The 72,089-nt window shown below is 34.4% G+C and overlaps 6 protein-coding genes and 1 long non-coding RNA gene across 10 annotated transcripts; 4 read left to right on the top strand and 3 right to left on the bottom strand.

The window, feature by feature from the left end:
* Positions 1–34,076: 34,076 nt before the first annotated feature.
* LOC117232989 lies at positions 34,077–39,053 on the bottom strand. Its single transcript, XM_033492821.1, has 2 exons — positions 37,931–39,053; positions 34,077–37,258 (listed from the first exon to the last, which is right to left on the bottom strand). Exons 1-2 carry the CDS (start codon positions 39,051–39,053, stop codon positions 34,077–34,079), a joined length of 4,305 nt encoding a protein of 1,434 aa, XP_033348712.1.
* A 4,674-nt stretch (positions 39,054–43,727) lies between these two features.
* LOC117231193 (G/T mismatch-specific thymine DNA glycosylase-like) lies at positions 43,728–45,351 on the top strand. Its single transcript, XM_033489382.1, has one exon. It carries the CDS (start codon positions 43,922–43,924, stop codon positions 45,137–45,139), a length of 1,218 nt encoding a protein of 405 aa, XP_033345273.1. The 5' UTR covers positions 43,728–43,921; the 3' UTR covers positions 45,140–45,351.
* Positions 45,352–45,457: 106 nt separating this feature from the next.
* On the bottom strand, positions 45,458–50,019 carry LOC117231189 (peroxisomal multifunctional enzyme type 2). Its single transcript, XM_033489371.1, has 16 exons — positions 49,736–50,019; positions 49,517–49,654; positions 48,860–49,012; positions 48,511–48,783; positions 48,319–48,435; positions 47,906–48,036; positions 47,753–47,824; positions 47,620–47,680; positions 47,351–47,514; positions 47,164–47,287; positions 46,908–47,083; positions 46,663–46,839; positions 46,409–46,526; positions 46,109–46,306; positions 45,940–46,037; positions 45,458–45,833 (listed from the first exon to the last, which is right to left on the bottom strand). Exons 1-16 carry the CDS (start codon positions 49,797–49,799, stop codon positions 45,714–45,716), a joined length of 2,184 nt encoding a protein of 727 aa, XP_033345262.1. The 5' UTR covers positions 49,800–50,019; the 3' UTR covers positions 45,458–45,713.
* LOC117231217 lies at positions 46,482–46,733 on the top strand. Its single transcript, XR_004492920.1, has 2 exons — positions 46,482–46,602; positions 46,671–46,733. It is a non-coding gene; the product is annotated as an uncharacterized LOC117231217 (long non-coding RNA).
* An 895-nt stretch (positions 50,020–50,914) lies between the features above and the next one.
* On the bottom strand, positions 50,915–52,482 carry LOC117231201 (protein lin-7 homolog C). 3 transcript variants are annotated; one of them, XM_033489395.1, is made up of 6 exons: positions 52,330–52,482; positions 52,197–52,235; positions 51,912–51,953; positions 51,562–51,674; positions 51,225–51,470; positions 50,915–51,133 (listed from the first exon to the last, which is right to left on the bottom strand). In XM_033489395.1, the coding sequence occupies exons 2-6, from the start codon at positions 52,231–52,233 to the stop codon at positions 50,975–50,977; spliced, it is 597 nt and encodes a 198-aa protein (XP_033345286.1). In that variant the 5' UTR covers positions 52,234–52,235; positions 52,330–52,482; the 3' UTR covers positions 50,915–50,974. The 3 variants fall into 3 exon arrangements, with proteins under 3 accessions (XP_033345286.1, XP_033345295.1, XP_033345304.1); XM_033489404.1 differs by having other exon boundaries at positions 52,197–52,253; positions 52,330–52,452; XM_033489413.1 differs by having other exon boundaries at positions 52,326–52,448.
* A 162-nt stretch (positions 52,483–52,644) lies between these two features.
* LOC117231180 (claspin) lies at positions 52,645–57,975 on the top strand. 2 transcript variants are annotated; one of them, XM_033489349.1, is made up of 7 exons: positions 52,645–53,826; positions 53,883–54,065; positions 54,169–54,374; positions 54,463–57,044; positions 57,133–57,266; positions 57,338–57,550; positions 57,625–57,975. In XM_033489349.1, exons 1-7 carry the CDS (start codon positions 53,134–53,136, stop codon positions 57,784–57,786), a joined length of 4,173 nt encoding a protein of 1,390 aa, XP_033345240.1. In that variant the 5' UTR covers positions 52,645–53,133; the 3' UTR covers positions 57,787–57,975. The 2 variants fall into 2 exon arrangements, with proteins under 2 accessions (XP_033345240.1, XP_033345249.1); XM_033489358.1 differs by having other exon boundaries at positions 52,647–53,814.
* A 9,077-nt stretch (positions 57,976–67,052) lies between these two features.
* Positions 67,053–69,224, top strand: LOC117232163 (zinc finger protein 286A-like). The gene has a single exon (XM_033491365.1). The coding sequence runs from the start codon at positions 67,574–67,576 to the stop codon at positions 68,966–68,968; it is 1,395 nt and encodes a 464-aa protein (XP_033347256.1). The 5' UTR covers positions 67,053–67,573; the 3' UTR covers positions 68,969–69,224.
* Positions 69,225–72,089: the final 2,865 nt, after the last annotated feature.

Below are 72,089 nucleotides of genomic sequence, written 5' to 3'. Positions count from 1 at the left end.
ATGATTATTTCTTCAAGGTATTAGAGTGGTAGATTTGGAAACGAATTTAACAAAATTCTTAGTTGAATAAATAACGTAATATTATTATTCAATTAGTATGAAGTTATGGCAGCTCCAATAAACAATAGTTAAGCGTTTCAGCCTTAGAAATCGAAAAAAAAACTAGCATTCCATATATTTGAAGTAGACTCGTTATCGATTATTTACATAAAATATATCGTAATTATTAATTAATTTATTGGTTGGAAACAAATTTTCGATTGACATTTATTACGTTATTTTTAATTTGCATATATTGGATTTTTCATTAATTCCTTAATTAAAAACTAGTAACTGCAATTTTTGTAGGTAAATTGAAAGTTAATAGAATAATTTATTCCAAAAAAGCTCTGCTATTTTCTTTACTAATAAATAATTTGTACCCAATCTTAATTTGTGTGCTCGCAAATAACTGTGTGTATACTTTTTTAAGTAGCTTCAATAACCCATTTACGGATCAATCTTTCCACGATAACTTATTTAATGCACATACGAATGCACATAAAATTCTCCCATGTGCAAGTTCCACGATGAACGTGTTAATCCAGTATCCAGTCCCCGTATTATAAATTATTTCGGCAAAAAGTATCGTTTTATGTAGATCCGGGATTATTGCAGACTCGAAAAATCGCAAGAAATTTGAAAATAATAAAGAACGTGAAGATAAAAAGCGGCGGTTCGCGCGACACGACTACACCCTCTACCCATGATCGCTATAATTCAAAGGAAAAAGTCACGAGAACGAGCTCCCAAGTTCTTGCAATTCATCGCGCTTTTTACTCGCGAGGCTTACGTGCGGATTTCTCGAGTTACCTAACTCATTCTTCGGATGATTACGCCCCACGCTTACACGGAACCCCTTTTACGTACACTCCACCTTTTCTGAGTTACGGCACCCTTCGTAATTACACCGGGGAGATTCGTTACTGCCGCTTGGCCACGCTATTGTACAAATTACTCGATAGAATTTATCGCGCATTCTTAATACAAATTCGTTTCATCGAACCTGACAACGATTACTTCTGCGAAACTTCTATCTAAGCATGATTAAATGAATTCTTATCAAAGATATACTACACGTGGTGAGACACCCGATTGTATCGTTTTAATTCACATCCTCTTCAGTTATTGCCTCCACCGAGAAACGCTCAAGTTTACAAACAGGATATATTTGACATTAGAAGATGTCGAGTTTACTATCTTAAACGAAATCGTGCATTTTTAAATACATTACGCGATGTAGTTCGCCATTGTTTATAAAGGAGCACCAACCCATTATTTAATTTTATTATATAATTTATATAAAAGAATCATTAATATAGAAAATATTCTATTTTATTGACTTTGATCTTGATTTTGTTGCTTGTTTGCTTTATTTCGATATCATACGAGTAATACGTGAATTTGTGTTACAACGGTTCATAGTGGCGATTGTTTAATTGTTTCGCGCAGTATAATTATTCGTTAAGTAGAAATGAATGATCTAGTACAGCCAATTCTGCGATAAACGCAAAGGCGCTACTTCCATACAAAACACATCTCTTAGGATTTTTAACAGTGAATATATTAATAAATATTGTAACGAGTAAAAGGTTCTGTGCGCTTTTTCTTAGCATACAATTACGACGAGGTGAATAAATTGATTCGAAATAAGTCAAAACATGGTTGATATAAAATTTTTCACCAAAATAGTAGTCCATTATTATATTTTATAAAATTACAGTGAAAATATTCATTTCATCATTTACGTGGATTAAATATTTTTTATCTCTCTCTTCATTTTTATCTATTTCGGAAACATCCGGCTTTTTGCGCCAGTATATTATTTTCCTCTACGCTATTTCTCAATCCCTCTGATCTTTATTCTCTTATTTTATCCCCTACTTTACCCTTTTTTTCTTTCTTAAATATTACTCGAGATTATGTTCAAAAATAGCATTCGTGAGATCTCGCCTTTGTATCTTAGCTCTAATTCTGTTATGTATTTTCTCATTATATTCTACCGTACCGGTAATCTTACGTAATAAAGACTGTTGCGTACGAATTCTCCACGGAGATGAAACACGCGCTCTTTATGCTAGTGAACCTCTAGGTAGATTTAAGTCACATCCAATGACTGCATTCCTTCCATGTGAAATATTTCATATATACCATTATTAACTATACTGGTTTCCAGTGGTATGTAAGCCGATCAAATTTTGATATCTAGAAGTTATTCGAAACTTTGGCATTCCGCAACGTTTAACTCGATTCTAGTTAAAAGTAACACTTCGTAGATTATTCAGCAGATAAAATATTAATAACAAAAAAATATTAATATCTCTAAAATTACATCTGACCTTCTTGCTACATCTATCAGTCGGGATAGATATCTTTTCCGATCAAAATCTTTGGATACGTCGAACGATACGTTAGCCTTAACCCCGAGTTACAGACGTCTCTTTCTCAGAATTTTTATCATAACCCCGGGCATGTTACCTTCGATCTATTTGCCAATATTGTTCGAGGTTGTTTTATATTATAACAATTAATAAAATGTGACTATGCTATCTAATAATGCACTTTTATTGGTCAAATTATTTTGTTTTCATTTAAAGCGTTTATTTTCTTTATTTTTTAATTCCTTGACATATCGAGGAATAATAAAATAAAATTTTACATTCCTCTTACTCAGACACGAATTGCTTGTAGTTAGGAATTAAAAATGGAATAATTTTAAGCACAGAATAATCTAAGAAATGGAACAAGTTTAGCTATAGAGAACTATAAAGGGGCTAACTTCAATTTAACGTTCCATTTGACGAAGAGATTCCACAGCACGTCAAATGTTTCATCCCACTGTCGAATCGATGGAAGTGAACAACACTTAAAAATATAGAAATATTGTACCTACGTACAGCTCACGATGAAACAGCACGCAGCATGATTTTTACAAGTGTAAAATGTAAAACCGTGAAACTTTTTTTTAGTATTTGCCTATTGTATAGAGTTGAGTCGTTTAGATATCTGGATCGGGAAAAAAAATACGTTTCAAGATCGAGTATCGCTTTAAAATAAAAACAAAAGCTAAAATAAATAGAAAAATTGGAAAAATTGGTTACGCAACAAAAGAATGACGCACTCAAATATTTTTCGTTTTTAGCCTTTGATAAGTCGTAATAGGTCTCGTACGTATAGAGGTTTTCCACGTTATTGGTTCTCAGTATCTCGAGGTAGTGCGGATGTTTCAGAAAACAAAAAATATTGAATTTAATTAAGGTGTCTTTTTAGATAACGTTCGAAGTGCAACGAAGTATTAATTAAAGTGGAGAAAGGAAAAAGCATGAAACATCAGGAAAAATGATTAAATTAAATAAACTTTATATTTGAGCTTCTGCTACAAGAAGATTTCTATAAAACAGTTTTAATGTCACAAGTACCAACTTTGCAAGCAGTTACTAAGTTACATCGCGAAAGTTCTGCCTTAACATTCATCAAAATTTCAGGTCTTTATTCGAACTGATCCCACTAGACTGAGTGAAGTACATAAATCATGGCAGCGTGAAGTTATGCCGCAGCTGCTTTAGTAACTCCATGTCTGATTTAAATAGCTATCTGATTTCTCTTCACTGAGAAAACATTTTATCGTATATTTTATCGTGTTAAATGTAAAGCAGGGAATATATATATATATATCTAATCCTTTAAATTAATTAATTTTAACTAAAAGATATAAAAAAATAAAAGGAAGTTAATGGGATGAAATGAAGTTAAGGATCGTTAATACCAGGATAAAGTTATGAGCTTTTGCTCAGTTCATATCATCGTTTTTTACCTACTGAATATTTTATTCAGACAACGTTGCTCATACGTGACTGGGTATCACGAAGTTAGTGGAAGATTGGACTAAATTGTAAAATACAATAACCTTCCTTTTAAAGAATTTAGTACCTTACGTAAGGATGTTTTATCTAATTATCAGTATATTTTATCTACTAACTCAAATTTCCTCAAATTATCATTCGATTTAATGAGATTTTATCTTACTTGTAATAATTTTCACAGTTTTAATCTCGTTTTAAATCGACGTATCGTCGGTTTGCTAGGAAAATGACATATCTAACAAATCTAAAAAATTGTCTGCTCTGTCCAGTAAAATTAATCTGCTTAACAAAAAGCATGTCACGATGTGAAAACTATTTGATCTTTTTTTTAATAACTTAACAACACACATAAACGATATTTTACTAAAGACTCTAAAAATCTATTTATGTATTAACCAAATCGTAAAAGAAATAATTTTCTGATTATTAAACGCTTGAATAATTACCAATTACCTATTTCGAAACAATTTCCTGAATTCATTTTTCTTACTTTAGTCGCTCTTCCAGCAAACTCGCAATATGTACCAGCATAAGCAACTATGTACAGCGCTTTACAGTAAAGAAAAACTTACTCATGATGAACCTTTGCGATCATCTCCGTACGTATAGTAATCAGTTCTGTATACGAAATAATTCACATCACACAGTCACGAAAACGAACGTGATGATATTCCAATAAAAAAATGACACAACACTCATATACTTCGAGTTTCTTTCTATCTTTCAATTTGCAATCGTTGTCATTATTATATTAGACATTCGCGTAAGAACGAAGAAATAAATACTAAAAGCAAGAACATGGAATTTACGTGTTCGTATTTCGAGCAACCACGTGTCAATCTTGACGCAGAGAGACACCGCATACCGCATCCTCGATGGACGACGCGATGCTTACTGCCGCGGCAGCGACTAGTAGCGACTCTTTATGGGTTACGGCCTCCCCTCGACCTCGCTCAACCACCCTCCCCACCGACGCTTCTACCTTCGTTTCCACCCCTCTTGTTACTAGAGTGCGGTATATAGATTTAGGCTCGAACTCGAAATTCGATACGAAAGCTTAGTGGAAGTGTGAGAGAATTCTAAAAAATTATCTGTTAAAAACGGATTATCGCGTGGCTGAGTCGCTGAAATACTTCATTCGATCGTGACAATTTTGGAATAGATGTCATATTCTTCTTTACGACATTTTACATAATCAACTTAAATTTGTAATCCGGTACAAGAAGTTAGTAAAAGCGATGTGATAATTTTTGAGAAATCACCTTTTAGAAACTTTCCATAGACGCACGGATCATTGCGTAGTCAAATAAATCGCTGCGCGACCGAATTCCGTGCACGGTCGGATCACTGCGTTATCGAATCTAGAACATCACCAAATACCAAATCAATGCGTGACTGAATCTACTGCGCGATCAAATATATTGTGTTCCTAGATCTCCTACATGGTCGGATCACGGCGTTACCGAATCTACTGCGCTATCGAATCACTGCGCTATCGAATCAGTGCGTGGCCGAATCAGTGCGTGGCCGGATCTACTGCGCGGTTAAATGTACCGCGTGACTAAATCCTCCGCATGGTCGGATGCCGCGTTGCCGAATCTACTGCGCGATAGAGTCACTATGGTAACAAATCTATTACACGCCCGAATTACTACGTGATCGAATCATTGTGGAACCGAATCAATGCGTGACCGAATCTACTGCGCGGCCGAATCACTGTAAGGTTGAATCAATGCGCATTCGAATCATTGTGTGGTCGAATCATTGTGTGGTCGAATCAATGCGTGACCGAATTTACTTTGCGTCCGAATCTACTAAACGACTAAACCATTGTGTGGTCGGATCAATGGGTGACAGAATCTACTGTGTAGAGCAGAATAGCTGTATCTTCAAATCACTGCATGACTGAATCTACTATGCAGCCGAGAATTCGATTACGCCGTATAAGAAAACGTGAAACTTCAAGCATTCGGTTTTTCGTACCATGGAATTTAGGAAGAGAAAGCTTGGCTTGAAAACTCCAGGGTGTCGTAAATTAGGTTCCCCCAGGTACTACATTGTGGGCTAAGAGAATCGATTGTTTTGTAACCACGACACAGAGAACGAACATTCTTTGTAGAGTTGTCAAGGAAGACAAACGTTCAACGGTCTTAGTTTATTAAATTTTACTAAACACTAATCTGATTGAAGGTCTACGATAATTGCCACGTTGTTTCTCACAGAGTTTCTCCGTGATCAGGTCCTCTAGAATACCAAAACAATATAAAAGAAATATGGACGGTAAGCTTGGAGTTTAATGAAATGAAAGAAGTTCGATTTGAAATATAAAAATGAGCAAACTCTAGTGAAAATTATTAGCTAGCTAAATCGAAAACTGTTGAGGATATAAAATTATCCTCAGTTTACGACGCAGACGCATCTGTTATTTTTGAAAAGTTGGAATTTCCTACATTATAAAGTCTACAACTCGGACCACGTCGACAACATAATTAAGCGCTCGACGGGCCCACTCAATAGCAAACGTGTCATAAACTTCGACATCAGATGAGAACTCGACAACAGACCATCGGACAATATCGCTAACGGGAGTTACGCTACGCACCCTCGACCAGGTACGCACAAGAGGCACAGTTGTGAGACGCCCGCGACAGTTCGACAATCGTAGATTAGACAGACACAGGTTCGCAACTCACAGGAAACGTTGACGAAAACCCACCTCATAGATCGACACTTACAATATATGATAAACACCAGGTGCTTAAAGTTATGTTCAACACGCTCACGCTTACGTTTGTAGACTCTCACTTCCGTTTAAACTAAACTTACGTTTCATACTAAACATAAAAATCACAAGCATACTAGAAATCTTTAATCTCCCTGTACCTCGAGCGTTAATATCGTTCAAGGTTCACGACACCAATAGAACAATTGCAATTTAACTGATTGCCACTTAGTTGAGAGGTCGCAACAAAAGCCGAGATCATTAGCTTTGAATTAAACGTTGAAGTTGATAATAATGAATGATTAATAGCGAGTCGGAATGTTTCGGTTTCTTAGAATAACATCCCTAACGTTTAACCAAGTTTTGGAAGCAGTCGTCATAAACATTCGAAACGAACGATAAATGGTAAAAGTTTGAAAGTTCGTGGCCGTCACAATAAAGTTATTATTTGTTGGTGGTATTAAATTCTCGCAAACAACAAAACATCAGAAGCCTAGCGTGAGAACTTCGAAGTTTCGTCTGGGACTTGTACATGACTGGAAGATCGCTAATGAGCGCGAATGGACTCCTAACGGCGTTAATTGTTGCCACGGGCCAAGACGGAAGTGCTTGCATTCGCGTAAGTTCCCCGTTCAAAACATTGTCATAATCATGGCGGAACTTGGAATAAAGTTTCCAGGAGAATATACACATGTACATATACATTTATATGTAGTTCATACAGAAATGTTAATGACTACCAAAATTACTTGACTACGCTGACAAGTTGGGATATACGCGCGGTCTAATAATTACGATTGTAGGGTTGTCAAGGTTAAGCTTTGGTTCTGTTAGAACTCCAAGTTTGGGGACAAGCGTTTGGATTCTGGACGATTGAAATTATTATTAGTTATTTACAAAAATTTTTGTTCTTGAAATATTTTATATCGGCTTAGAATAGAAAGCTTTTATACCCATATTGTATTCATAATATTATATAAATCATTTAAAAATTTCATTAACGCTGTTGTGATCATATTGGTCAAGTTTGAAACCAATCTGAAGATGATACTTGTTACAGGATATTTATTACAAACATATATTTAGTAAAAAACTAGTATACATCTTTATTAAATTAGAAATTAAACTTATACTTATCTTCGTTAAAATTCTCCATATCTAAGCTGTAACAAACACTATGTAACAAGAATTGACAAGCAAGAATGTATAATAAATGGGTGAGCTAATTCTCAAATGATTAAATTTTCATGTACAGACAATTTTCATTAATTCTTTACAGATTTTTCAAGGAATTATTGTTCACGTTTACGTTACTTATTTACAGACTGATGATATCATCGAATAATAAAATCAAAATCGAACAGTAATTATCTCGATTTTTGCCCACTGTATGCCGCACTGAAACTGTTGTGTCTAGTTTATACTCGACGTAAGGTTGAACGTTATGCGAGCGACATTTTCCATGCGATTCTACTGTCATCATATGTCTTTTTTTGTTTTCGTATTAAGAACAACAAAGATAAACATATGATTGCAGCAATATTACACGGTAAAATATCGTTTGTGAAGTTCTCGCGTAAAAGTAAAATTTACAGTAGTCGCAAACGCGAAAGTAGGAATTTCTAGCATCGAGATTTTCCCGTTAGTGTCGGCTGTAGCTTGCTCCACTTTGAACACGATTTCTCGGTTAAGGAAGCACATCTAATGTCAAAAGCTTCGTTGAAATATATATGTAAATACGTATGCATTGGCAGATTAGAGCATTTTCACGCTGGCAATTTTCACGCGGTTACTTTGCGCAATAGTTAGAGAAATGTTATTACTTGATTGCGGATTTTTATGCAATTCTAGGAGAATTTTACAGATACAAAAGTATGCACACGAGACATAAAATATTTATTACAAAACAACATAACAAAACACATAAAATATTTATTAAGTAAATCATATTTTTGCTTAGGCCCTACTTTTTTAATTGTATCTATGAAAGTATGAATTTACAGAAAATTCTAGTTACTGCAGAAACTGTAATTCTTTTGGTTTTCAGTAATTTATTAGGGGCAGCAAAGGAAAATAGCGTTTCAAATGAAAATAAGCCATTCTTTCTAATATTATCATTCGTCACTTGGTTCGAGTAAGAAGGATAAAGAAAATGAACAAATGGGTTTCACGTGATTTAAGCGGCATGCAAAAATCATGACGAATGGATACAGCCACTTGAAAGAAATAAATAGGATGGATTAGAATATGAAATTTTGTCACATCTCGCCATTTCTCTTCTCCTTCCACCACGGATTCTCATTTTTTCTCAGTACTTTTCAAATATCTCATTTTGGGATATTTTTAGCACGAATAGTCAAAATAACATTTGCAATTTTTCATAGAAATTTTATGGATTTACAACGGTGCGTTTTTACGGGATTTTAATAAATTTTGAAATTTATTTCACAGGATTTTGAAAGATTCTGACTTTTAGGCAATTGTATGTACTATATTATAAAAATTCTTAGTATAGTAAAAATCACCCTATGTCTAGCTTCAACATCCTTGCAATGACACTTAGCATACCAAAATTTAATACGAACTAATTGCGGAGCGATTTCCTTCAAACAGCACCTTAAAAGAAAAAGAGTTAGCACGAATACGAGGAATAGAGCAACAATGAGAAGAATGGAACAAATCGCTGGTATTTTACGTTGCGGGATCACGTTATTTAATTAAAAACGCGTATCCGCTAGTTCTATCTACCAGTATCTAGAAAAAAAGGAAGAATCGAGAGTACGGTTGAAATAACAAAAAAAAAAAAAAAGACAGAAGAGAGGGAGAGAAGAGGTGAGATGAAAACACAAAGCTAGAACAAAGAAGCTAACGAGTCGAATAGAATGCAGGGGAATAGAAGAGCACCGCAACCGACGAACTACAAAAGAACTAACAATACGTATTTTTCGTTGCTTAGCGAGAATTCAAGAGTAAGATGGAAGGACAGTTTTTATTAGTGGGAGAGCTAACTGATTGAAGGATTTCGTCTTGAAAGTTACTAAGAGGAAATGGTGATTTTGTAGATAATAAAGGAAGGAGAAGTACGATTGAAGTCAATCCGCGAAGTGTCGGCTATCTACAAAGTAAATAAAACGAATTCACGAAGTACGCTTCTATATAAACGTAGAGAATTGGTGGAAGTATTTGTGCTTCTTCGATTAATTATTTGATTTCGAGCTGGTAGAAAGTAAATGATGAATAAGTGTACTCGATGAATCTTCATATCGATTTATTTAGAAATAAAATTCTGTATGAAAAAATGTAGTCTATATATATTTTCAACTTAATTTTTTATATAGATCCATTTTTCTTTTAGGCTGTATTACGTGGAAATATATGTATTTGTTACCTGATTCGTAGTTTACTAGAAAAAATAACCATTGTAATTCTCCCATTATCAGTTGTCTTCATCGATCGAATGATATGGATAAAGTGAGATTGAAATGAGTAAATAAATTAATTTACTCAATTTCCAAATGAAGTTCAGCACTCCCGTTTTACAATTAAATTCACGTTTAGGGTAATTTAATGATTCAACTCTGTCATTTTCCAATACAAAATGCCCTATAAGAAAAATACATTAGAGTTTAATAAATATGTTCTAAACAACATTCTAAATAATTACAATCTAGTTATATATAATTATTTTTAAAATTCTTTTATGTATATATAGAAGATATTATGTAGATTCAGTGTTAAATAGCAATTATATAGTACATATCATGGTGTAGCAAAGATTCTTGGCTTCTGACCAAATATCTGAAACGCAATTTCAGGGTAGCCAGTTAGCCAACCATGGAACGTATGTATATTAGATATTTCGTTACATTAATTTGGTTTCAGTACCTGCGCTTATGGGACGCCTGGTTACATATACTCCAAAGCAAATTTTAGTACGATGTGGTTCCATTAATCTGGATCTTTACACAACGTAAACAAAACTTTACTTTAGCATCTATCTTTTCTAAATTACTCTCTCATTTCATTCTCTACTTGCTGCTTTCTTATTCCATTCTTATTTTCGCCAAAAAAAAGATTATTTCTTCGACAATGGTAAAATAGAATTTCATTATTTTGGATTAAAAAGGAAGATATCTAAAATTATTATTTAATTTGTTTGATCCACGCGATTCACGTGACAATATTACCAAAATATGCAATAACCTATTATTATGATATTTAAGAATATTTTTAAACGATTCCTAGTTCTTTACACAAAGAGAAGGTAAATTTACTTCAGCTAAAATAAGATAATTCCCATTTCGTAGAATTGAGAGTTTTTACGATATTTCAATGGCACAGATGCCAAGGCAATCTGTGGATTAATCTTGCAATATCCAATATATAATCTGATCCTCACACGTCTGCAAACTGTTTACTCGCGTTTAACTATGCTATACTACTGAGTATTTGAACCTGTATTTGAACAAAAGTGAACATTATATCTTTCCATTAAATCGTTTTAGTATTCTTGCCAAATCCTTTTGCTGATTAATTATACTACCATAACACAAACTACAGAAGCGTAATGTGCATCCTCTTGGGTATATACTCTTGAAACAGAGATCGGGAACCTGATTAGGTACATATTTACACAGTACTATACAAATAAGTTGTGAAGACGTAGACGTCAAAGTGAATTGGTAGAACTACTTTAACATCGAACGTATCCATGCATTAGTATTTTGCATTTATCGGGAGGAAAGTTGAAAACGGGAATACGACTATTAATTATTGAGACAGTGATACAGTATAATGTAATATCATAAATAATAAGGAGCCTGGTACTATGTATCAGAGACATTTGAAACGGATTTTCTCTCATAAATCGATTTAATTCCACCGAGCAAATGCGATTTTATTGCAATGGAATACCATGTATTATTAACGAATGTTAACAATTAATATGATGATAGACATTCATTATAATTTATGCCTTTCTTAATAATAAATTCGGTTTCTACGGAATTTCGTGTTTTTTATATTTCCATTTTGAAGAAGGACTTTTTTCGTTTATATGCGTTATTAATTTTTGTACTGTATATATTATACAGCAGTGAACATTTAAGTGAAACATTTTGTTTACATAACTCACGTAAAATATGTATATGTACTATTTATTTCGAAATGATTATCATTACGCTGTGGAATAAAATATTCGCAAAATTATAATAGATATTCGAGGCAAGAATATAAACGACATAAATTTATTTTTAAATTAAGTAAAATGAAATATTCGCATAACTGTAATGAATATTCAAAGAATTCTGATAATAAAATGTACATATAAAAAAATTCAATTGCCATGTACTTTTCCATCTATTTATATGTTTACTACTCTATATAGTATATTAGATGAAAAACAATATCGCGTAGAAGATACTTCGTACTTTGAAAGTAAGAGTATTTTACATTTTTTTTAGTAACTATTTTAAGAAATGATATTATGTTTTTATACGATATATAATACTTTTTATACGAATGCTTTATTTTTCATATGTCTCGTGACTGTATATAATGAGGAACAGTAGAATGTTCGTTGCTTAATAGACGCAGACTCGAGACTATTATCAAGGGAGGTGGGTGTTCTGGGAATGCCGACTGTTATCTCTTCGGTTCGCTTGTTTCTTGAGTGCAACAGAGACGAAAAACGTTGAATATGACTTTATTATTATTATTATTATTATTCTCTTTTTTGTTTATTGTTTTATTTCATTGCTATTATTTTTGTATTAAATGATATTAAATGATTGACAAAAACCAAAAAAAAATTGATTAAAAAATCCAGAAAATCATAACACATACATTAATATAAATTTCTATCGTAATAATTTAATGTACTTATTTTATTCTGCTCACCTTTCTGGTCTGTGAAGAAACATATTTGCTTTCGAACAATTAGAAATTCGTAGAGTCGTAGGACGATTCGAATCGAGAGTGACTGATGTTGTTGTGCCTTGGAGTATTAACGCTGTTTTGGATTTGCGAAGTTCTAGAATAAACGAACTCCAGACAGAAACAGTATCGCCCTTATGAGCAATCGTCGATGTGAACGAAATACGACCTTCTGTAAGTCCGCCAGACAATATAAATAGACGAGCGTCCTCTCTAGGAGGACAGTATAGAGAAAACGAACCAGTATAGCGAATATAGCGAATTATCATAGCGAGTCATACGAACGACAGTTATAACCGACCTACACTATCTCTGTACTTGTACTTGAAGTAACTTTAATATATTTGACTATTACAAATTTCCACTCGTCTCGTTAATAACTAACACGTTTAATACCACCTCAGAGCTTTCCAGAGAAAGGGTTCGTAAGGTAAAATAAACTCCGGTTCTATTTTAGTTCTAGTTTCTTAAATATTAGCTACGTTGGTTTTGATAATTTATAACGGTTAAAGAATTTCGTTCTTCTCGTATTCACAAAATCAATCAGAATTTCATAACAGTTCAGCTCAGTTCGGCCAAAAAATTTCTTAAATCTAAGAAAAATATGAAAAGATCGGTAGTGTGCCTTGTTCCGCGAGCTCGAGACATATAAAAGAAGAAATCGAGGATCGCGGTAGAGTTAAACAGTACGTAGCATTTTCCAACAAAACAGTCATCGGTATGAGATTATATTCGAAGCGAGTTGAATTTTACATCGCTGTTGGAAAAGCACGGTTCCAACATCGAATACGAAGGAAGTTTAGGGAACCACGAAACGCAATAGAAACTAAACGTAATTGAATGTCATGTTTCATATCTGTCCTTTCTCAAGCAGAAGAAATAGCAACATTGCATCGCGCATCTCTGAATTCCCGACATTTTCCGGGGATCTTTGGTTGGATTCGCGCAACCTTTCTAGCCTATGGTGTTTACTCAAACCTGTGCCTCATGCACGTGGAACGCACGCATGTATGAGACTGATATGAGTTCCGGCAGGGAAGTGCATGGCCATGCAATGTGTCCTGGCATATCGAACGTAGCTTCAGACGACAAGGCGTCGAAAGGAAATGCTTCCGGAATGTAAACTCCCGGTCTGCGGAAACATTGAATGTTTGTGTGGCTCAGATTACCGATATTTTAGAAATCCAATGTCTTCATATCCATGATTCGTCCATATTTTATAGAACACGATCTTTTTATAGATAGTTGATATCCGATAGCGATACGAATAATAGAATTTATATATGTTGAAGTTCAAATATATATTCTAGGTTCTTATTCTATTCATATATAGAGTAATTGTATACGTATATATGTGTGAATTTCTGGATAAAAAGCAATTCGGTAATAGTTTTCTATTTTCAAGACTCAAAGTAACGAGGATACTACAACGGTTCAGATACGTGCGGCGAGGATATTTCTAAGGTACATCTACCTTCAGAAATCAATTCATTTATTAGGTTGATTATTCTTCGTGTTCTATCGACGTTGAAGGAACACATTTTTGATGAAATAAGCAATTTTTATAAATACAGCCAGTGTTTGAATTAATATGTTTACCACTTATTTATTTTAAACACTCTATTACCATGTATTCTTCCTTAAATTAATTTTTAAAATTTCTTTCCGTGATATTATCTGATACAGAACTTGTAAAGAAATTCTCTAGAATTTAAATAATTCTTCCTTTAAAATGCACGATAACCTTTTGCAGAATGTCGTTCAGAAAATAAATGGTATCAATAGGAAACAGAATTTTTGATCCCGTGAAAAATAACTTGATAGCAGCACTCTAAGGTCTATAAGCCTAATGCGTCCATTAAAGGGGACGAGATCTTACGTAAGCCGCAAACATCACTTAATCTTTAAATCAAGAATTTTATTGCACGTCCCTTTTCCGTTTTTATAGAGAAAGATCGTATCACAACCGTGTTATAGTTATAACTTTATGATTGTACGGTTGCGAGGCACGTGGCGTATATCATTAGAACTTTTAAACTTTTCATCCACAATGTGCAATCACTTATGGATATTTTCCTACCTTTTATAAAAAAATAACACAATCTAGTCTGAATAAAACTTTTCCAAATTTCATCAGAGAAAATTAACGTGTTTCATTCTAATTGGAGGCTAATTGAACTGTTTTATCGAAAAATGGATCTCAACAAAATATTAATATAACTCGTAGTTTGAAATAATAAGAGTGTACAAAGTATTCGTTTTCTCCTTCATTTATTACATGTTTCTATAGAATAATACGTTTTATTATAAAACTTATTATTAAAGAATAAGGAATAGAATAAAGAGTATTTAAAAAGAATAAAGAATGATTTAATAAAGTTGCACTTTTATAAGATGTACCATGACTATCACGAATGACTATAGCTTCGACGATAAATCTAACGATATCAATCGATTCGCTTCAAAGATTAAACAGTTCACAATTTCGTTATATTATATGTATTCCTATCAACAAGAATAATTTTTCAAAACAAGTTACACCACTTGTTTCCTACATTCTCCACATCGTGAACCTTCGATCTCACTTCAGATCGTGTTTGCGTCCTTCGAATCGAATTTGCGAGCTTTGACAAATGGTCCAAGCTTGCTTCTGACATCTTTCTAATCTCCTCAGCTTTCGATCTTAATTCACCTGCTTTCCCGGTACATGCTGAGAAAATCCATCTTCCAGATATACTTGGCTACTTCCTCTAAGAAAATCCCCCGTAGTCAAATTCTTCCAACGAATTATTTAAAACTGACTGGCAGCGAATACCTTCAATCATGTAATACGCGATGTGACTCTCTTCAATAATTTGTTTATCATTTCGAAATCGTGCACACTTTAATATGTCGGCTATCATTAGACTTTATGAAATGTTTTAATGAAATTGAATTTTAATTAACAAATATCGATAAACGCATCAAAGGAAGATTCTATATGGCAGAAAAGTTATTTTGGATGTTAATGAATTTTCATTAATCGCTAAAGTAGCAAAGAGGATGCAGAGAAAATGTTTATATTAGATGCATATGAAATATGTATCGTTTACTCAAATAAAATAAATTGAAATCCTTTTTCATACATTAAATGAATATCTGTGTGGCTTATTTTCATATATCTCTATTAAATCATTCTTTCTGTACATCCTATGAATTTAAATAATTTTTTATGTAAACAGATTTGCTATCAGTATAATTATTAATCTAGAGAGATTTCTCGGTTACAACGTCAATTAATCGAGTACGCCTAATAAAGAGACTTTAGTTGTTACTTACCATAGTAAATTACCAAATCTTAACTCTATTTCCACAACATCAATCAAATTTCATGACTATTTCTGTGTAAGACATACTTTGTTACTATTTCGTCTAAAGTACAAACGTCATATGTTAACTAGACTACATATTTATATAATTATTATAAAAATATTAAATTTAAAGGTGCACAAATTTGCAGTATAATATGAAATAAGAGGAAAAATATATATATATATAAAATATCTGAAGTGAAATACTTGTTATAATTAAATCCTATAATATATAATAATATAAAATATATTATGTATTTTATAAATATATTATTATTATATTATATATATAAAAATATAATAGATAATAATATAAAATAGGCGACAAACCACTTGGTTAGTTGATCAACTGGCATTTTAATTACCACAACCAATTTCATACATGAAATTACGTAATGTGATTAATATTCTAGCTCGCGATGTCAAAACAAGAGACTTTCTTTGTATTCGAAGTATGACTATTTTACTCGCAGCTAGGTCCCATAAGGGTCTAAGTAAGGTGATAAGTACATCCTTCAACAGAGCTCCCTCATTAGGCTCATTAGCCGCCGCTCTATTTCATTAGCGAAGTGGCAACGAGCAAGGGAGCGTAGTCAAAGAAAATTATGACTGTCGCACGTTTTGTGCTCAGACATGTAACTTCCCTCTAAAGTGCCTTCTCTATTTGCTTTGTAACGATCCGTACCAACCCGCGGAGATTCGAACTTCTCTCCGCTGTCTAGCGGCGGCGTTAAGCATTCGACTCTGGTCCAGACTAACCCACTCTGAATTTTTATTCAGCCAGAGGAATCGTGAGAAGCTTCATGGAAACTCAGTTTCTTCATTCTGTGAGGAAAATAAAAAACATTTTCTCGATGTTTCGTAGAAAACATTTATAAGAGAATTTGGGAAAGTAATGTAATATGTATGTGATTAAAGTTTTTGAATTAAATTTAACTCTTAACACTGGAATTACTGATTTAACTAACTAAATAACCAGATACTAAATACCATAATCAAACACCATATATATGTGCATAACTAATATACATATTCATGTAACGTATATGATTCTGATTAAAATAATATGACAGAAATAAATTATAGATAAAAACATGTTCCTGTCATATTAAAAATTTACGTTAATCTTGTCAAAAATATCTGTATGTTTTTGATAATTACAAAAACAATTAATCTGAAACCCGTCATTTGAATAACTTGATAATTCCATAAATGTATGATCCTTTTCAAATACATCTGCTAACACTTTGAAATAGTAAATTTATTAGATTATTTTTAATATTTTAATAAATATCTTACGATATAATAATAATGAAAATTTAATAAGAGTTCGAATGTTATTAATCCTTTGCATTCGATGCTTATAACGATTCAATACGTACAGTTATGTATCAGTATCGAGGCGTTATTGACATTCAGTAGTGCATGGCGACATGTTAAAATAAATATAAATCCAACAAATATTGGAATATTTCTCTGATAACATTTATCGTTATATGCGCATTTGTACCTGTCATTACAACAGTTTAATTTTTTTATTATTGCACATGGTGCAAAGTTTTCGAAACAATCGCTCCACACCCATAGCTGATTTATCAAAGAATCGCAACAAAATTGTATAATAACATTCCATACTCAAATTTATGTAATATCTTTCATTTGGAAATAAACAGTTCGATGAAACAATATACGTTTATCAATTGTTCAAGATTTTTCCAATCATTTAACACGCAACCCCAGAAATTTTAAGACTTTACTTTAGAATTTACGATATTAATATTGCCTATTTGCAAGAAATAAGTTTGTGAAAGTAAGTCTTTTGCTTATTAAGATGTTAAATAATTATTATATGCACAGAAAATGAAATTGGAAACTACATAGAAAAAGACGGATCGGTTGATAACTTCCGAAACGACGTAAAAGTCAAACGAACTAGTGGATCAACCAAATATTAGTACAAGGGTTCTGTTCTTATTCTGACAAACCTAAGTTTACAGTTATTTAGATCAGCAATATTCAGTCTGTTTCATCTAGTGGCGCGCATAGACTAATTACTAAAATTCTGCGGTATATACACAAAGTAGACTGTATTTGCTTCGATATAACGTATTCACATCGGATGGCTATTATTTTTACTTGACGATCCAAGGAGAAAAGGGGCAACACCCCTGCTAGGTAGTCAGGCATTGCATGTTTTAAGAATCCTTGCGGCACACCAGTACGCCGCTGCACGCTGATTGAAAATCGCGGATTTAGGTCAAGTAAAAAATCCATCGAGAGAAACACAAAACAAGAATAATCCTTCCCTAGTCACGGTATAACCATCGTCTCTCACTGCTCCGGTCTTTCTCTCCATACAGTTTCGAGCGATTTTCTTTCCCCCGATTCATCCGCAAACAACGGCACCTCACCATCAAACGCAATCAGTTAGGAAAACAGCTCGTTCGTCTTGCCTATCTGCTTCGTATGCGCTTATGTTGGGACGAACTAATTAATCCGCAGCATGATTGCAAGTAAATCGAATCCGGACAGCGTGGCAGAGAGTGGCGAAGGATCCCAGGAAAGGACACGGATGGGTGGAGAGTATGTTAAAGGAACGGCGAGGGTTCAGCACGCTCGTCGAGTTAAATATGCAAATCGAGTTGCACTTATGTCTCGGGCTGCAGAAGCTACGGGAGAGCTTGCCACAGGCAGGTGCAAACACTGCCTTCGTGCATACCCTCGAACCTGTCGGCGGTGGCGTACTTGAAGGGAAGTGCTCCCTGACCCGGTATGCGCTTTCTAATGTTTGTTCAATCGAATCCCATCCGTGAGCTACTGATTTCCTTCATCTCCTCGGCCTCGTAATTTTCGTCTTTCCCGTGCAATCTCTGCAAATTTATTACCCCCTTTTTACGTCGTGTAATTTATCGACGATTCCTGGAAATCTGAATATGAATTAAAGTATGGCACGTAAAATACGGGTTTCGTGCTTTGGAAATTGTTTCTATATGCGGTGAATAAAGCGGTTTCTACATAAGGCATTAATTCTTAAAAAAAAAAAAATACTAGCATCGTAATTAAAGGAAGAAGAAAGTATTTGATTTATTTAGAAATTAATATGATTTATGTACGTATAGCTAAGAATCTGATGGTATAATTGTGTACATGAATAGTACAAAAGACAAGGCATGATCTATGATGTAATTACTATGGCTTCTCTACATATAGTGAAACGAGTAATAACAAAATTCGGTAAAACATTCGAATTCCCAGAGATAGCAGATGCAAATTTGGTCCAGTTCCCTATTAACATGAATGGACGTAGATTTTCCATGGTCAATGGTATTGTACATGTTTTTACATTCGACGGTACAAATACTGAAGAAAAGTAATAAATCTAGCATGAGTTTTTAATTAAAACTTTTTAATTAAAATCTACTTCGGTATTTTTTTAATGAAAATAATTCCTTTGCTCCTTTGTTTCTTGGTAACACAGTTCTAGCAATCTATACATCAACGAGTTTACGAAATATCTTTCCTCAGAAATGATTTTACAATAATTCCGGATAATCTTTCAGTGTTTTCTCCAATTTTATATAGTTGTTTTCTTATTAAATCCATCAACTTTATCCTGTATTTTCTCAATAGAAAATGAAAAGTTATAATAAACACTTGATCATTTGGAACAGTTCTTTTCTGCTTTTATCAATTAAAGATAATTTTGATAGAAATTTCAATCCATGTTCGAGATTGTGATAATCTAAAATACATTTTTTAGTACGCTAAATAGTTTTTTTTTAGCCAGAATACTCGAATAGTTGAAACTTCTCGCAACCTGTATATTCAAATGGCAGTGGATTCGCATAGTTTTACCAGAATTACAAAATATTATAAGTAAAAAGTTCCTTTTAGTACTTTGAGACGAGACTGTCTCATCTACTTTAAAAGCCAGTTGTTCTTTTACTTGTTTTAGTCACATGCTAAAACATTTTCATTTGCATATGGTACAGTATGAAAAATACTTATCTCGGTTTTATTTTCCATTATTTTTCTCTCGTAAGTTTCATATTTAAGCACCCACTTTTACGGTAAGCTAAAAAAAGAAATTTCAAAAATCGGTATATTCTTTAATCTTCGAAAAGCACTAATTCCTTTTTTTACCCCAATTCAATTTTGCATCAATTCCTTCTCGTATTAATTAACACTGTGCCAGTAGAATATACAACATTTTACGCTTTCATTTTTACCACTTCTCGATGAATCACGAATTATTATATCGACATCCATTAATCAGGATGAAAATCATAATAACTAATATTGTATTAAAAAGCTACAACACAATTGCATAATACGTTATATGATACAATAAATGCATAATTATTCGAAATCTATAAATAGATGTTCTTAAATTAAAAGTGTGAAATATAGGCAAACCAACTAACTTCATCTTAACGAAATAATAATAATCATATCATGTTAGAGTTTATAATGCAAAAGAAGTGAACATACCTGCAAGGTATGCGAAACGAAAACGATAATTACCATCCGGAAACAATACGAAAGTTATGAAGAAGGAAATTCTATAGTCTGGCAAGCTGCAAGTAGCTCGATGAAGAGGTTGAGTCATGAGTGGCGAGAGAAACAATAAATCCTTCATACTGAACTGAGTATTATAATTAATGGACCCTCGAAAATGGAAAAAAGTTAGGAGAAGCGAAGTATGATTGGTACAAGAGAACTGTGCTTGAAGTTATGGTAAGTTGATGTGGTCAAGCTAAATGCAATCCCTTAAGACAAAACCTTTTTTGAGGTGGAATAATTTTATAACTTCTTTTTAAGTCGAATTTGACAATGTTCTCAAATCAGTACCTGAAAAGATAGGCTTGTATCTAGATTAAAGATAATCATTTCAAGCACTTGCTATAGATTTGAAGAATTAAGTATTTCTGTAATATAAAAATGACTGTATTTCGGAAACGTGTAAAACAAGTAAAAGTAGAACTGGAAGACTTGTGTCGCTGTACGTATAAACATAAATTTCCAAAAATAGCTTTTTAAGAAAAATAAGATAAAAAGCTTGGCAATATATGGATGAAATTGGGAAAAGATCTAACATATACCGAATCGCATCGAGTACGAACATATAATCGAAACTAAATCCATAAGTTTATTTCTTGCAAAATGGTATACATACATAATAGTAAATTCTAAACTTAAAGAACATAATCCTCGTCATAGGATCTTTATTACAATTAGTTTATTTACAATAAATGGATTAAAATAGATGTTGATTAAACAGGAAACGATGGTTGTTTAAAGTGAACTAATCACAATAACGTATTATAATTAAGACAACTAGATAGTTAACTTGCAATTCTCGTCACCATGGATCCAACGCTCTTTTTCTCACGCGGACCATACTCTCTCGAGCAACACACTCTCAACAACGCAATTCGCACTCCCTGACTTCTCCATTTACACTCTCTGACTTCTCAACTAACACTGACTGTTAATTCGTCTTTCTCTCTTAGCATCCCTTTCTTTTGTCTTTTGTCTTAGCCCCACCACGCACGTGTTCCGCAAACGCTCGTAGCCAAGGTCACACAGGCCTTTTCCGCGTAACTATTCGATTGAAGGACCGACGATACATTGTTGGATCTGTCGGCACTTAGGCTTTCTCGCGATATTGTTTATAGTTCGCCCGATATCTCATAGGCCTCTCGTCCACGATACTACATTATATTACGATATATGTATATGTCGGAGATGAAAGGAAAGCCGAAGCCTTTCCTTGGAAATCTTAGGAACATCCTCTAGTACCTTAGCCTAGATTTTATTATAGTTGTAATTGCTTAAGATTTGTAATAAGCGAGATTGGGTTCGAGGTGACAATCGGTCGCTGAACGTAGCCACGGTCACGGGATGGATGTTTTATCTAACGGAGGTCTGGAGTGGTTGTATGTGTTTTCCGAGAAATGTGGTTGTGGCGGCATGCGGCCTCGAGAGCGGGCCTAGCCACGTGTGATGTTGCCTCGGAGGTGCCGATGCAATGGGACATACATTGTATTAGTAATCAAAACTCCAGGCAGAAACTGCCTAGCAACGGCGTTTGGAACTTTCTCGATGCTTCCAACGAGTGTGCCTAGCAACGGCGTTTGGAACCTTCTCGATGCTTCCAAACGGGTATAGAAAACAAAATGCAATCGTACAGGGAGAAAAATCTCCACGAGGCTGGCATTCTTGCGATTGCCTTGGAGAGTGATACATCGAGCATTTTCGACGATCGCATTTGCGTCTAAGTTAGTTTCGCTTAGTAAGGAGTTATCCCGGTGACCGTGGATTCGTTTGAACTCAAACATTGCTAATAGTATTATTTAATTTAATTATTCGTAGATCGTATTATTCATTAGGCTTAGTGTTTGTTAGACTTATTATTAGTTGTACTTATTATTTGTTAAGCTTAGTGATAGACCTGTATATACGTGTGAATAAAATCTCGGCTTTGTGAAACGATGGCTAGTCCACATGAAGAGTCGTCGCGCGCCCAAAATTCGAATCGTGATCCGACATATATATATATCATCGTTTTGCTTTATTTTTCAATTTACGCAATTGATCAACGTGACTTCAAAAGGATTTAATTATTTCTCCATTAATTTATCTCAACGCTTAATTCGACCATCTTTGTTATTAATTAAGCGTATATGAACTTTTTTCACCGCGTTTGTCTTCTCAATTCACTGTCGAAACATGGCACACATATTATGAAACTCCGTCACGTTTAATAAGGCGCGCACCTGGCATGTATCGTGCCATATACATACATGCATATGTCATAAAGTGACGCGATCAGATGAAGTTACATACAGTAACTGCAAATATTTTGGCTATACATGATTCGCGCGCATCGTTCCGTTACATGAACGCGTATAACGTGTCAATGGCAGTCGTTATCTTATTGCACCTCCTATTAACCCGTGAAACAAACAAGGCCTCCCCTGCTCGTATAACACGCGGTATACATCATCGATGGACTGTTTCCAATAAACTATAGCAGCAGTTTCTGCCATGTCATTAATCATTCGAAAGACGGTGCCAAAGAGAGCAATATCGAACAGTATGGGAACAGAAATCCCTTCGGACTAATCGTTCAGAAGTTTCTTGCGTGAAATTCCAACATGAATAGTTGGCGACTAAAACGAGATTTGACAATGTAGAATCATGACGAATCATTTTACAAGTAATCCTATAATTTATGATACAATATGATTATAAAATTATTTGAAATAAATTTATGTAATATAATTGCTACATCGCTATCGAAATTTACTGAAACTGATGTTCAGTACGGCTTTAGCATTCTCGATGAACTTAATATGCCGGGATTAAACATGATTTGCCACTGTTAGGATAGGGGAGATTACATCGCATCAGTGATTGTATATCGAAATCAGTATATTTATAAGACAATATTATACGGCTAATATGTATTATACTTAATCACAAAATTTCCATTGTTTCTGTCGACGTAACTTATAAAGAATATAAATGGAAGTTACAAAAGTAATAAAAAGACTTGTTATCATCTTTTAGTTGGAGTTGCCACTATATTTTATTATAAGGTAGAATCTCTGTTTGCTTACGAACTATATGTAAATATTCCTGTAGTATATTCCGTGATTTGTTATTATTCGTTCTCATGGGAAGAATAACTTCAAATAGCTTCAAGAGCTTCCAGTAGTCCCTACTGTAAAAACATATAAATATATTAACATGTGACATATAGATGCAAACTTACAAAATTAGTTATTTTAACAATTTAACAATACTAATTGTTATATAACCCGTCCTTACATTTACTTCTACATTTCATTCGTATCCCATTTTTCTTCGAATTAAGCAGCTTCCTGTGAAAAAGGACCCATAGATATCTGGTAAATGTATATAGCGTATTTCCTAGTAAAATAATTGGAATATTGTGGAATTTTTATACGTAACAAATATTTAAAAACTGGAACTAAACCTTCCAACGTAATTTATTCAGTTCACGGCACCGTTCTCCCAGAAAGCACTTCAATTGTTCAATTTATAAAACTCGAATCATAAAGGAAAAATAATCCGATTAAAATATTAACGAATGCTTAGTCATTTGTTGTTGCGATTTATCCACTGCATTAATTAAAGCAGCAGTAACAAATACGATGCCGCTAATATATCATATCACGCTTATGCAAAGATGTAAATCCACGAGCTTCAGCTAGGTTGCAGCTTGTTAAACTGGTTACGGAGACAGGCATAAGAGCCAAAAGCCTCGGAGCAACAACTATGTACAACATCAACAGTACGTACATATATTGTTTAATTAACAAGTCATCGCAGCGCATCTGCCCTGTTGTCCATTACAAAATTATATACATACATGTAATTTTAATTAAATTACTGCGTGTTAGTGGCTGGAGCAAATCGATAACTGAACGTATTGGGGGACTTTAATTTAGTCACCGAAATCGATATAGTGACCAGCTGATAACCTCTTTCCAGTAATTATTTCTTAAGGTAGTGATTATTCGTAATCACGTTGCATCAGGTAAGTTATTTAAAAACGTAGGAAAGTATAAAACAGATGATGAATTTTTAACAGATTATGCATTGCACGGTTCAATCATACATATTTCCTAAATATTGGATATCTTTGGTAATTTTATATTTGGAACACTGCCGTCCAAATTTTTATACGAAAGATCTTCTTAAAGAAAGATTTTTAATTGTATAATAAGATTCTGTTATGATAATTGTGAATATTATATCTAAATATATTTAGATTGTATAAAAAGCTTTGGAAAATGAAGAGTAGGAATTTTATAATAAAATTATTTTATACCATGAAAGTATTTTGTCAACCTACTTCAAAATTATCCTATTTTGCACTGAAAGGAACATGTGACAAAATTATGATTTAAAATTAAACGACGGTCGAGATTCAGGTTGAAAGATATTTTGCCCGATTTGATGGGAGTATTAAGCTGATTGACCGTAGGGTATTGCTATCAAGATTGCCTTCCTACCCTATTTTCAAGGGATCGAATTTACAGTATATTTCCGCGTCTATTTAAAAGCTTCGAACTGTTATAGCTAAAAAATCGACCCCACGTTCCAACAGAACATTTTACAATAAATTCATATTAGCGCAGAATAAACGTCAAATTCAGCCGAAGACTCGACAATTCTATTGCCATTCAGGTCATTCTAAGAATTATCGACAGAAATGATTTGCTTCAAGGCTTTAACGTAGATAGATTGAATTCGTTTGGATTTTTCAAGGAAATCGTGCTCATTCTTAATCGAACGTGATAATTAATTTTTCACTAAATTTATTTTAGCGAAAAATAACCATCCGCTCTGAAGGATATCAAGTAATGATACAAGAATCAGAAATTTTAATAAAATCATTCTTTTGAAAAGATGACAGACAGAACCTGGGTTAATTTCAAGCCATATTTAAGCAAGTATAATAGACGTACAAAGCAGTCTTTATTTTCTAGAGAATTAATTATTAAAGATAGATAGAACTATTCAATAAACAACTTTCGTCGTGCTAATCACATTACCGATAATTACATAGTGAAAACATAATTATAGTTAAATCTATTTTGGCATCGCAGGAGAAATTTTCCCCAGGTAATGTTCTTGTCATTCAAGCTACCTCTGACGTCAATGTGCACCTCCGTGTATCTTTTGTTCTCCGTGTGTGTCCACTTGAAAAGCATGACGGTAGGAGGATTGCGTGACACACGTTGTAAACGTTCGTGGGGCGTGAACTTATAGACACATCGACAGAGTGACGCTTGACATGTAATTTCCTAGAAACTCCCATGTACCTGACGATATCAATAGAGAGCACCTAGTACGCGTCCAGCTAGTAGGTACACTTTTGAAAAAAGTTATCGCGCGAAAAAAAGTTCTCTAGATGGGGTGTGAACTTTATAATAATTGTAGGAGGAAAGTTTTTCTAATTAGAATAAAATTAATCTGTTGCATGTTATATTACATTACGTTCGTAAAGATATAAAATAAAAAATAGTGTGTTTGTCATTTTCTCGACTAGGAAGTTAGAATTTTAGAAGGTCTTCGAATCTTAAATAAGTTTCTCAAGTTATAAAATTTTCTATGTTTGTAACAAGATATTTAAAGTGATTGGAGCTTTTAAATATTAATTAACTATTAATCTTCTATATATATATATATATAGAAAATTGAACAGGACATAAGATCATTAGGGAAGATGTTGTAAAAAAAGGCGCATTGAACGTATTCGTTGTGTTCTTCTCGTTATTTTAAATTCCCTGTCCAAATTTCTCTGAGGAACGCGATAAATATAGGAGGATCAGCGTTAGTGGTCAGGACTTAGAATATCACGGACTACGAATTATATAAATCCTCCAACAAATCCCGATAGCTTTAGCCCGTTACGTGTAAGGTGCAGCCGAAATCGCAATACGAAAGAGAAAGGTATGATATTTACCGTGTAAAAATCTGTAGAAATTGAGAAATTTTTATTATTAGAGAATTTTATTATTATAGAAATTTTTCTTTGTAAAAGGATTTTTTTTGCACGATATCGATAAGAATAACAAAATACGAGAATTAAGTAATTAAGCTATTTTAAAAGTTTTATTTACTTTTGATATATTTATGTACAATTTATTATTTATAAGTTAATTAACTAAATTTGTTACTATATCACCGTTTCATCTTGTCGTGCAAATAAATTTTGATCGTAGGTTGTGTAATTTATACTAGGAAATGCGTTTTATGATACATGGTATCATATACGTATGATTGTACTACTGTCGCGGCTGAATATATGCATACAGCTTCCACTGAAGAAACACGCCATCAGCAAGAAAGATCTTCCTGACCTATATTTCTAGCTCTGTCAAGCCTCTGCTGTGAAAAGATAAGCGAAGTGAACTATTCTCGTGTTCTTTCTCGGAATTGATACAAACCACACGAAATGTTACGAAAGATCTATAAATATTAGGAAACTATCACAATATAGTAACGAAAGAAAGAATTTGAACTTTTTAAATTGATTATCATCCGATATAATAATGTAGTAGAAAATTAAATGCATTGTTTATTAATGATCCTTTGCACATCCCTTACTGCCACAGAATCATCAACGAGTTTATATGCATTTTTTAGATTAATTGATATTGCACAATTGAGATTAACACGATATATGAAATATGCAATAACACAAAAAAATTCCTGACCAGATGAACGTCTTACTTTATATATCACAGAAGCGATATTTCAAAGAATTTCAGTTAATATTATATAATTATATAACAATGTTTATATTTTATAGTGTTTCTTTTTACTTATCATACCCTCATATCTAATATTAAATTAAAAATTTTCTTGATATTGCTTTTGGCACATAGAGTGTGCAACCTATCTGACCGAAAATTTTTGCACATCGCTATAGTGTAATATAAATTATAAATAAATCACACAGGAACTCAGATATCTTTGCATTGCAGCGACAAAAACAGAGCACCTCTCTCTTACTAAACTTTCTCTCGCCACTGTCCTCCAAAATATTCAAATTAAAATTTACAATTATATAAATATTTCAATCATAAAATGAAAAAAATTCAGATTCGTTTAAAAAGTTGCAAGGAGCATACGATTTAAACTTGAAAATCTTCTTTGATATTGCGTGGGTTTGTCGCACATTTAGAAAGTCCTTGTTCCGGTAATAATGATGCTACTGATAATTTGGCTAAATGAGAACGTAGACCCTTGGGGAGAAGATACGTTTGAAACGTAATCTGATTACGTGTATCAATTACGTTTGTCGTAAGCTGTGCTAATCAAGCACAGTTGGTTCAGATAGCGCTGTATAACAGAGATAATACAAGGAAATGGCGAGGATGCGTCCGCTCCATTGTTCAACTGGCCTCTGACGAGTGACTAATTACTGTGCTCTCTACCGGCGAATGCATTATTGTTTCTCGAAGAATGCTTCGTCGCTTGTTCTTCGTCCATCGATGAATAAAAGAGGCAGAAGGAGAAGAAGAAGAAGAGAATGAAAGGTCGAGGTCGAGGGGGGAAAGTAAACGACAAGAGAAAAAGGTTAAAAGACGACGAAGGAGGATCCAAGCCGTTGCGCCTCTCGATTCAGCTTCGTTTCTCGGCTCATTAGCTTCAGAATGGCGTCTAATGTGATTTACACGGTTCCTTACTACACGACAGACACGAGCTTCGATTATTTTCGTGGTACAGTAAACGGGACAAACCCAATAACTGAAGGAAATCTAAAAGAAAATGTTTTTTCTGTTTGATTAAATGGGAATCGGTCTGTACAATTACCGAACCAATTGAAAATTAACAGTTGTTCTTTACTATGGCCTGCTGTACTTTCGATTTAATAATTTTCAATGGAACGAGATGAATAACCATTAAAATAAATTTTAAAACGTCGGAGGATATTTCATTTTTTATGTAATTAAATTGGTAATTACTTCTTTGAATTGGGACAATTAAAATCCTTCGTTTGTGCAGTTATTTGGCATCGTTCCTATGGAATAAATTGTCGATTTTTAAATGAAAAATCAATGAATTTTCGCGAGCTAGCGAATTTTCACGAAAGGATCAGATGAACGGATATATCGCTAACGTTTAGAATCAGAAAATAGGCAAACATAGACGAATCAATGGTACACGATCATTGAGAGTCAGAAGCTAAGCTTTCGTGGATGAATTGGTACTCGAGCATCATTGGAACCACTGAGGAAGTCGTGGATAAACTAAACTAGTGCAACATGATCATTGAAAGTTATTTGGATAAAGGATTGTGGATCTAGTAATCTGCTATCCGGTGATATCTTCACATCTTAAATAGTAAAGGTATATCGATATGAAATATCCACTAATTAAACTATCAAGACATTAAAGTCTCGAATTGATGAGAGGAGGAGAACACGATAAGCCACAGTTTTCGTTTTTCACAGAGGAGACTCGGAGGAGAATCTGAAAACTCACACGTTATCAGTCGACCTTATGTTACTAATTTCTTTCCATTTGATTTTGTAACTAAATATCTGTTTTCCTATTCTTTCTTCATAATTTCGAAAATCATGAAACTTCGTTGATCTATCAGCTATTTAAAAAGAAAGCTTCCAATCCTTGAGCTTAATAGCTTCTTCCTATTTTCAATGTTTATATTAAAATATATTCCTTCCTAGTTATAAAGTGACATAAAAATAAGAAAGTCAAGAAAAATATATTTTTCCTTGCGATTTTCATACATTTATGTATCTATTGTACTGTATATGTATAAATGAAACTTAAGCTTACTAAGTATTGAAATTAAGATTTCTATCAGAGTAAAGACTGATCCCGAAAGCATTTCAGATCCCAAATATGCTTGATGCACAAAGCATGCAGCCATTTGGTATGAGTTAATCCTTTCTAGAAAGGGTATTAACCCAAACACACAATTCATTTCCATGAAGCGATTGTATGTACGTAATACAATATTAACCTATATCAATTTATACCTCTCGTAACGTCAATAAATATCCACTCCATAGTCTCAGAAATGTACATACACAAGCCTGATTTTGATTTAAAATTTTATTAAATAATACTATATTTGCAAAGGGGAGGAAACCTTTTATTCCAGCAAAAATATATCTACCTATATATATATGTGTGTGTGTATTATCGATATATATTTAGCTATACTCAAATCATTGCTTTTCATTTTTATTCCCTACATGACTAAATCTCCGCTATATTTTGTAATAAGAGAGTAATACACATTTATCTCGTCCAAAATTCGCCGACTAAAAATGAATAGAGATTAATCAAACAATGTCTTTCAATATACGAGGGAATTACTACATTTTTTTCCGAAAATGGAGATCTCTTTCAATATCGACCGTTGTGTCGTATGAATTTTCCACTTTGCCTTCATGTTCAAATATTTTACATTAGCTTTTTTGTACGTGTGTTTTGCATCGTTCTTTCGTGAACTTTTTTACATCGTTCTGGAAAATTTCATTCTATGAAAATGTTGTAAATCGCAATTAACATGTTGTATTAATTTTCACGGGTTTATTACTGCTCCACTTGGTGTTGTCAGAATTGACGTAATTCCAAACTGAACTAGAGTAGGGTCAGTGCATAACATCCATCACCACTGCGAGGCAGTTCGTAAATTTACTTCAACCAGAAATTCCGCCTTTCAGTTTCACCGGTTCTGCCTCCTTCACGTATGTTTTTTAACATACTGTCAACCATGTATATAGATCTACAATCTACCGTGTATTTTCCACTGCATCACCCATATTAAATAATACTATTACTCCACTTCTACGTTTCATATTATTTATTAAGTAATACTAATAATTATTTTTATACAAATATTCTGATGTAGAAAGATACAAGATATAAACAACGCTCTCTTTACGTTAGAGTGCAATTTCTAATATAATTACGTACAAATGTTATATAATTATACATTTGTTTAACGAAGACTAACAATATTCTGTCATATGATTTATGTCGTTTCTTTATTTGACAATCTATAGTAAAAGAAGTCAGTGCTTCTGACTAAATATAGTCAGATATTTTAAAAGTTCTCGCGACTGAAAATCGTTCTTCTATCGCATTCAAGAAATGAATTTACTTGCGAGTCGAAATTTAGAAATTAATTTTTTACACACAAAACTTGGAAATTTTGTAAGAAAGTCGACTTAGAAATTCTATTTAAACGTGAATTTCTTTATTTCTTAAATGAATACATATTAAACATTCCACGTAGATACGACTTCCTTTCTCTTTATCCCGATAATTCCAGGGGAGAATTCGCAGAATACATTCACCAAGCGACGAAGAAGGCCAATGACGATAATTCTTGGATCATAATTCCATTTGAGTCGGGAAAGATTCGTGACGGAGAACGGGACACCGCAATTGCGGGGCTGACGGCGATGTTCGAGGAACGAGGAGGGAATTTCCTGTTGTTCCTGCTTCATTCCTGCGAACGAAGGGGATTTAATTAGTCGAAAAGCTAGCTACCAGTGTCACGTGCATTCGAACGTACGTTGATACCGTGTCGCTAGGACGACACTAAAAGCGAGAAACGAACGAAATGAGGAATAAAGATGTGACGATAGAAATACTGCGTTTGAGAAAAGAGAGAGAGAGAAAAGTAAAGAATGGGATAGGAGAAACAAAGGTACGCGAAAAAATAGCAGATTTAGAGGAAAAAAGAGAGAGAAGGAAGATGATAAAAGAAGGAAAGAAATGTACAAATGCGATGGATTTGGCTCGTTAGAAATAGCGAATTTTCTTTGAATTAGAATGAAAATTTTCTCTTGTATACGTTATTAAATTTTGTGCTATTCAGAGACACTTTGATCGCCAGAAATTAATTCAAGAGATATACGCTACAAAAGTAATGAATTTTATTTCTTACAATAAATAATACAGGATCATTCTGTTCAAGTCAGATGATCTATTAATTAATACGCACCAATAACAATATTTTGACGTCGACTCCTCTTTCATTGTTTAATTAATTATTAATATATATACATATATATAAATAATTAAATATACATAATATTTAATAGTAGCGATTCGTTAATTTTCAGGTTTAGCTTTCAGTATTTCCTAAAATCAATATTTCCCGAAAGCCCTTTAATGTTACCAATTCTTTAATAAAACCAATGATTAAAGGTTGATTATTCTGAAAACACGGTCTAGAATGAAAATTTATTTGAAAATGATCAAACTTGTGCGTAAAAGTAGAGTAGATAAAACATAATTAAGGTGGATGTCCAATTACTGCAACTTCCATGTGGTGCATCGAGATTCTGGGCTATCGGTATTATATGATATATAATTATTAATTGCATCGTTATACGATACAATTATCAATTGCATAACAAATAATATGAGCTAATTGGCTGCGTTCGCGGTTACGTGTATACAGTTACACAATTTATTAAATTATTATCAATTATTATCGACAACCTTATTTCACCAACGCCATACCAAGAATACAATTATGTATCCTTAAAATTAATTAGTCAAACCCGGACAAATATTACACCATATTACGCTATAATACATATACAGTAGAACGGAGTATAGTATTAATTGAGGAGAAAATGTAATAATTTTTCGGAAACAATCTTTATCGAGCATCCAAAACTTACTAACGTGATTTAATTAAATAATTCTTATACATAATAAATAATACTTTGTTAAAAAAAATGAAAATGTATCGAGCAAAAATAAAAGATGCTAGAGTAATCTTTCATCGTTCTAGAAAAAGACAAAAATATGACCAAGGGTCATTTTTGTTACGAGCCCTTAAATCGTAATATACGAGCAGATTCAGTGGTTACGATAATAGGATTTCCCAGGGTTCGCCAAGGTAACCTCAAATTCGTCGATTTTTCCCATAGTCGTTATGTCTTCGTCGGGCATTTACAGCGTTGAGTGTGCGCCAGAATCTACTCGTTTGCGGTGTGGCGCGTGAAGAGAACCGGAAACCGTGGTTTCACGACGAACACGTATGCGCTGCGAGCCTGTATACGCGTGCAATAATTCACCGATCCGTAATAACGAGTTAGTAACTGGCTAATGAATAACCGGTGAAAATTAAACAGCTCGCAAATCGAGTTTCGAGTTTCCGCACGGATCTGTGGAACAACGGTCGCGATCTGTTACACACTTCTCCAACTGTGCTAATTGCGCGGTCATTGTAAAGGGAAGAAACGAAAACATCGAGCGATACTTTCGATGGTTGCCTCATAATTCGTTGTTTACTGCATGGTGAACAAATACTGGTAATTAATTAAGGAATTTTTCAGAATTTTCATTTTGACTAACGCGTCCAAAGAGTGGGGAGATTTAGACAGAATGTTTAGTAACAGATGATGGCAATTTAAATAGAGCTCCTATGAGCCAAAATCAGACGAAAATGAAGAATAATTAGATTGTGCTTGATATTTTGTCTACTTATTTATTGATATTTCAAAATTAACCAAAGTATCCTTGAGGTATGATAACGCGTATGACGTGTATAACGTAAACAAAAGACTGCGACGCACTCTGATGGAGGATATGAAAGTTGGTCACTATACATAGTGTATAGTGAGTATAATAGTTATTTATTTTAATCTGTATTTTCGACCAATCGCGGGGAGACGTAATCGCGAGGAAAGACGTCAACGGGGGTCGTAAATCCCCGTTACGATTATAACAATCGACACCACGAATTGATCGATCCCCTGATTTCCGTTGAGATAATAAGGGGTGATTGAATTTGTATAACACTGGGATTCACAGTATTATAAAGTATATATTTACACCACTTAGATTACACTGACGTAGAGAAATAAATAGTTAACAACTTGTCGCACGAAGATGCGATAGATATGTACGCTAGAGCAGGGCTCTTATAATGGAAATTAAAGTGTCAATGGACTTAGCACTATGATATGTTTAGGAGAGAAGATGTATGTTCGACACCGCCGCGAACCGATGAAAGATGTGCGTGAAGTATGCGACTCTCGCGCTATGTGTAGACTGCTGCGTTAGGCGTTAGTTGGTAGACTGACTGTCGCTCTTTTTCTAATACGGAAGAAAAGTTCGGTGTGGGTGTGCCCCTGTGCCTAAAGAACGCGGATTCGTTGGTCCCACTTTCGTTAGGAAAAGTGAGGGTAACGAACCGCGGTGTCGATTGGTCATGACCTGCACTACTGCTCGAAGGGATGAGTAGGGAGTCACCTACCATCGTGGTGCGTAAATGACTGTGTGCGTGAGAAAAACCTAGCTTGTTTTATTACAGGGCTATTCGGATTTTCCTAATGGGTGCATACCCGCTTTCTCCGTGTTTTTAAATGCGACTAATAAACCCAAGGACACCTCTAAAACCGACTGTGTTTCGAGCATATTTTTAAGCTTTAGCAATTCTTCAAGACAATCGGATTGAAGACATATGGCGAAACAATGCAGGGAAGTGAAAGTTATGGTGGGTCCTTAGGTTTATTGAGGGTCGAAGTGCCGTTACGCAGGTCGGTTGTTGTCCGGTCGCGCGGGCTGGCGTGCAGATGTTTTAGGCGGCGTAACATCCTCCCCCCGTTGAGAGGGCACCGATCAAATTCTGGCTGTGGAGTCAGGTGTGTCGTTGGTGACCTCCTTCGCTCCGTGTGGGCGTTCGGCCTCGTCTGGATCTGGGTGGATGGGTAAGGGGACCAGTCTTTTGACGCCGCGGTCCAGGATGCTTGTTGCCGTCTGCACGGTGGCGGTCCGGATGATTCCGTCGGCTCCTGGATGGACCTTGATTACGCGGCCCAAAGGCCACTGCATAGAGGGCACGTTGTCCTTCCTGAGGATTACTACGGTGCCTTCATGAATGTTATGTTTGCCCTTGTCCCATTTGCTGCGGCGGGTTAACTCATTTAGGTATTCTCGATACCATCGGCTCCAGAAGTGCTGCTTAATCTGGTGAATGCGCTGCCAACTGGATAGCCGGCCTGATGGAACTGTCCTGAAATCACGCTCCCGTAAACTGGTTAGTGTGTCACCGATTAGGAAATGACCGGGAGTGAGGACAGGGGGATCTTTCGGATCGGATGAGATGGGAGTCAGTGGGCGTGAATTGAGAATGGCCTCAATTTCGATCACAAGGGTGTTGAGGTGCTCAAAGGTCAGGAGCTCCGTGCCGACCACGCGAATGAGATGGCGTTTGAACGCTTTAACTGCGACTTCCCATAAGCCGCCAAAATGTGGTGAGTTCGGAGGATTAAAACGCCATTGTATTTGTCGGTCGGCGAGAAAATTCTGTATCCTATCCTGGTGGTCGTCGGACTGCAGTAGGGTCCGGAGTTCTTGCAGCTCCCGATTAGCCCCGACGAAATTGGTGCCGTTGTCGGTGAGGATCGTTGCGCAGTGTCTTCGCCGCGAGATGAAACGGCGTAGCGCGGCCAAGAAGGCGTCGGTGGTTAGGTCGCTGACTAACTCTATGTGGACCGCCTTTGTCGCCAGACAAACGAATATGGCGGCGTACGTCTCGATTTTACGTCGGTTGCGGTCCCTCCTCTCCTTGATGTAGAATGGGCCGCAGTAGTCGATTCCGACGTTCGTGAACGGCCGCGATTCGGTAATACGCGCCTCTGGCAAATCACCCATCAAGTATTCCACTGGTGGAGGATTGGCTCTGCAGCAGCGGACGCACCTTCTGAGAGTGCGCCATACCTGGCTACGGCCGTCGATCGGCCAATAGCGCAGTCTCATCGCGTATAGTGTAGCTTGTGTCCCTGTGTGATGATTGTTCCGGTGCTCTTGCTCTATAATCAGCTCTGTCACCGGGGATTTCGGTAGGATGATCGGGTGTTTTTGGCTGAAGGGTATGGCGGAGTTGGTTAGTCGCCCTCCTACCCGGAGTAGCCCATCTTCGTCGTGGAAGGGGTTTAATGGCTGTAGTTTCCCTCCAACGTCCTCGCTTCGATTTTTTTGGAGGATCCGAATTTCAGGCGCGAAATGATGGGATTGTAATATTTTTATTAGTCTGTTGTGCGCTGCGGTCAGTTCGTCTGTGGTGAGATGGGCAGTTCGGTGTTGCTTATGTCTCCATCGAAGACACCGGGCGACGATTCTTATTAGTCTTGGCCAAGACGAGTAGCGATGGAGGAGAGTGTTGTCGTTAACACTCGTCCTCAGACAGATCGTCTTCTTTTGCTCCGGGAGGTCGACTACCGGTGTCGGGCTCCAGACCGGCCAATAGCTTTCGCTTTGCAGGAGCCACCTTGGCCCGTTTTTCCAAATGGACGGACATAGGAATTCCTTGGGCGTCTGGCCTCGGGAGATGAGATCCGCTGGATTATCGTCGGTAGGCACATGACGCCAGTCGGAGATATTGGTCTTGGTCTGTATCTCAGCGACTCGATTCGCCACAAATGTTTTCAAGGTGTGCGGCGAAGACCTGATCCAATGGAGTACGATGGTGGAGTCAGTCCAGTATACTATCCGCGATATCTTGGTCGTCAGGGCCTGTTGTATTGACGAAATCAAGGACGTCAAAATAAGTGCCCCGCTTAATTCGAGACGTGGTATGGAGAGCGATTTGAGCGGCGCTACCTTCGACCGCGCCGTGAGGAGTCGAGTCCAAATGTTGTTCTTTCGGTCCGTCGTCCGCACGTAGACGCACGCCCCATATGCCCTTTCGCTAGCGTCACAGAATCCGTGTAGCTCAATTTTCGTTGCGGATTCTAGGATGGTCTTCCGAGGGAACCTTACCGCATTTAACAACGGCAATTGGGTGTGGTATTTGATCCATTCTGTGTGTACGTCTGTCGGAAGGGATTCGTCCCAATCTACCTTCAATGTCCAGACTTGTTGCAAAATCATTTTTGCTCGAACGATTACCGGCGCGAGCAATCCTAGTGGATCATAGATTTGTGCGATGACTGAACTGATTGATCGCTTTGTGATTCGGGAAGTGTCACTGTTCGTCTTGACCGAATATAGTATGGCATCGTCGGCTGAATCCCACAAGACGCCGAGTGTTTTTAACGTGGATGACTCACCGAGATGTAATTTCTGGTTGGTGTCTTCCTCAGGTAGCCCTCGCAGCAGATCCCGATCGTGTGATGCCCATTTGCGGATATTTAGACCGGCTAGCTTCAGTAATTTCGTGAGATCATTCCTGACTGATAGGGCTTCGTCCTTCGTATCGGCTCCGGTCAACGCATCGTCGACATAGAAGTCTCGCCGTAGGATCTGCGCTGCTCTCGGAAATCGAGGTCCCTCGTCCTCTGCCAACTGTTTGAGACATCGGATGGCCAGATACGGGGCTGCGGATAGACCGAACGTTACGGTGTTGAGTCGGTAAGTTTCGATCTCTCCGTTGTCGACACGCCACAGAATCTTTTGATAAGGACGATCTTCTGGACGTAGGATGAATTGACGGTACATTTTCTCGATGTCGCCGGTAAGGACATATTGAAATGACCGGAATCTCAATAGGATGTTTCTCAGGTCTTCTTGTAATTTCGGACCCGTATGAAGGGCGTCGTTTAGAGACACTCCCGTGGTACTTGATGCTGAGCCGTCGAACACAACCCGGAGCTTGGTGGTGTCGCTCGATTCCTTGATCACGCCGTGATGTGGTAAATAATATCCGTGGTCGGTGGCGTGATCCGTGTTGATCTTCGTCATGTGACCCACGTCTAAATATTCTTGGATCACAGCACTATACGCGGTTTCATATTGTTTGTCGCGTTGGAATCGACGATGAAGAGAGGCGAGCCTGCTCATTGCAGCGGCCTTCGATGACCCTAGTGAGGAAAGCTTTTCGTTGAATGGTAATGCAACGATGTATCTGCCTTCCTTGGTTCGTCGGACATGGTTTCGGAAATTCGCAACCGAACCGTGTTTTTTGTAGACGCAGTTCAGGTTCGCCTGGTTGCGCCAGATTGACCTGCCCGATGCACAGCGACGCAAATGTTGATCCGGTGCTAAGCAAGACATCGATCGGGGCTGGGCAATGGAATTGTGGATCGGCTAATTGGATATTTCTGGGTAATCCCAAATTCGAGGGGTCGATGGGCTCATTTGGTATGAAGGTCGATATGGCCGGGATAACAAGAAATCTCAATGTTTTCTTATACTTGCCGGTTGGGATTTGGACGAGGAGGTTGGGGCGGTGTTCTTGATCCGTGCTGAGCGTGACTCATACGAGGCATGCTCTTTCGTATCTCTTGGAGCCGAAGATGTATGTTTCCGTGAAGTATCGGATGTACGCCTCGACTTGTGGGACGACCGCGACTTCGATGATCCAGATGGTGATTGTCCAGCGGAGGCTCGCTTGTGTGATGAACGACTGCTCGGCGACCAACCGCTTGCCGACCGACCGCTCGACGATCGGCCGCTCGACGACCGTGAGTCTACCTGTGTTTGTTCGCAGTGTAGATAAGTATGGTGTCGGTGACCGCAGATACGACACGAACCCGATGTACACTGTGTCGGCGAATGTCCTCTGCCTAGGCAATTTATACACAACGATGCCTTCCTCACGATCTGAAAACGTTTTGTCGCTGATTTGGCCTTGAAGATTTTACAGTGCCTGAGCTCGTGAGGTCCGTTGCAGGTCGGACACACCAACGTCCTGCTGGTTGTAGCAAAGGTTCGTCCATGCGGTATGGTTGTTCGCTGACTGTGATGTTTGTGGGTTGACCCTTTTGATTCCTTCGCTTTAAAGAGGAGTTGAGTCCCGTTCGCCCGTGTTTTGAGAAAGTCTATCAGATGCTGATAGGATGGCACCTGTTGGCGGGGCAGTGTGCGTTGCCATTTACGCAGGCTGGACGAGGGCAATTTCGACGCGAGCAATTCGATAATCGCTATATTTGATGTGACGGGCTGTTTTAGGTTTTCGAGCGCCTTTAGATTTACGCTGATGGTTTTCAACAAATCCTCTAGGGCTTCTGGAGTTTCCTTTTTGATTTCCGGATAGTTGCGCATCAAATTCCAATGGTGCATGCAGATTTGGAGGGGGCAATTGAACTTGTCCTTCAGTGTGTCAAGCGCAATGGGATAGTTGGCCTCTGTGAGTTCTAATGACTGGATACTCTGTGCGGCCCGTCCAGTTATAGATGAGCGTAGATGCTGGAACTTTTGGACATTCGTCAAACCTTCGTTACGGTCCACTATGGATGAGAACGTGTCGTAGAAATAGGTCCAATTCTCGAGGGCACCGTCGAATTGGAGCACGCGGACCTCTGGAACGGTGGTCGGCTCTGGTTTCCGGCATGTCTCACCTGTTGTTGTAGTTGACGGGGTTGTTGCTGATATTTGCTCAAAGAGCTCTCGGAACCGCATGTCAAGCTCTCGATGCTCTTGCGATAACGAATCTACCCGCGCACCTTCCCTCTCATCTTCCACACCTAACTCTTCTTGAACCTCGAGTATCCTCCTCCAAAGCTCATCGAACGAGCTGCGGCAAGATGCTAGGAAGATTCTGTTTGCCTTCCCAGACGCTTCGTATTCATCGAGTTCGCGCCTTATGGTTGCAAGTCGACGGTCTAGGACGCCTCGTCTCCGCCGTAACGTGCTGAGTGATTCAGCTTGGGCCATATTTGATTTTGATAATACGAACGATCTTACCTTGATCAAATGGACGTTGATCTGGGATTCGGTTGATAATCGTTACGATGCGGCGTGGGCTCGTGTAGATGCTGAGCGACGGAGGTGCTTCTCTCCGATGGCGGTTCCCTTGATCAGTTGACTAAGTGATTGGAACTTGGATCTCACGCGACACTGTATAGTCACTGGTCAGTGCACTTTTTGGTGGCACGAGATCCGGCTCGAAGGACCATGTATTTTCGACCAATCGCGGGGAGACGTAATCGCGAGGAAAGACGTCAACGGGGGTCGTAAATCCCCGTTACGATTATAACAATCGACACCACGAATTGATCGATCCCCTGATTTCCGTTGAGATAATAAGGGGTGATTGAGTTTGTATAACACTGGGATTCACAGTATTATAAAGTATATATTTACACCACTTAGATTACACTGACGTAGAGAAATAAATAGTTAACAACTTGTCGCACGAAGATGCGATAGATATGTACGCTAGAGCAGGGCTCTTATAATGGAAATTAAAGTGTCAATGGACTTAGCACTATGATATGTTTAGGAGAGAAGATGTATGTTCGACACCGCCGAGAACCGATAAAAGATGTGCGTGAAGTATGCGACTCTCGCGCTATGTGTAGACTGCTGCGTTAGGCGTTAATTGGTAGACTGACTGTCGCTCTTTTTCTAATACGGAAGAAAAGTTCGGTGTGGGTGTGCCCCTGTGCCTAAAGAACGCGGATTCGTTGGTCCCACTTTCGTTAGGAAAAGTGAGGGTAACGAACCGCGGTGTCGATTGGTCATGACCTGCACTACTGCTCGAAGGGATGAGTAGGGAGTCTCCTACCATCGTGGTGCGTAAATGACTGTGTGCGTGAGAAAAACCTAGCTTGTTTTATTACAGGGCTATTCGGATTTTCCTAATGGGTGCATACCCGCTTTCTCCGTGTTTTTAAATGCGACTAATAAACCCAAGGGCACCTCTAAAACCGACTGTGTTTCGAGCATATTTTTAAGCTTTAGCAATTCTTCAAGACAATCGGATTGAAGACATATGGCGAAACAATGCAGGGAAGTGAAAGTTATGGTGGGTCCTTAGATTTATTGAGGGTCGAAGTGCCGTTACGCAGGTCGGTTGTTGTCCGGTCGCGCGGGCTGGCGTGCAGATGTTTTAGGCGGCGTAACACAATCTATAATCAATTTCTTTCTCAAATTTATTAATTCACTCTGTTCTTAGTTCGTTATTACAATAGAAATCATCTAAGAATTTCTGTCCCATCCTGTATCAGTTTAGTAAACCAGTAAACGTCTTTTTCTGAATAAAACTTACTGGTGGTGTGTGTATATAAGCCTTTCATATATCAATGGACGTGTGAAACCGTACACAGGTTAGGGCGATAATCGTAGTACAATCGAGCAAGGGTGATTAGAAAATAAGGAAAATATACAAAATAAAAAAAAGGTTTGCTATAACATTTTTTCATTTGAGGCTTTGTTTTCGAGTAAATCGACTTTGAATATTTGACAAGTATACTAAAATTTCGTTAATTCCGAAATGAGAAAAGGCGAATAATCGGCAAAGTTTAAGCTACATTTGAAAATAAATGTATTGTATTGTAAATATAATTACATGTAAAATAAATGTAGCTACATTTGAAAAATAATAATGTAAAATACATATTTTCGTAATGCTTCATTTTCGAGAGAAAAAATTTAAAAAATGCGGCACGCATACACATCAGGCTAGTTCGTTTTCAATTATACATGTTTAAACGTTATTTTCTCGAAAATGAGGCCTTCAACGGAAACATTTTATTTTACATTTCTGTATAATGACCTACTGCTTGTTGCATATTTATAGATAACCTGTACTTAGTCAAGTTAAAGTATACTTGACAACTCGATTTTCTCAGAAACGGAGTGTCACGTGGAAAAATTTTATTCCATATTTTCCACACATCTTTTCACGTAAAATCATTCCCTGTTCGGTTGTACTATGATTACCGCCCCACCGTGTATGTAAACCTTTATATATATATACAAAAAAATATTTGCATGTCACTGTATTTGTTATTGGATTTATGTTGCATATATTTATGTAGTATATAATATATAATAATATATAATATATAATATATATAATATAAATAATATAATATATATAATAGTGTATTATATAATATATTTATATAGTTGCATATATTTTGCATAAGAATTCAAATACTACATGATTCAAGCTACAAAGATGATCCAAAATTAAATGATGGTAAATTATACAATATTACTTATCGATGCAAGAAAAGCACAAATCATTTGGCTGGTGTAATGATAAGGTGTGTTGTATTTAAATATCGACTATGTTCGCTAGACCGAAAGACTAACACGATTTGGACACGATCGCGAGTTCTGGCAGCTAGATTAGCAGATATGCTGTGCAAACATCCACCTAATTATGTGCTACACTATGATCGTACGATACTGTACTCGTTTCCCTCTTGCAAAATGTGTCCATTCGCTCTTCGTGCACATGGCTTACGGTTTAAACAAACGAACAAAATTGGGGAGAGCTAAACTGTGGAGTAAAAGTGTAATACTTCTATAGTGTATCTGTGGATCACAGGTACAGATAATTCTTTTATTTTACTAATAATAAAATCGGATATATATATATCGAATCCAATTTGTAGTATAAAATAATTCAATTTATTCATATATTAATTTGTAATATAAAGATATTTACAATTATATTTGTATGGCTGATAAAAATTGTAATTGTCTTTTCTTACAAAATAACACATGCATAATTCATAGTACAACGGGTATTGTAAAACGGATTATAAACTTTTAAATTTTAGCTATAAACTTAATCGCTTTAAAATATTGACCTATATAAAATGAATGAATACTCGTGAATCCAATTTCATAAAAATCGGATATAAGAAATTATTGATAATATTATTGTCTAAAAAGAGATATTGGATGTATGTATTGGATTATATATTCGAATCAATTTTATATGTTCTATCTATCTATAAAAGAATTACTACAACATAAAATATTATATCCAAATTAGAACTTTTTATCGAAATTTATTTAAATGTAGGCAGCGTTAAAGAAGATAATGAACATATAACACATGCAAAATTTCTCAAATTTAAGCTTGAAATATCTTTTAAAAAATATGATTCTATTTAAAAAATTAAAGCTAATCTTCAGTTCTATAAAACACCTCCACTTCTGTACATACACACATATATATATGCACCACATGATCATTTAATACCATCTTCTTTTGTCTTCTTTTCTCTGGCATAAAATTTCTAGTAACTTTTTTCTAGCTTCTATCTTTCCAAAGCTATAGCTTGGCCTAGTTATGTATATACAGAATTCGGTAAGAAATTGTACGTGAGAATACATTATGTCGCTGTGTAGTGTGTACCTACATACATATTATCTGTACCTCTGCAGATATGTCGCATTATGCACATACCTTACATCCGATTATATGTACAGATATAGGATATGCAGTGGTTGCTGAGTTTAGATAAACCAATGCATCGATTGAATATGCTCATAAATTCTCTATACCATGAATATTAGTATATATCTAAATATATTTTGTAAATTTCCTACCAATATATGTAAGAAAGTACATGTAGCGATTCATTTTTTGACTTTAATAACAATTTACATTTGACAATTACAATTTAGAAAAATCGCCTCTATAATTTAAGTAAAGCAGATTAAACTCTTCATATATAATGATTCCAGTTTTCACGCAAACTCATTTCATAAATTAACTTCAGCTAACTAAAAAATAAGATTAATCAATATAAATAAACCTAGATTTATATGCGAATAACACAAATAATAATTAACACGGTTACGGTTTCTGCTTTGTGCCTAATAATATTTGTGAATATATGTATCTACGTTCTTCGTTTCAACCGACTTCTTGCCCTCAATGTTATATGATCTTAAAAAGAAAGCTAAAGCTAGAAAAGTATGATCACGTAATAATTCTGAAACCAATATGTATCAATTAAGAATCTCAATTCTTACTGTACCCTACTGTACTTAAAAGGATGTTGCGACAAATACCTCCAGCAGGTAAAAATTATTAGGTACTGGAGTATTATGCAGTAAACGCATTAATTGTAAATTCATGATTCTTCATACATATATATGGAAAGCATCTTTTCTCAACTTTTAAAGGCAATGTCCTAAATTCTAATTTTCCTCCTTAAAATGTTCGGAGAAACAGCTCCTACTTTTTGTGAGCTATAATTTTAATAAATTCAGTGCCTCAATCAAGCCACTTTCTTTTCCTCAATATTTTTAGGTAAACTAAAAAATAAATATTATATTTTCCTTGTTTTATTCAAGCTTAAACGTCAACATTATCAATTCAATATTGTCTAATATTATCTATTTGATAATAAAGCATCATATATAACAAATTGTTGCCTACTTTTGTTGATTAAGTATGTATCTGTAAGCACTTTTGTATGCAACGAAATAATGTATTATCAGATACTAGTATTTATTGCTACGTAGCATAATCTGTCTTGAACTTTAGACTGCTAGCCACTGCCGGGATAGTAGAAATCGTATTAGAAGTTGTATTTGTATGAATTACTCGGAGTTGAACCGCTAGCGTGTGTTTCGGCGTATTATAGACCTCTGGTAGCAAAGTTGGCACTACATAAATACTTAACGATATCTAATATAACTCAATTCAAAACAATGAAAAGAAACATGTCCTCAAATGTCTTCTCAATTAATTTAGAAACATTTTGTCACAACAAGCAAAATGTGTATGATTGATATTTTGGAAATAACGTAATATTTTTTCTCAATCCATGGTGATAATTTTGTACAGAGCGATGTCTTCGCTTACTTTGAGTAAATTAAAAAAAGCACCGATAGGAAAGATTGATAAACAACGAAAAAAAATTAACCGGTTTGATGGATTAACGGAAGAAGAAGTGCAAAAGTATACTTTGCCAGATTATTTGGAAATGAATTTAGATATAGTTTTCGTCGGTATAAACCCAAGTTTAATGGCAGCCCATCGTGGTAGATACTACGCTGGTCCAGGTAACCATTTTTATAAACTTTTGCATGAATCAAGACTAACATCTCGATGTTTAAGTTACGAAGAAGATCATAAACTTCTTCAATTTAGAATTGGTTTAACAAACATAGTAGCTCGAGCTACAAAGTCTTCTGCTGATTTAAAGCGTACAGAGATCAAAGAGGGTTCTAAAATTGTAGAAGAAAAATTAAAACTTTATAAGCCAAAGATTGCTGTTTTCAATGGCAAATGCATCTATGAAGTATTTGCTAATAAAACAGATAATTTCAATTTTGGATTGCAACCAGAAAAAGTTGATGAAACTGCAATTTGGGTCACTCCATCAAGTAGTGCGCGTTGTGCAAATTTTCCAAGAATGACAGACAAATTACATTTCTTTACTTCCTTGAAAAAATATTTGCAGTTCCTAAAAGGAGAAATCAAAGATATTGATATGAAAGAATTCTTGTTCGAAGGAAAATGCAAACAGTTTATTCCACAAACGTCAAAAATGTGGCGGCGAAAAAATATGTCTACATTCCTACATGGAGGAAGAATTGCTAATAAAGATACAATATGTCTAGATACATCTGATGAAAATGTAGCAATAGCACATAGTACAGAGTTCATTGTAAAGAAACTTGAACCTGATAAAAGTGATAAAACTGATGAAATACTTGATACAGATGAATCTGATTCATCACAAAATTTTGAGGCATGTATTTCTCAAGATATTGTAAAAACATTTTTTGGAAATGATGGAACTTCACAAAAAGAACAATCACTAGCTGTAAAGAATGTAAAAATCAAACAACCCAACAATCAAGCTATGACCAGTGATATAAAAAAATCTAAACGCCAAACAAACAGGAAAGAGAAAAAGATTGTTAAAAAATTTCCTAACAAACCAGTTAGAAGTAAAGATCTTGAAAATAACACTAATGATTTTATAAATTTGATAAAACAAAGACTGATAGGAAAACTAAACAATTTTGATGAATAGATTGGACGTGTTTTAACTTGTAACATTTGTTATTAGTAGCATACAATTTAATTATAATATAATTTAATATTAGAATAATTTAATAAAAATAGAAATAGGATACAAATGTATAATATCTCTTGCATGGAAGATTGACATCTTTACATTTTATATTTTTATAATTATGTTTTGTATAAAACTGAAATTGTGGCAATAATAAAATTTTAGGTAATAAAACTTATCATTATAAAAATATTGAAGACATTATTCTCCATATAAATTTACAGAATATTTTTCTTTTTCAATTATTAATCTTGAAAATAATCAAAATTCAGAATGATATGAAATTTTAATTTATTCAAAATTGAATATACAAATACATATAACCTTTTAGAATATGCAATATAAAACAGGTTTATTAATATTTATATTATATTTTATCCCAAACCATATGTATAACTCAGTTTTAAAGCGAATAAAAATTGGTATAAAAATACTTAATAACAAATACAATTATATATATATATATATATATATATATCTCTCAATATAATAACAAATATATCGTAATACTAATTAACCAATTATATTAATATTACAATTTTGATCTACTAGCTGTTATGAGTGATGTTAATTTTTGAGTGAGCATGATATTTCCAGTGATTTTTATCTTCCCTTGCATGAACGCCATTTGTGGAGTTAATTTACCTAAAGCCTACAAACAAAGTAATTCATACATAGTAATTGAAGTGTATTATCATGAATTGTTTATTATATTTATTATATTAATATTATATTATTCTAAAGAATCATATATTTACTATTTGCATCATGTCCGCATCCTCAAGAGTTAATGTTGCATCAGGCTTGCCTGATTTTGGATTTCCTCTATATACCTCACCTTTTTTCATATCCAAAGCTTTGGAACAATGAGGAAGAATTAAAAATAAAGTATAGACAATATTAATTAACACAAACAAATGTACTTACTCCATGTTGCTTCAGGCTTTCCTTTTACCAAAATGTGATAAAGAAATATTCCATTGATTTTCTTTACCTGTTCTGGATTTGCTTTTGCGTATTCATCCATCATCTTAAATAATACATCACTTTCAAGAGATTCACTGCCAGATAAATGCTTCATTATTGGTTGCATTGATACCGTGCGTTTCAAATCAACATATCCACCTGCAATCGAAAAATTTAAAGCTTAATACATATAGTAATTATACATACTTAACAATTATATTCCAAAAATTATATCACCAAATATACAAATATATAACTTACCTGTTAAAACGGGTAGATTCCCTTCTACAGTAGATGTTTGGAAATGTATTCTGTTTCCTTCTTGCCACATATTTGTTTGCAATGTTTGTCCAGGAACTACTGGTTTCACGAAACGTGTCTGCAATGTGTATCAAGGATATGAATTTACATAAAATATTTATTCATTTAACAATAAGAAGAAGCAAAAAGAGCCAGTAAGTTATTGCATATTTAGTGCATCATAGCATTGATTATATAACTATTGATCAACCAACCTTTACAGCCTTAAATAAGTTTTGATCACCATTAGCGTAAGTTTGAAGAACATGACGAACAGAAAATCCAAGAGAACATAATCCATGTAAGATTGGTTGTTTGAAACCAGCCATCATTGATACATTTGAATCGATATGCAAGGGATTTCTATCACCACTTAATCTGTATAATGCAGCCTGTAAATTGGAACATGATATTTTAAGTAAAGATTAGTAGATACATCGAAATTATAATTACCTTTTACCTGATCATGACTTGTTTGTTGAGTAACCGATGCATCTGGTTGTCGATCAGGAGCATCGATAGTTGGTATAATTTTTGAAGATGATCGTTTTCCTTGAAAGCCTCCAGCTCCTGCTATAAATAATATCATTTGCCCTGTAGATAGTTTATCTCCATTGCTAGTATCAAATGTTTCATCTGTAAAAATAAATCAAATTTAGTTAATTTCATTTTACATAGAACAAAATATTATTTGTGAAAATGACGAATTAGCATACTTTGCAGCACAAATACAGCACCCTTTCCCTTATCCAATACATCCACAACTTTGAGACGTATTTCGACCGTAGCTTCCGTTGGTAATTCTTTATGAATTTCGATATATTGCTCCCCATGCAATAACTGAAATTATAGTAAATTCATAAAGATACTAATATACTAAAAATATTATATAAAATAAATTACCTTCATTGGATTTAGTTCAACATTTGGTAAAGATTTTTCTAATATGGAGATATCCGTGGCGGACATTGCATCAAACGTAGTATAAAATGTAGGAAATACAGCAAAATTGCTGTCATTTTCGTACAAATAACGAAAGTCAGCTGGTATCTTAACAGAGGCACCAACTAAAGCATATTTTAATTTTGTGGTTATAATTGCCAAAAAATAATGAGTAATGATTAATGATAATTAACAATTAATGTAATTATAATTAAAATTAATAATTATACCTCCTAATGCATATAATATAATGTCCCGGTAATTATAAGTATGTCTAAGGACGCCACAGTCCTAAAAAAGAAAAATTCAAAATAAAATATAATAATATTTAACTTCCAGTTACAAGATAATTGTTTTAACTACCTCTAATCCAGAATTTTCAGAATTTCCAGATTTCATTGTATCAACTGCAACCATAAATTGTCCTGTTACTTCCTGCAAAATGTAGCAATGTAAAAATATCACAAAACAACCATTAAAAAATAAACTTTTTATAAAATGGAAAAAAATATGTACTTCAAGAGAATCAAAATGTTTAGCAGCTGACATATCGGTAACAGCCGACCATTTCTTTTCGACATCTTCGGGAGTGACATTGCTAGATAAATCTTGCCTTAATGTCGATCCTGATGAACGAACTACATGGCCTAAAAATACATATTAATATATCAACTTATTTGTAATTAATAAAGTTCTGAAATAGAGTACTAAAGTAACCAAATTTTTTATTATTTATTCTTTTCATAATCTTCATATCTTTTTCATTAAAAATATTCATATAAATTAAATATCTCAATTTTAACACACTAGTCACTCTGTTGTTTGTACATCTTCAGTTTTCTTTCGTAAAACACAAAAATAAGTACGAAGACTACATTAGCATCACTATAGTAGTGAATACATTAAAAACTAGTTAAATCTATACTTACATTTTCCTGCCCAACCTAATGCAGATTCAATAATAGAGCCATTTTCCATACATTTTTCATGACACAGCCAAACAACTACAGGGGCTATTAATTCAGGTTTTAATTGTTCAAAGAACTCTAGAAAATAAATAAAAGTAATATTAATACATTCAGATGTAATGTGATATATGTAACGTCAAGTATTGTTTTTACCTGGTGGTAAAATATCTTCTGTTAAACGAGAACCAGCTGTTGGTATTATTACATTTGTATGAATGTTTCTCTTTCTGCCTTCAATAGCTAATGTATTACTCAAACCAATAAGACCCATTTTTGCTGCACTATAATTAGCTTGACCAAAGTTTCCATACAAACCACTGTTGCTTGCTGTCATGATGACTCTGCCATAATTTTGTTTAACAAAATAAGGCCAAGCAGCTTGAGTGACTTTAAATGCTCCTTTTACATGAACACTTTGTACCAAATCTGAAATTAGATATAAATAATTGTAGTTGCAATCTGGAGAAATAGAAATTAAAGTAACAATATATATCGCACATACCCCAATCAGCCTCTGACATTTTAGCAAAAGATCTATCCCTTAAAATTCCAGCATTATTAACAACTACATCTATTCGTCCAAATGCATCAATAGCTGTTTTTACAATTTTTTCTCCATCAAGAACAGAATCATAATTGGCCACTGCTTTTCCACCTATTTACAAAAACACAAATAATAGTTCCTTCTTCAAAGTTATCTAATATATATTGAAATCTTTTATCAACTGCAATTAAAAAGAGAAATTATACAATAAGGAGACTAATGACAAGATTATAAGATATTAATACTTCCTGTCACAGCAATACATAAAAGGATAAACTTTCATTTCAAAATTTTAAGATATGCAGATTTATATTAATAATTTACAAAATTGTAATGAAAAATTTATAATAAAAATTTATATCAAGAAATAGATATTCATACGACTAGATTGTGAATATATACATTTTAATTTAAGAATACTAAACTCTACAGAATGCATACAACGCATAAAAATACCTAAAAATTTATAATATTAGTAGATGAAACAAATTCAGGTTCCATTTTTTAATTACGCTCATAGAAATATAAAACTGCATTTAGTTCATCCGCAATCTACTCATACAATTATGAATAGAAAATTAAAAGTACTCAAATAAATTCTGAATGTATTGTTACCATTCTTTTTAATTTCATTGACAACTGAGTCTGCACTTTTTGTACTCTTTCCATCACCGTGTCTACTTCCTCCTAAATCATTTACGACGACACTCGCACCCCTTGAAGCAAAAAGTAAGGCGTATGCACGGCCCAAACCTAAGGACAAATTAAAATATCGCAAAATAAAATTGTATATAAGCAAACTAATCTCTAAAAATTGAAAATAAGAATAATTACCTGCTCCAGCTCCGGTTACAATAACTACGCGATCAACAAAACGTAATTCTTCTGGTTGTTTCATTATGCTAGCTCAAAATTATTTAACTGCTTAAAGTAAACTAGTAAGTGATGACTTTATATATAAATTTCTGCCTTCGTAATGAAACTGCAGAATTAAAGGTAGTTCAAAGTTCGTTACTTTTTAAAATAAATACATACATTACAGTATACACACCGTTCTCCAGATCGTGAGATATAAAGTCCAATATTATCAAGTGATTAAAACCTCTCGTTTCTCTGCATTATCAAAACATACATATATGAAAATACATACTACATATTATCGTTGTGTGAATGGTTACGAATGTATACATATATATTTATAAGACTCGGTACACACGAATGACACTTTGACACTGCACTCTCATTGCGTTCTGCGTCATATAATGTCTGCTTTTGATGCTTTTAACTTCTAAAACAACAAAAAATATATAACGCAACGTCAAAAAGTCATTCATCTGTACTGGGCCCTATTCTTAATAAGAAAACAAAGAAAGATATGGTCGTGGAATCGCGTGATAAAATGTCGTTCATGCGCATTCAGCCTTAATGCATATAATCTAATTTTTTAAACGTTACATTTTTTTAATTAAATGTCTATGACTACTAAAATAAAAAATTGCATAAGATTTATCCGAGCTTAGTATTGATATTGTCTAACACGCAATAATGTAAGAGAAAGGTGAAATATAAAATTGTACTCCTATATTTCCAATATTTTTAATAGCATTCACTATTTCTAATATATTTCATAATAGCATATAGTATGTAAAATATTATCTAATATTATGTAAAATTATTAGGTTTATTTTTTATTTGTTCTGTAGTAGTTATATAACTTCTTCAGAACCTTTAAGATTATAATACAAAAAATGGGTATTTTATGATTAAAAGAATTATATCTCGTTGTTTTACTTTCATAGCAAATAAATAAAAAAAAAAATAGATTTTACTTTATTTTTCAAGTTTATTTCTTAAAACTATATAACATTCATACACAATATCTTTTTAAAACATATGAAGCAGCGATAGTTGCAATAATTGTAAAATATTATTAAAATTAAATCTCATAAATGTCATAAGTCATTGCTTGAATAACTTCATAGTGTACATACGAATAATGAAGTAAACATTTAAATGATATCAATATGTATATGGTCATTGAAAAAAAGTAATGAAATATAACAACTTTTGTTTTTATTGCATATGCTGGCGCCTACGTGCAGCCCTTTGTTTGTCAAATCGTAATTCCATTTCCTCCAGAACACGTGGAGTATATCGCACGACTAGTTTCACAGAATTCTGTGCTTGTTTTAAAAGTTCTACTGCTTTTTCATGGTTTTCTCCTTCCACACACTGAAAAAGTTGTACATTTAATATAGGAAATTAACTATTTGTGTATTAAATTATATAAAGGTACAAAACAAATCATAAAAGCGATACTAACCACTCCATTCACTGAGAGAAGCTGATCACCGCGTTTTAAACCACCATGACGATCAGCAACACCGCCAGGTATAATTCGTGAAATATAAATTGGCGAATTTTGCTCTTTGCCGCCCATTACATTAAAACCAAGACCTTCCTCGGTTTTTGGTAATTCCACCACTCGTGGATGTGCATGACCCTCGCTTGCTGCAAAAGCAGCAACTGTTGCTTTTGCTGTAGCTGATGCACGAACATCTTGAGATCCCTACAATTATTAATACTAGCATTAAATTTAAATTTTCTGGAGGAAAATCTATTGTTAATTATATAATCACTAATAAGTAAATATATCATACCTGTATGTCCACTGTTTCATATACATGTTCATATACTTCACGAACAGCACTAAGAAAATCACTTTGCAAAACTTTCTGTAAGGCAGCTAATTTTGTTGCAGGTACCTCGCCGCCTAAAAGATTTGTATAGTTAACATACATATACATATTAAAATTACAATTACTAAATGAACATTTATTACAAAGTAAAATGACGTACATGATCTACATAAGAAAGTAAATTAAACCAAGAACATTATGAAGAAACCAATATGAGGACCTACATCAACAAGGTAATTCTTGCAATAATATTTGACATATAGCGGTCTTATCCTTTACTTTTTGTTAATAAAATACACTTAATCAATTACCTTTTTGTAATTTGTCTAGTAATTCAATAGATCTTTTAACATCTGTAAATAAAAATAAAATATTTGATTACAGTTCAAAGTAATCTAGTTTTGTCATCTTAATCTGTATATTTATTATTTCTCATTTTATATTTTATATTCTAAAGCGAGTATATTTCATCAAGATTATTTAAATTTGAAATAGTCGTCATATACTAAGCCCAGTTTATATCTGTTGTAAAATTACACATATTATTTAAATAAATGTATATATTTATTTAAACAACTGTACATGAAGAAATTTACCATTTGCTAAAGTGAGGGGTTCGCCCATCGTAACCATGTCTGAAAATAAATAAAAATCTTAAAAGATACCTTATACGATAGTTATATTTCATTATTGTTGAAAGATATACTGTAAATAATTTAGACAACCTACAGATACAGTATTTGCTTCAACTATGATCGTAACGTAGTCACAAACTAACTTAAAAATACGTCAACAATTTGATCTATCGACTATTGACCAACTATAGTCAGCCAAGAATCTACGGTATCTTGAAAGGTATTTAAATGTTTTTTCACGATTATCTAGTAACTTGACAACATTAAAATAATTCCCTACCAAGAAATAGCGAATTCGCGAATGTATCTTGAATCTTGTGATTTCCTTAAATTTTAATTATTATTATAATATTTACTAATTATAACTCATTTTATTTAAATAAATTTCGAAAGATGATAGATACATCAATGTAATGTGTAATATTATCCGAACAAAAGGATAAAAAGAGCTAGTATGAAAAACAAAATTCCTGAATGACAAACAACATTGCTGCCATCTGGGACTGGTAATTTAAGATGAAACATCGAATCTAGCTTAGCTCTTTCGCGCCAAATTTGTTGACCATAGTAAGTAGAACCAATAGAACTAGTTAGTAATTGTGTTTTGTGATAAGTTGTAAATAATTTTAATATATTGTGTTCTTGTAAATTTGAGGATGAGGAAAATAATCCCTTTCTCTCTCTTTCTCTCTCTCTCTCTCTCTTAACTAAATAATAACAAACAATTATATTTTTAGAGGAACAATTTAAAAAGGATGACAGCTATTATATTGTGATTTAATAATTTTATTGTAGATAGTAATACATGCGTTAAATACAAAATTGTCATTATAGTAAAAGCTAGTAAAGAAAAGTACAAAAGTTTTAAGAATATAATAAGAAATTAGGAATTTGAACAATGAGTGAAAATAAGGATTTGGATAACAACAATGAATGTCATGTACAACTTGAATTTAGAGAATCTGAAATTACTGAACAATCAGAACAGTACACAGAAGAACAGAAAAACAAATGTTTGGAAATCAAAAACTGTTCTGATATTGAAAAAGAAAATATATTTAATGAAACTTTAAGAGAAGAAAATCAGGAACGTGCTCACAAAAATGATAAACATGAAAATGAAACTAATTACTCTGAAAGTAATGTTGACAATAGTGACTTTATATTAAATAAATTTGTAAAAGAAAAAGATTGTGAGTCAGAGCAAAAAAATGATGAATCCAAAAGTCAAGTTAATAATAATTCTGACATCAATACTGATATGCTTAATAGAAGCATAAAAGATAAAGATAAAACACCTGACCAAAAAGATGATAAACTTAAAAACAACAATATTCATAGTAGATTATTCAGCATAATAGATAGTGACTCAGAAGAAGAAAATATATTTACTTCTAAATCCAAGAAAAAGAATGTTATAGATGATGAAGATGAAATTTCTAATTCTAAGCACGACAATATGTCCACAAAGAATTTAAATAAAAGCAGTACTATGAAACTCATTGATAGTGACTCTGATGATACATCTAATACTATTCATGTTATTGATACTGAAAAAACTGCTTCAAATGGGATAAAGGTTGTAAATAATGTGAGTAATAATTATAACAAATATATAATTCAATTATTAAATAATTATTTCCACAGATGAAAAGCAGGCTTCAAGATCTAGTAGATTTAGAATCAGATAAAGAAAGAGAAGAATCAGACGAAGAAAGAGAAGAATCAGACGAAGAAAGAGAAGAATCAGACGAACCATCAAGTCCTGTAAGACAAAGTAAAACAACTGAAAAACATAAAAAAAAAGATCCTAAACTTAAACCAAGGAAAGTAAGTTGTTGAAAGGTTTTAGCGATTAAATTGTATATATATATATATCTTACTCTGCACATGTTAGATAGTTAAACTTAGTAAAAATAATATTGCATTGCAGGTTTCATTAAGAGCTTCTAAAGAAGAAGCTATGAAACAAATACAAAGTGAAACTCAACGTTTAGTACGAGAAACAGAAATTTCATTACCATATCATAATCCAAAACAACGAACAATACAAGAATTTCTAGAAAGAAGGAAGGTAATTTCATCTTTTCCAGTACCTACAGTGGCATCTAAACTGAAAGAGTTTTCTGGTATTGTTAGGTAAGCATTTCTAAAATTTAATGTTGAATATTATTATGTTTTCATTGAACATAATAATGAAGATAATGAAAATATTTTTATCAAACAGTGAAATTTTGAAGGAAAAAGAGAAAGAAGCAGAAATATTTTATAAATCTTCTGATTCAGAAGAAGAGAGTACAGAAAATAATAAAGAAAATACAGATAAAGGGCATATAAACATACAATGTACAGAAGATGTTAAAAAAGATAATGTTTCACGAAAGTTATTTGATGATGATTTATCTACTACAAAAAATAATGAAGAAGATAATGAAGAAGAAGATAATAGAAACACAATGGAAGTAGAGAATGAAACTTTAGCAGAAGCAGAAGACATTGAATGTAATAAGATAATAGCAAGTAATGGAACAGAAAAAAATGCAACTAATTCAGTACAAACAATAGAAACACATTGTAAATCTAGTATAGAGGATAAGACTGAAGCAAAAATTTCAGAAACAGTTGCAAATGAAAAAATAGATGGTTTATTACAAAAAGATATAAGTCAAAATGAGCACAAGGGAAAAAGCATATGCATTGATAATGATGAACATAGTTTAGAAATTCTAAATGATAATGCGAAAATTGCAAAAGATCCTTTTGGAATAACTACGAATGAATCTGATGAATATGACGAATATGATTTTCCACCGCTTAACTTGGATGACTTAGATGACCTGGATTCGCCAAATAGAATAAAACATTTACAGGATATAAGAAGTTTAAAACCTAAATTACGAGGTATTCCGGGGCAGATTATCGACTTGGCAGATGATATTACATCAGCTAAGAAAGGAATACATGGTTTGATAAATCGATTTGTAAAAAAGCATTCTAAACCCGATCGACCTGTTAAAAACATATCTAAAATTATAACAACACAAATAAAAGAAACTCCAAATGGTGGACTATCAATCATTAAAGAAACGCTCCCATATAGATTACCATACATAGAAAATAAAGATCCTAAATTAGAGAAACCTGGTGCAAAATTAATACGCTTAAAAGAAGAGTTGAAACGTAGAATGGCAATAAAACGCAACGAAGAGTGGAAACAGAGAGAACAAGAAATGAAAGAACAAGAAATTGAGTGGAATGAATCTATAAATGAAGAAGATACTTTTAATGAACCATATTCCCCAAATATAGAACCTCATATAAGCGAGGAGGATGACGTAGAAGAAGATGATGTCTATACAAAAATAGAAAAAAAGAAGAAGAAAAAAAGTGCCTTTGTAGAAGATGAAGCTGAAGTCAGTGGGGATGAAATAAACGATAGCGATGAAATCGAAGATGAGGATGAAGATGAAGATGAACATGAAGTACAAGAAAGTTCAGAGGAAGATGAAAAATCTGAAAGACTTGATTCGGAAAATGAAAATGAGAATAGTACTTGTGATAGCAATGATGTACCTGCAAAATGTAAAACATTTAAGAGGATTGTAAAACCAGTAGAAGATGATTCAAAATCTTCGGTTATTGAAAATGATAAAAATAGTAAAGAACAGCCAACTTCTTTTTCTCAAATTAAATTAGATGATATGTTTGGTAAAAGCATTAAAGAAAATGAGTTAAGCAATAATGAAAGTATTCCAGTATCTCAAGTACATGTAGGAAGTGATCCAAAATATCAAATAAACCAAACACCACAATCTAAAAGCAACTCCTTTGATTTCATTTCTCCTATAACACAATTAACTGCATTAAATGTACACTTGGAGGAAGATAAAGAGTTAACAACAGAAGAGAAATTGTTGTTTATTGATCCTACTTTGACAGAAGTTATACAAACTCCAGAATCGCCTCAAATAAAACGAGGCGTATCACAAAAGAAGTTATTTGCCGTTCAAGGTGATGTACTGGATGAAGAACTCATGGAAATCTCTTCAGGTAAATTTCCAGAAGATAAGATTCAATTGAATTTCGCAAAAGAACCTAATGTAAGCGAATCACAATTATTAGAATTATGTTCAGGAACATTTAGTTCTCAATCAAATAATGATAAAGAGTCAATTGATATCACACACAGAATACTTCAGAATACACAAGCACCTAATGAAAAAGATTCATCAACCACTGAAACAGAGGAAAAAAATAGTCAACACTTAAGGAAGGAAACAGCATCTTGGAACAAGTTACGCATTTTATCTTCTGATGAAGATGATTCAGTTGAAGAAGAAATGAAGATGCGATTGAAAAAAGTTAGGAAGTTAAATGTATCTGACGACGAAGATGAAAACAATTCTGCAATAAGCAGTAATAATGAAGAAGAAGAAGAAGAAGAAGATGATGATGAGGATGAAAAATTTGTAGATTATGACTCAGAGGAAAACGAAGTCATTGTTCCAAAGAAAGAAATAAGACAATATGCAGCTAAATTCTTGGAAGAAGAAGCCGAACTTAGTGAAAGTGATTGTGATGTATCTGCTGACGAAGATGAACAAGATCTGGATAAATTGGAATTAGAAGATGGAGACAATGAAGAAATTGATGAAACACAAGTTAAGAATCAATTAGGAAAACTTCATATGAAACAGATGTTAGATGAAGATAAAAAAGAAGTAAGAATGCTTCAAGAGATGCTATTCGAGGATGGAGATCTGTTCAGTGAAAGCACACGCGAGAGGAAATTCAGATGGAGAAATATAGGTATCTAAAAAATCGAAATCCATCTTTATTTCTTTGCATCAATTTACATCAATGATAGTAATTATTAGCCTTCTATTCTTTCTTTCAGGCAAGCAAGATGATAACAATGACGTTCAACTATTAGAAGGTAAAGACGGTTGGGTAGACGTATCTGATGACGAAGACCAAGAAAAGTGGCGTAAGATGAGATTCGAAAGAGAGGCATTTTTGGCAGCAAACGCAGTAAGATAAATTAGAAAATTTGTGATCATTTAGAATCGTATCTTCTTATTTGATATATTGTCAATTTGCAGAAAAATATAGACACCGAAATCGAAAATGAATTAAATAGCAGTCAAATATTTAAATTTGGCTTGAAGATTTTAAAGAAAAGACGAATTAACGAATTAGAAAAAGAAAATACGTTGGTAGAAGCACTTGATTCCAAAACGGAACCAAAAGTATCTCATACTGTTGCGGAAATGTTAAACACTTCAAGATTGGATGGAACATCGCGTACGATATATGTAAGTTTTTTAAAAACATGTTCACTGACAACTAGAATACATAGAGCTGATTATAATTTATATAAATTTTCTAGAATGTCATGCAAAAACGTTCGTTTCTTGCCAGAGGAGAAGAAGCGTTAACGCGTTTAGCTACTTTAGCTAAACGAAATAAAGGACCACTCTCATCAATAAAGGCAAAAAATTTTGTGTTTACGAATATTGATTCGATAAATGATAATGCCTCAAACAAATGAAATCGTAAAAATAGAATTAATAGTTTATTAATTTAATGTTTATTTTTATATATACACATATATGTAACTAATAGATAAGTAATATGCAGACTGTTATAAAGATTTGTATAATTTTATTATATATTTGTTTTTTTTCTATATGTATAGACATATTTTTAGAAATAAAGAAATACTTGTTATAAAACTAAAGTATTAATTATGTTATGTAATAGCAGACAGGGTAATAGAAATAACTGAAGACTGATAAATGTGATGGAATTTCGATAATATTTTTGACAAATAAAACAATTACAAATGAACAAATATAATACAATTTTTACAATAAACCCATTAACTAGTTCTCGATACAGGACAAATACTTTCGTTAAGAGAATTTGTTTAATTTGTTTAATTAAAGCATAATTGTTTAATTTGATATTTTAGTTGCTTACTACGTCGGAAAAGAAATATATAAAAGTGAAAAAGTTTGACGTTAAAATTGCACATGTCTATATATGTATTTAAAAAAACATTGCTAAAAAGAGGTAGAACAATATATCAAATGTTTGTTTAATGTAATTCAAGCCAATAATGTGCGACCATGCCTAGGGCAACTTTCTCATACAGTATGAAACATACAGTCTGTTCATCTAAATCGTTTCGTTTCAAAGGGATATTTAGTTGATATCATTGACATTTATTTTATTTCTCAATTTCTGTATCGACGATATATCGACGACATCTATTTAATTTGATTTTTTACCAAAGAATTTTGATCTATGTGTATATTTCTTCATTTTGCCGTATTTCTGTTCCAATATTTTGTTTAAATATAAAAAGTATTTGATGTAAAAAGGACATAAATCGATCAAAAGTCCTAAAAATCCGAAATAAAATCCTAATGTTTAATAATACAATTCTGTAAATAATTATGTAGAAATAAATTGAAAATAGAAAGCATAATTGATCACAGCATAAAATGATAAAATACAAATCGTAAACAACTTAGTAGGTAATATTAAATTCACAGAATCATTTATCATAATTTTCTATCAAAACTAAAATACCTAATTGAATAATTAACACGTAATATTTCATATCGCCATTATCATTTGCTTCGCAATATAATAATCATGAACATAAATTTATAAATCGGTAACATAGGAATTCATTTCTGTATAATCTTTACAAATTACAATAGCTTAATATTAATTGTCCGAATTCACAGTTTTATTTATCAATCTTTTCTATCAAGATTATAAACATTATAAATATTCTAAATAACAAAACATTCCAATATAATACATATTTTCTTACAAATAAAAAATTACAGAACAATTATATTATCATCAGAGAAAACTACTAAACCGCTGAAATGAAAAACCATTTGTAATCCTCAAAACTACCTTTTCAACTACTGCTTTTCTTACAAACAAAATATTACAGAGCAATCATTAGCATCTGAGAAAACTAGTAATTTCTTGAACGCGAAAAATCCTCGCATTCGTAATCCTGAAAATTCTCCACTTCTTTACTTACCGAGCAGCTACTTAATATTTCCGCTCTTCTCTCTTTAAAAAGGGGCCGTAAAAAAACAGCTAAATAAACGGAGGAAGAAAACTAAACGCAAATGAAAAACGAATGAAAAGGAAAATGCACGAGTGACTGCGCTGAAATGGCAGGTGGACTTTTTCCAAAAAGGGAAACAAAGATACTTATATATATTTTAAGCGTGGTATAAAGTAAGCAGGGAAGAAGATCACATATAGAGCCAAACCGCAGAGTAACGGGTACTGAGCGTCGAAGCAAGAGGCTGGAGGACGTAGTTCGAGGCGAGGCAAGAGCGCTGCGCTGAGAACTCGGGATAAGGGTGGCTTGTTGCGTAAGCCGATTACAGCATCACGGCAGTCAGTGGTGCCTCGTGCGGCGGCCTGCTGTTCATGTTGCTATTGGTGCACAGAACGCGGATATGCCGGGCAGAGACATTAAAATCGCATCAAATATGTAGAGCCGTCCTCTCGCCCCTTCCATACCGGCGGATGCGGGAGCCACTCGTCGACATCCGTGCAGGCAAAAAGGTTGCCTGTCCTGGAAGTCGCATTACTCTCCTTTCCTCTCCTTTCCTCCTTCGACTCCTCTTCTCCTTCTTCGTCCCTCCTACACTTTACACGTGTTTTGAGGACACTCGTATATTAGGTTAGGAATACAGTATATGAATTTATGGAAGAAAATACTTCAGAAAAGATTTCGTCGATTTTCTTTTGAGAGATTTGAAGTTTTTGTTAATGTAAAGAGGACTGGATGTATATTTTATGAAGTGCAGGTGAATGTTTTAAGAGGTTGTAGAAACTGGTTACATATTAAATTTGGATGATTTTGTAGGTGGGAAGAATTGGTTGGCTAATGTGATATTAATTATTTATGGTAATACGTCGAACTGGAATTGGTATTGTATTTTATTGCATTCTATTGGTTCCTAACGCGTAAAACATAATATTTTGTATTATATACTAATCGTTCTAAAAGTATGAAGTATGAAGATCTTTGGAAAGTAGTTTATTGAATATAAACATGAAAGTGTTTTTTTGTACAGACTTGGATTAATTACACAATTGGTTGAGTCAGAGATTTATACAGGGTTAATGTACATTAAAAGAAGATCGAGCGTAAGGGAAAATATGATTATACAAGATATTTTGCACTTTTCCCTCATGTATAAGTAAAAATAAGAAAAGAATATTAGATAAACAGAAATTTATGAACGCTTCATTAAAAAGGTACACGAGAAACACGAGTTTTTTTGTTAGAGAACGTCACGGTAAATTAAGATTCTTTATTACTTGGCAAAGTTGGGCAGATATAGTGTTCAGGCTAAAAAATAATTGTTAATTTCTGCTATGCGGAACGTCTCAGTCTAATGCACGTATTAATTCTTCGATCGAACGTGGCCTCGAATAGCAAAACTTTCTGAAATCCGTATTTGAATATTCCAAGATACAAGATAATGACTTTTCAGCTTCTATATAAATTAAATGAACAAAAAGCTTGAATTCTTTTACAAAAATAATGAAACACGGTACATGATCAAAAAGTAAACAGTGTTATAGAAGCGAGTAACGGGAAATGTTGAACTATTATCAAGCAGATTTTCGCGTATAGGGTAACCCATTCCATTCGGGTGCCTGTATATGTGAGCAGAATATGGAGAAGCGAGGTTTTAGCGCTCTGTAATTCGAGTATCGAACGCGTCACGGTGTTTTCAGACGTTCATGCATACGTAGTCGGCAGCGGAGAGTGCAACACGTGGTAAAATGTTTCACGGAGTATCAAATAATCATGGCAAATCCGTATCGACCGACTTATTCCACGTTAATACCTATATTTTATGGCTACCGCAAGCGGTATTAGTCCACGCGATGTTTGCACGTAATAATGGATCATTTGCCATTTGTTTTCGTACCTTCAGCCAATAGAATGATTGCGTCCGGCATGAAATTTTGAAACTTATTCCCCCGTGCAAATACGCGATCGATTCGCGTGTTTTCGATGTTTCGTATAAATTTTCATATATGTTTTCATATAAACATTGGCACGAAGAATGATATCGAACGGATGCCGGTCGTTTATTCTTAATTAAGAAACATTTAATACTTTGAGTGCCACGGTCATTGGTGACCGGAGCGCTTGAACTTCTTACAATTGTAAAAATTGAATGAAAATTGACAGTTAAGATATTTTGAATATAACCGATAAATAGAAGATACTTTGAAATAAAAAGTGCCCCATTGAACGATTAAACATTTTCATTGGAACATCGATAAAAAAAAAAAATGAGAACAAATCTTGCATCTAACGGTGCACTGTGTTAAAATACTTTAAACATAAATGTGGCTCATCAATACAATCTGGACAATAGGTGGTCACCTTTTTGGTCCGATTCTTAGCAATTTTTGATCCTAACTGTTTAACGTTTTTGTTGAGAATTTTGGATCTTCGTTCGGCGACTGATGGTCGCCTTGGGCCCAAGTTTATTATCACAAATCGCAAACAAGTACAATTGGGCAGGATGACGGCAAATTGTTTAATTACGACTGTGAACTTTAATTACGATTTTACAGATTTTCGCGAGGTTCCAGAGGGAAGGCTCCGGTGTCCTGTCACCTCCGACATACTTATCTATAATAAGTACTAACTTATTATAAATAATCAGCCATGTCACTGCGCCACGCCAGAAAAATTATTGAAAATTCTCAACGCGAGAATTGATTGTAATTTTAATAAATAAATAAAAAAAAAGTACCTCTATGGGTATTTCTTCTAATGAGGGTCATACTATAATTCCACACCTTTGTTAGACGAAGCGCCCGTCCCGTTGACAGCGGCTACGTTCGGCGGTTGATGGTCGCCTTGGGCCCAAGTTTATTATCACAAATCGCAAACAAGTACAATTGGGCAGGATGACGGCAAATTGTTTAATTACGACTGTGAACTTTAATTACGATTTTACAGATTTTCGCGAGGTTCCAGAGGGAAGGCTCCGGTGTCCTTTCATCTCCGACATATAGAATGAGCAAATACTGTTTACTAATATCTTCTGCACGTTTCAACAATATATTCTGCACGTTTTGTTTACGACGAAATAACGTGTGCGAATGGTTTGTTGAAATAAACGAAACCTTGTTATAATATGTCGCTATCAAACTGTCACCAAGGCGCTATTGTGGTCACTCGTGACCGCCAATAAAATAAACGGTCCATTGGGGAAGAATGTTGTCTTGCATCATCAATTTATTATTATTTTGCCATTATATTCTTTGAATAATAAAAATACTCCCGTGGCGTCCTCAGCGAAACATGTGATTTCGACGTGGCAGACAAAGTGTTTTAAAGGATGAACGAAATGGGACGAAGTGGAAAGCAAATGGAAAAGTGGAAAACGTTTGAACTAGCTATGTTGTCTTAAAGCATCGATAAATAAATTTTCGATAGAAGCAAAGTTTTGAACATTTACCAGCTACGGATTTCCGACGCTTACCATTTTGACAAATTTAAGGGCAGAATAAATGTTAAAAATATATTGTTTTATTGATTAGTTACATTTATTTGGCAGATTAATTAGTAGTTAATTAGATTGTTTGAAAAGCTAAAATAAGTTATTCTCACACTCACAATTTGCAACTTTTAACTGGTAGATGTAAGTTTGAATATTCTGTGTATTTTTGTATATTATATGTATTTTCTGGTGTTTAAAATTCTTTTTTTCTTAACGCGGAAACATCAGCAGTCTTTGTAACGACGAGATTAGAAGAATGATTTGTCCACGTTGCGTCCAAAATGAATTACGCGGCGAAGTGTTACGAGAGCATTAAAGATTATAGGGAATAAATGAAATGAGAGAAGTAACACAGAGATATGTTTCGTTTCAAACAAATTACATATATAAAAATATTGATTATTTCATCGGTATAATTTTGGAACTGTTTTATAAGCAGATTTACCTATCAATTTTAAATAACGATGGGATTCAAATTTTATTCAATATTTACACGCTTCGCCAATAAAATCTTCGTAAAAAATAACATTTATACATAGTTCATTACCGGAGTTTGGAATTTTTTCCAAATGACAAATATAAGTAGGTAATTTCTCTACGCAAAATCGAGTAATTCTATCCTTAAGAAAAAAAAAAGACGACAAAAAGGGATAACAGAGCGAATTATATTTAAAATATAATTACCCATTCCTTGTTTTTCATTTTTTTTTTTTTTTTTATTTCACACTCCTCTTGCTTTGCGGCTAAAGGATCACCTCCCGTTTTCTTTTGCATAGGCTAATCCCATACCTAATCATAATTACTAGAAAACAATGGTACTATATTCTTAACCAAAAAAAAAAAAAAAAAAAAGAAACGAAAATAAAAACTCTTCAGATCATTCTCTTTGTTAAAAATTTATTAACTGTATTACAGCATCAACATCTGAAATACGTAGCTATACATAAAAAGCGAAATAAAAGTGGCGGCAGCCAGTGATTCCGTGACCGCATCGTAATCTCTTGATCTTCTTACTAAATTAGCTGCGGAGTATGTTCAATTAATCGTCATAAATAATTTTACGTTGCTGATGGATTCACCATGCAACGAGGCCGCGTTTCCATGTCGACGTCAATGGACTTACGTGTGAACGTGTAGAGGCTTCAGCCGATTTTGCCAGTTAATCCTCACCCTTGGGAACCGTTCAGGCCGGACAATCGGCTACTGTAATTGCACGAGAGCCAGTTGAGGTCTCGTCAAGACGTTCGCCAGACCAACGACAATCGACAATCAACGAAATCGCCGTAAAGTTGTTGTCCTTACCGATGGATAATTTTGACGATTAATTGGTTCGAACGTTTTAACGTTTCTTTCACGTTTTAACGTTTCCTAAGTTTTATGAAATTGCTCGTACTTCACTCGTCTCTTCGTTTCTCATTTTCGCAGTTAAACGCGTTCCTCGTGCGTCAAGTTGACTCAATGGCAAAACACCGATGAAATGAGAAAATGAATAATTAATTTTGGTCTTTGTCGCTGGCGGCCATTCACGCTAAATTGTCTTTCACACATAACGAGTTTCATTGACACGCCGAGAAAAAAGAAAATCTCGGAAAAATCGTTCTACAAATGACCGAATAATATTAAGTTGCCCTCGGAAGGTTCGTTCCGATTTTTCAGGAATTTTGTCGACACGAAAGATCATATTGAAATGTTTCTCACCGAAAAACCTGAGAGGTTCTAGAAGCATGAAATATTCAAATTGCGTGAAAGATGGAGAAAGGTTGTGGAAGAAAATGGCACCTATATAATTCGATAAATGTATATCGAATCGAAACGTATTAAATTTGAATCGGGTTATTCGATCTTAGGCTACTTCATTTCAACGCGTATTTATAAATGCCATTAATAATTTCTATTTGAACAAGATAGAGAATAGAAATAAGAATGACGAACTCAAAAAGTGTCGTGAATGGTTCACTATGTAGGTTCAATAATTTATCTCAATCTATTAATGGTATCTAGCGTCGAACAAATCTTTCATTGTAAACTTTGGACATCTTATATCGTTAATTTTTCAAAATCAATAGTTTCTCATTTATAATTCTCTTAATTTTACAGCAATCTATACAGTAGGTCGATACCTATTATTTAGATATTAGGTTGTCCGGAAAGTGTCTTTCTTTTGCAAACGTGTTTTTTACAACAGTGCACCTTCATAGAAACGTAAAACCAAGTCTGTGAAACGTCGCGGTGTTTATCTCAAGAGAACAAAATGGATTTATTAGTGTAAAAGTTTTTAATTATTTCAGCTATTTAAAAAGTCAGAGCCACTAAATTTTCAGTTTGGTGCAACGTGCACAGGTCTCATTTCCTAACTTCACCTTTCATTTGCATATTGGGTCGTTTTCGACCAATGTTTCAAGTAATTTTTCATTTTCTCCATGTCCTTGTTTAAAATTTTGGTCTGCTTAAAAAAGTTAAGGTAACGTAATATAATATAGGTATCGATAAAAACTATTGGATGATATCCTAGAAACTTGGAAGAGCATTCAAGAATTTTAGGAGACTTTAAAATACGGAAAATTGAAAAGAACCGCATGTGAATAAAAAGAAGGTTGCAGACGGATCTACTAATTGCTTAACAGTCACATAACAATATTAATAACACAACAATCTATCTAATTTCAATATTCTAGTAACTATATCTAACATTCTAACATTCCGATATTTTATAACGTTTTAACATTTTAATATTCCATAACATTCTAACATTCTAATATCCTATAACATTCTAACATTCTAACCTTCTAACATTCTACGACATTCAAACACTCTATAATATTCTAACATTCCGATATTCTATAACGTTTTAATATTCTAATATCCTATAACATTGTAACATTCCGACGTCCTATAATGTTTTAACGTTCTAATATTCTTATAACATTCTAACATTCCGATATTTTATAACGTTTTAACGTTCTAATATTCTATAATATTCTAACATTCCGATATTTTATAACGTTTCAACATTTTAATATTCCACAACATTCTAACATTCTAATATCCTATAACATTCTAACATTCTAACCTTCTAACATTCTACGACATTCTAACACTTTATAATATTCTAACATTCCGATATTCTATAACGTTTTAATATTCTAATATCCTATAACATTGTAACATTCCGATGTTCTATACTGTTTTAACGTTCTAATATTCTTATAACATTCTAACATTTCGATATTTTATAACGTTTTAACATTTTAATATTCCATAACATTCTAACATTCTAATATCCTATAACATTCTAACATTCTAACCTTCTAACATTCTACGACATTCTAACACTCTATAACATTCTAACATTCTAATCTCCTATAACATTCTAACATTCCGTTATTCTATAACGTTTTAACCTTCCGATATTCTATAACGTTTTAATATTCTAACATCCTATAACATTGTAACATTCCGATGTTCTATAACGTTTTAACATTTTAACATTCCATAACATTCTAACATTCTAATATCCTATAACATTCTAACATTCTAACCTTCTTAACATTCTACGACATTCTAACATTCTATAACATTCTAACATTCTAATATTCCGATATTCTATAACGTTTTAACCTTCCGATATTCTATAACGTTTTAACATTCTAATATGCTATAACATTCTAACATTCTCATATTCTATAACATTCTGACATTCTAACCTCCTAACATTCTACGACATTCTAACATTCTAATATTCCATAACATTCTAACATTCTAACCTTCTAACATACTAGTATTCCATAACATTCTAACATTCTAATGTCATACAGTATCCTAACATTCTCGTATTCAACGCTATAACATTCTAACGGGCTAACAATTATTTATCTAAACAATTAAATCTCACTTTTGCGCCAGTACGTTCCCCAAAACCATGCATTTCCACGAACACAGCCAATCGACTCGCCATCAACCTAACCTCCAATAAATTCACCATATTGAATCCGTGCAGGCTCGAAGAAAGCTCGTCGGAAGGAAATAACGTTGGGGAAGGGATCCGTTTAAAGGGTAGCATTCTCTATTAAAGAATCGACAGGAACGACATCGTTCTCCAGTGGAGAGGCCACGGTACAGCGGCGTAGGAGATATACATTCATTAGTCAGGCGGTTGGACGGGGCGGTGAGTGTTTACATGAGCACGCGCCAGAATTCCACCGGAGTGGTGGCAAATATGCACAGTGGTGGGGGTAGGAGGCCGGAGATCGGTCGACCAATAGGAAACAAAGCGAGACGCGGCTCCCGGGCGGAGCGTTCGAATATACCAGAGGTTCGACTCGCGTACTTCTGTCAAACGGCGTTCAGCCGTCGAGGGAGCAGATAGCGTGTCTTATATACTGGAAAATATCGGAAAAATCTTTGACAAGTCTTTAAAATCGTCAAGAAATCCCATCTGTTCGCCAAGTGAGAAACAAATATATTGAAAAATCATCAGACGTCGTCTAATCGTTGTAGAATTATCAATTGATAAGACATCGAGAAACTCACCATCTGTTTGACGAGTGAAAGATTAGCGATCATCGGACATCGTGAGTCGCAGAATTATTAGATGAAGAACGTTGGTAGGAGACTGCATTGTGCACGTTAGAGAAGATCCCAGTGTTTCTAAGAATTATTAATCAACGTAAAATGGAAACGGTTGAAATATCGAATATATGGTTCGTCTAAGGAGAAACGTAAGGAAAGAGACATTTGGCAGAGACGAACGTCAGTATGTTGCACAGTTCGTTGCCACGGGCGTTCCTGGCCCCTGGGTTGAATTATCTGGGTTACTACGGTGACGAGATCCACCAGCATTCGTACGGCGCGGCTACCAGTTGGCACATTCCTATGGAGAACCCTCCCACCTACTCCAGGGTTCCCGATCATCACGTTCTTCAAAACTGGGACTTGTCCAGATCGTCTACCCCGTGTCCCCTGGATCTGTCTCTGAAACCTCCGCCTACACCGATCACGCCGAAAACCGAAGATCTCGTAGATTCCAAGAAAGATCAGAGAACGTTGGACGATGTGCAGAAAGAATTGGAAAACACCGGGTACGGAAGGAACAGCGACGAAACGAGTCCCCTGGTGGTCGACGACTTCGACACGGTTCCACGAAGTTCCTCGGTGCACAGTCATTCCAGTTACGAGCTACTTTCCAAGAAAGAACCACTGCAAACTCCGGAACCAACGGTCAAAGCCTGCACTTTGGAAGAGGCCACCAGACTAGCTCCCTTTGGTTCAAGCTCGAACGAGATCGCTTCCAAGTATTACACGCACAATCAGAAGCTTCTATTAACCAGTCCTAGTCACCTTCAATCGGTACAAGGCTACCACCAGCAGCTTCTTCTAACGCCGCAGCATCACCTGCAAGGGATGCAGCACGCTCCCATGACTCCTCCGAGCACACCATCGCCTCCGCAATGTCCAAGACGAAAAGTAAGAGAGGAGGACTCGAGTCCAGCCTCGACGACCAGCAACAACAACGTCGCGTCTAGTAGCTCCAGATCCAGTTCCACCGAGAAGCTTCTTCAGAGACCCAAAAAGAAGCACGCTAGAAGACTGAAATTCGACGAGGATACCAGTAGCCCGGTGTCGGGTACCGTGATTTTGGGCCCGGACGAGGCTGTAGTCACCGGAGACATCGATCCGGCATTCAACATCGTTGAAGTCACCGAGGAGGCGCGAGCGGAGCTAGCTAAGATCGAGAACAGGCTTGGCCCTTATCAGTGCAAGCTCTGCAGGCAATTGCACGAGGACGCGTTCCAGTTGGCCCAGCACAGGTGCTCCAGGATAGCCCACGTCGAGTACAGATGTCCAGAATGCGACAAGAGATTCTCGTGTCCGGCGAATTTGGCCTCTCACAGACGCTGGCATAAACCAAGACTGGCCAACGGAGAACATTCGTCGTCTACCGGAAGTATCGAGATATCGTGCACCAGGTGCGACGCGAAGTTCACCAGGCAAGCAGCGCTGAGGAAACACCTAGCCAGTCAACATCCAGAGACCAATAACAACAACAATCACAACAACAATAACGTGGTGTTGGAGCAAGGAGGAGCTGTTGGTAAGACTGACGTCGTTCAGGTGGTTTCCAAGGGTACGTTGAACACCGAGATCCCCTGACACCAGTTCCCCGCGAGACCCTTGCCCAGAAGACCAGGACTCTACTGGAGATTCGGCCTTGATTTGTAAAGACCGAGTCTCCTAGTGGAGGGCTCTATTTTTTCGCAATCTAACGTTTGAGAATTTTTTTCGAATTTTTTTATAGTTGCTTGGTTGGAGATATGATAAAGAGCAGTTGATATATTATCTTTGCATTCCCCTTTGTTCTTGTTGTCATAGGGTATTTCTGGCATTTTTTTAAGTTTCATATTATATAGTAATGGGATAAATTTTGTTCTTTTTATTTTTTATTTTTCTAGTTTTGTATTTTTCCTTAGAATCGTAACACGTGCAATTTTATGTTAATATTTCATTAATGGAATAGACTTTTCTTAAAGGATAGGTTTTTTTCTTTCTTTTTTTTTCTTGGAGCATGTAACTCAACCGGTGTCGTATACAGGGAATGATGCAAGAGGGAAGGAGTAACGTGTTATTTGATTAGTAAATAATAGCGAAAGCAAAATTTAATACGACATTCTTCTCTGTACGCGTTATATAGTCATTATGATGGAGAATATGTCGGTCGAGGATTGAGAATTTTCTTTCGAAAACTGAATATTTCGATTTATATAACGCCTGAAAGGTTTTGTATATATTTTCAACTATACAGTGATTTTTTAATCTTTATGCTAAATTTATTTTCATTACGTAAATATGTTTCATATTCCGATACGCTTATCGTATTTTTTTATATAAACTTATTCATTAATAGATTGCACATATCTTGGAGTTTCATAAGTTTTATAGTAAGGTATAAAATATCCTACTTCATATCATGATAAAATTTATCAAACGATAGAGTGTGTTACTACCGATAAAAAGATTTTGCAGCAGCTGAGAATATTGCTTTTAAAAACAACAGAACGAAACAAGCGTAAATTTCAATCGTGATTGTAGACATTTTACTGACGGCGAAATTTCAGTTATCAATAATTCGGGACGATATTACGACGCACAATCGTAAAGTACAGCTAACGATCAATTTCAGAATTTCTATAATAATTCAATCTTTTTTTTTTTTTTAAGGAACATCGATTATGATACCTATTAGGTCGTTTCATAAATTTTGTCGCTTTTCGATAACAAAATTTGGCAGGAAATTGCGAAGAATCATTGTGAGATCAATCGTAAATTCCCTCGTCTTCTCACCTCTTCTCATCTAGAAATTATATTTGTTTCTTTTTCAATTTATTTCACTTGCTTCTATTTACTCTTCTTTCGCGAAATTTCAAAAATCTCCGCTTCTTATTAATCTTCGACAAAAATATCTCCTACTAAAAACTACGTAGTAATTAATAAAACTAAGAGAACTAGAAAACGGGTGAAAGAAAACTAGACGATTTTTTAATGAATGAAAAAAAAACAAATATAAATAGGCAATATTTGACAAATAGCAAAAATAAGTAACAACAGAGAAAACGACCAATCTTATGGAACAACCTAACGGAATCGCGTTAAAGAAACCAAGAAAAGATTTCACTGACAACTTTTCGTTTACCAATAAAATTTTGCTTCTCCAAAACTCGAGACAATAACAGCCGTTGCAACGGAACAGTTAAATACTAACGTGTGTGCTTACGAATGGCACGAGGGCCGAATCGGACTGTAAATTTGCATAGAATTAGAAGTAGCGAAGCAGCAAGGTTAATACGATGTTGCGTGCGATGTAAATCTGTAGATAGTAGAGAGAGGTCGGTTATAAAGCGTGACTGTGCGTGTACATATACCTAGCTGGCAATTTATCTGTGTTGTAATATTTATCCAAGGCGACGATTCCCCATCTTTCATCCTATGTTAACACGTTGCCTGTCACGGTGGCCATCGGTGAGCCACGTTATTAAATTCTTTAGAACAGCGATCTTCCATCCTTTTCATCTTATGGCACGCATAGACTAATTGCTAAAATTTTGCCACAGACTAAAAACTATGATAAATAGATATATTTGATCGGAGACAAGGCTATCGTTTTGACCATCGTTGTCTTTTTATTTGACGATCCTTTGAAAAGAGAGTCGATCAGGAACCGATTGAATACGTTAGGTATCGCGTGTCTGAAAATTTTTGCTGCACACCTCTGTGTCCATAGTTGATAATGGTTGAGAATTGCTGTTTCAGAATGATTAAAATAAGATAAAGATCACGGGCTGAAAACTGTTTTAACAACGTGAATATCTTGGATAACATTGTTGGAGGAAAAAATGAGTAAATCGGATCTAATACTTTGCGCGAATGAAAGTTTATTGATTGAAAATACATAGAACTGGCGTGACAGCCGACGTGTTAAGAGGACGTACGTTATTCTGATAAGTATTCCTTAGCGTCATAAATTTAACTTAACTCGCTGATTGGACTCATCGAATCGAGTGAATCGTGATCATACAGCAGAATATCAAAGATATTTAAGGCGATCGAATTAGCGCGTATCTAGTCGACAGGGTTATCAACTACTCGTTGATTACTTTTAATGTAGGATTAAGTAAGTTGGATAGGTAGTTTTTAATCGTGAGAATTAGATTCAGTGAATATTTCGTGGATAAATTTCTAATCAAACAGCCACTGTAATGCATATCGTGTATTATTTCTTATTAATCGTAAGTAGATGTAGGAGAGAAAATGTTATTAAATCGTTGGTATGTTTTATAGTGACAGAATTGCATGTATAGTAGTCCTGAATCATTTATTATTTGCCATTAAATTCTGCGAATTTTAATGCAATTATGAGAAATTCGAAAACGCAAAAATACGCAAAGTATAGTGTTCGTTATATCGTTTGGTAGATAAAAGAAATTTTTGTCTACTTTGTAAATTATATTTCCCAATGAGAGGAAAATAAATACGTTTATTTCGTTCATAGCAAATGAAACTACATCTTAGCCCTTTGCACTCCGAATTTTATTTCAATTTCGTTACCACCGACATCCAACGCTTTTAAGTATTTTATTTGAAATTTATTCTAACTAAAAAAATAAGACGATTTGAATAGATAAAGGAAGAAACAAATTCACTTAAATACCAGTTTTGTTCACAGTATTGTTGTATTTTGTAATTTTTAAGTGTGTGATATATCTTGAAACAATTTCCA

Source organism: Bombus vosnesenskii, unplaced genomic scaffold (genome assembly GCF_011952255.1).
Source record: "Bombus vosnesenskii isolate JDL3184/JDL3185 unplaced genomic scaffold, Bvos_JDL3184-5_v1.1 scf7180000013263, whole genome shotgun sequence".
In the NCBI taxonomy this organism is placed as follows: Eukaryota; Metazoa; Arthropoda; class Insecta; order Hymenoptera; family Apidae; genus Bombus; species Bombus vosnesenskii.
Note: the sequence above shows the minus strand (reverse complement) of the source record. Positions and strands in the feature narration are given on the sequence as shown.

Excerpts from the sequence above, each read along its gene's own strand:
- LOC117232163 (XM_033491365.1), top strand. The coding sequence starts at position 67,574 with ATGTTGCACAGTTCGTTGCCACGGGCGTTCCTGGCCCCTGGGTTGAAT.
- LOC117231189 (XM_033489371.1), bottom strand. The coding sequence starts at position 49,799 with ATGAAACAACCAGAAGAATTACGTTTTGTTGATCGCGTAGTTATTGTA. Across the intron at positions 49,013-49,516 it reads CAATGAAATTAAAAAGAATG|GTGGAAAAGCAGTGGCCAAT; the intron begins GTAACAATACAT and ends TTTTGTAAATAG. Across the intron at positions 47,515-47,619 it reads TATATTATATGCATTAGGAG|TTGGTGCCTCTGTTAAGATA; the intron begins GTATAATTATTA and ends AATATGCTTTAG.
- LOC117231201 (XM_033489395.1), bottom strand. The coding sequence starts at position 52,233 with ATGGTTACGATGGGCGAACCCCTCACTTTAGCAAATG. Across the intron at positions 51,675-51,911 it reads ACTAGACAAATTACAAAAAG|GCGGCGAGGTACCTGCAACA; the intron begins GTAATTGATTAA and ends CAAATCTTTTAG. Across the intron at positions 51,134-51,224 it reads TTCTCTCAGTGAATGGAGTG|TGTGTGGAAGGAGAAAACCA; the intron begins GTTAGTATCGCT and ends CAACTTTTTCAG.
- LOC117232989 (XM_033492821.1), bottom strand. The coding sequence starts at position 39,053 with ATGGCCCAAGCTGAATCACTCAGCACGTTACGGCGGAGACGAGGCGTC. Across the intron at positions 37,259-37,930 it reads GCCGACACAGTGTACATCGG|GGTCATCGAAGGCCGCTGCA; the intron begins GTTCGTGTCGTA and ends TTTCCTCACTAG.
- LOC117231180 (XM_033489349.1), top strand. The coding sequence starts at position 53,134 with ATGAGTGAAAATAAGGATTTGGATAACAACAATGAATGTCATGTACAA. Across the intron at positions 53,827-53,882 it reads GGATAAAGGTTGTAAATAAT|ATGAAAAGCAGGCTTCAAGA; the intron begins GTGAGTAATAAT and ends TTATTTCCACAG. Across the intron at positions 54,066-54,168 it reads CTAAACTTAAACCAAGGAAA|GTTTCATTAAGAGCTTCTAA; the intron begins GTAAGTTGTTGA and ends ATTGCATTGCAG.
- LOC117231193 (XM_033489382.1), top strand. The coding sequence starts at position 43,922 with ATGGTGATAATTTTGTACAGAGCGATGTCTTCGCTTACTTTGAGTAAA.